This window comes from Paramisgurnus dabryanus, chromosome 16 (assembly GCF_030506205.2).
Source record: "Paramisgurnus dabryanus chromosome 16, PD_genome_1.1, whole genome shotgun sequence".
Lineage (NCBI taxonomy): Eukaryota > Metazoa > Chordata > Actinopteri > Cypriniformes > Cobitidae > Paramisgurnus > Paramisgurnus dabryanus.
The window spans coordinates 21,810,500-21,874,924 of record NC_133352.1 but is presented as its reverse complement, the minus strand read 5'-3'; the positions used below and the strand labels follow the sequence as shown (position 1 = coordinate 21,874,924).

The 64,425-nt window shown below is 36.7% G+C and overlaps 2 protein-coding genes across 8 annotated transcripts in view; both read right to left on the bottom strand.

Moving 5' to 3' along the window:
- gria2b (glutamate receptor, ionotropic, AMPA 2b) overlaps positions 1-25,129 on the bottom strand; it is a 31,320-nt gene extending 6,191 nt beyond the window's left edge. For 6 of the 7 annotated variants that reach the window (XR_010536352.1, XM_065272557.1, XM_065272554.1 and 3 more), the window contains exons 1-12: positions 24,897-25,128; positions 24,541-24,681; positions 12,068-12,307; positions 6,371-6,567; positions 5,831-5,884; positions 4,520-4,678; positions 3,832-3,999; positions 3,634-3,738; positions 3,438-3,545; positions 3,142-3,348; positions 2,553-2,920; positions 243-441 (exon numbers count right to left, since the gene is read on the bottom strand). Coding sequence is in view for 6 of the 7 variants with exons in the window: in XM_065272557.1 (XP_065128629.1) it covers positions 243-441; positions 2,553-2,920; positions 3,142-3,348; positions 3,438-3,545; positions 3,634-3,738; positions 3,832-3,999; positions 4,520-4,678; positions 5,831-5,884; positions 6,371-6,567; positions 12,068-12,307; positions 24,541-24,681; positions 24,897-24,981 (2,031 nt within the window). In the remaining variant the exon portion in view is untranslated. Of the gene's footprint in view, positions 1-242; positions 442-2,552; positions 2,921-3,141; positions 3,349-3,437; positions 3,546-3,633; positions 3,739-3,831; positions 4,000-4,519; positions 4,679-5,830; positions 5,885-6,370; positions 6,568-12,067; positions 12,308-24,540; positions 24,682-24,896 lie in introns of all 7 variants that reach the window. The other variant, XM_065272587.2, reaches the window with a different exon arrangement.
- Positions 25,130-29,906: 4,777 nt separating this feature from the next.
- On the bottom strand, positions 29,907-61,940 carry glrbb (glycine receptor, beta b). The gene is made up of 10 exons (XM_065272532.1): positions 61,633-61,940; positions 51,947-52,089; positions 50,006-50,112; positions 49,336-49,403; positions 46,296-46,522; positions 42,645-42,727; positions 42,290-42,430; positions 41,898-42,050; positions 31,843-32,126; positions 29,907-30,683 (listed from the first exon to the last, which is right to left on the bottom strand). The coding sequence occupies exons 1-10, from the start codon at positions 61,633-61,635 to the stop codon at positions 30,393-30,395; spliced, it is 1,500 nt and encodes a 499-aa protein (XP_065128604.1). The 5' UTR covers positions 61,636-61,940; the 3' UTR covers positions 29,907-30,392.
- Positions 61,941-64,425: the final 2,485 nt, after the last annotated feature.

Genomic DNA, 64,425 nt, shown 5'->3' with positions numbered 1-64,425 from the left:
ATGTCAATGAAAACAAATGTTTCCAATTTACTATTACTGAAGGCAGCAATCGGTGTTGATTTAGCTAGGGGCTATAATATCCATGAGTGTTGCTTTTATTAATGCATTCCATTAGTTCTGTTTAAAGATGTCATTAATAAAATGTGAACAACAGGTCAGGTTAAAGTTCTCTGTTTGGGGGCTTATTTTAATGTAATACAGGCAGATGAACTACATGGCTATAAAGAAAAGTGGTGTCTTACTCTGAAAAACTCCTTTGTTGAGCCAGAATCTAGCGTTCCATAAGCAATCTCTGTTTGCTTTGCTAAATCTTCTGCACTTTCAATAGGAGACACCATCCTCTCTACTGTCAGGAATGCAGCCAAATTAGCCGTGTATGATGAAATTATGATCAGGGTGAAAAACCACCAGACTCCACCAACTATCCGGCCAGAAAGAGACCTGATGAAAAAGTGTCCAGTGGAATGCGTTAGACATGATTGTGCAAATGCAGACAAAGGTTAGGAAATATAAAAGTTAAAGTGTACGAAATAAATGTTTAAGCAGCATGCACTTTTTTAAAGAAATAAACCGTTTTAAATCATTGTGGATCTGTTTGCTTGTTGTACACTTTAAAATGGTTGGGTAAATATTGGACAGAAATGGACTCAATAACCGATGGTTGCAAAACAACTTTTAATCCAGCATGTGTTCTGTCCAGTATCTACTCATAATAACCCAGACATTTTTTAGAGTTTAGTATCTAAAAACAAATGTATTATCTTTAATATGTAATATTATATAATATTCAAATGATGAATAAAGACTGAGGTATTTGTAAGGATTGCTGCTGTGTAGACCTGCAGTTGTATAGCTGACTCTATATATCTCTTAATATGAAGAGTTTGGTTTCAAAACGCAATAAATTCATTTTGACTAATTTCGGTAAAAACGTGTTTTCTATACCAAGAAAGTGACGTGATGAAAACCACTATTTTCTGTTACAACCTTTTCACATAGCATCTTTAGGTTATAAAAACATTGAAATTCAAATCCATAATTTGATTTTCAAAGATTTATTATAAAAACAGATTATTTTTTCACAAAATGCAATAACTGAAATGTTATCTTCATTTAAGGCCACTTCACACTGGTCAGCTGTCTGACCAGTGTGAAACCCCTGTTGGCAGTTATTGGATCAAAGTCAAAGAGACTTGGTTGTCTGTTGGTGTCTGTTGGGATATGTTGGTGTCTGTTGGAGTTGGTAGTTGTCTGACCAGTGTGAACTGGCCTTTAGTTGACTAGTGGTATCCACTGATTCAAAAATAAACATTAATGGCATTAATCAAAACACTTACTTTGTCATATTAAGAACATTGTCAAGGCTTCTGTCATCCTTGGGACGTTGTCGCTTAATTTTTTTGACAGCGATAAGCTGTAAAATGTTTTGGTCCTGCTTGATTTTCATTGATTTCACGTAAAATAATGGGAAGTTGATGCTGTCGTGTGAGAACAAGCAACAGCCGGCATTTTTCCGTTGCCTCAGTGCCTCTCACATAAATTATTCGAATTTGATGATTAACATTTCTTCCCCGCCACAAAAAACCACCACAGGCTTATCAATGCCATCAAAATTACTATTTTGTTTTTGTTTGTTTGTTGATCACGAAGTACAAAGTAGAAGAGGAAAACTTGGATTCCATGTGTATTCAAAGTGCCATTATTGTTTACAATGCATGGTTTGGTGCGCTGTGATTTGTTATGCAGATTTATTGCATTCTGCAGAGAAGGAGGACTGGCGTTTGTCGCGGTTTGAAAAAAGGGCAGAAAAGATGACGGAATAACATGGCGGATATCGGATTTTGCATAAAATGAAGAATGGACTTTTTAATACTGACCTGATACAATACTATTTTTGGTGGTAACATAAAGGCGTTTATTGCGTTTTGGAACCAAACCCTTCATATGTAACTTGTTCTCACTAAAGTATTCAAGTGTTTTACAAGGTGGATAATTTATATGAATTTGGATGATGTAAATCTTACGAAACATATGGTTATTTAGGAAAAGCAATAATAAATCCCCACATCCAAAGCCATCATCACAAGTGCACTGAAAAAAATTATTCATTCAATTTACTCAATGTTTTTAAGGTAAGTGGTTGCAATCAATTTATTTAAGCTACATTTAAACAAAAGTTGTTTATTGTATTTTCATTTACTAATGTTTTTTGTTTAAATGTAGCTTAAATAAATTGATTGCAACCACTTACCTTAAAAAAATTGAGTAAATTGAATGAATAATTTTTTTTCAGTGTGGGAAAAAAGCTAATTGTTCTAAAACATGCAAATGAGATACAAATTCATAAAATAGTTTAAAATTTGTGTGAGATTGTGTTAAAATGTTATTTCTCAAATCACTATACTGTACATTTACTTAAAATGTAATATTTATTCACTTCGGCATACCTAATTATTCATTTAAAAAAATCTTAGTCTAAGTCTTTAACGCTGTAATATTTTCCCTATTTGACCAAATACAAGCCATATTTATAGAAGAAATGAAGTACCAACCTTGGTGAAATATCACAGCCTTGTCTCATAAAAGCTCCAAGAGAGAACCAAAGGCTGTTGAAAATCCCAAACTCATTGGTTGACTCATTGGTCTGAATCTGTCCGTCCTCATATTCCTCTGTGTGCCACTCGTATGGACTGAAACGGCTAACCAGGAAGAGCACCACACTCACGCCAATGTAGGCAAACACAATACACATCCAGATTTCATAGGCCAGAGGGTCCAGAAACGAGAACACACCGGGCTTGGACTTCTGAGGCTTCTTGATCATGATAGAGATGCCCAGGCTCATGAATGGTTTGGAAAAGTCAATGACTTCTTCTCTGACTAACGTGATAGTCAATGGAGCCACTGCTATGTCCGCTTTCTAAAATGAAAGAGAGAATTTAGTGAATCTGAATTTGGATACAGTCCTTAATTGTTTGAACAAAAGATTTTTATTGGTCTTTGTGAAGTATGAATGTTGTTTGTGCTGTGAAAGTTCTTCCCCCATGCTGACAACTAAACAGTCAAACAGCTACGTTTCACACCAGCACCTTATTTATTTACTATATCATTACGACTTTAAATATTATATGTCCCTCTTACCCCATAAACCAGCTCTCCAACCATTCCATTCCAAATCTTTGTTTCTGCATCTCTGGCTCCATATTTGCCATCTCCAACAATTTTCAGCTGATATTTAAACCCGCAATGCTTTGCAATTTCAGCTGCCAAGTCCACACAATAACCCTCATATCTTTCATTATCCACAAAAAGATCGGCATTCTTCTTCAGCATTACATACGGTGCTTCCTGAGAGAGATATTAAACCACTTGTCAATGACCACAGAGCACAACTTTTAACAGAATAGCTGACTGATATTACAGAAAAAGAGACTTACTAGAATGGTAGTGACAATCACGGTCTTGTTTTCAAGCCCCATTGTATCATTTGGGAAGAGATCAGACTTTGTCACAACCATTTTATCAACTTCATTCCAGTAGCCAATCTGACAAAGACAGAGACAGAGTTTGAGTTGAGAATCATGGTGAAATGATAAAGTTTGTGAGATAGGTACCGTCATGTTTTTTTCTTACCTTAACTGGACCATTGCTTTTCAGTTCCATGACATTGACAGTATAATTGACCCTCTTTCCATATTGGTCAAACTGAATGTTACCAGTGAGACCATCAACTCTCACCTGCATGAAAAGGATATAAATCACAATAGGTTTCACTTCTTTTAGGACATAATTGTACGTTTTCGATTCTTACTCATGAAGGGGATTTGGCACCTGTTTAAGGGCTCGTTCTATCTCAACGCCCTGTGCCCATGGAACAGCAGGATTTGCCAAGCAATCTCCATTGTTTGCTCTACGGGAGATGTCGATGCGTTGCTTGTGCAGGTAGCGAAAGGCCTCGGTCATCACTTGAACTGCATCATAGGTCAATGCTGAAGTATACTGGACATAAGGGTAATAGATTGGAATTAGAATGACAGGAAGCACTATACAGTATCAAGTCTACCACATTTAATAAAACCACCATATAAAGTATAAGGTATAAGCATTAGTGCGTCAGAAAAGTTGATATTAATGCTCTCAATTAGGATTTATGTCCACTGTAAGGCAATCACAGGAAAATTTAAATTTAAAAGGCATTCTTAAATAAATAAATACCCAACCTTGTTAGTTATCATTTATATTTGGTGCATTAGGGAATATGATATGCATATTGGTTATTTAGTTGGAATGTATGAACTAAAAAACGTCCAGTCTCTGGGAATTAAGCGTTAGTCTTAGTGAACTGGCAAAAAGACAAATGAGAGCACATTTTAATCTAGAGTTGAAAATGACTAACACACTTTTCCTGCGAATGGTAAAAGGTTTAAATGGGTTTTATGTTCATGTAGTAATTAACTGGACATTTATTTTAATCATATTCAGTAAAGCCGGCTGAAACATTCACACACACTGTTCATACCCTTATCTTGCTGTCTGCTCCAGGATATTCTTTTTCCTCTAAAGCTTCCCAGCGCTGGTCAAATTTGGACACCAGAGGGTCATCAAAATCCACAATTTGAAAGCCAGACACATTTGCTCCACCATATTGGATTTTTGTAAGATCTCCATCTACAAAACCCTTAAAACAGAACATGTTTCTTTTACAGCTTTATTGCATTTTTATCAGGCAAAACATTTATTTCACCAACATTTTTAGCTTAGTTGCACACTTTTCAATTGCACAGGTTTTTTGGAGATCTTTTTTGTGTACAAAAATATGCATTGCTCTGATTGACAAACCCAGTCTCACGGAGTTGCCTATAAATATCATAAAGTGTAAAAATCGTGCAGTACGTACGCCAAATTCCAATTTGGCATGCATATGATACGCCAGTCCTCCCCATTCGCTTAAAGGTGACATAGAATGATTGAACGGGGTATTTATCCTTTTTCTGTGATGTGGCATGTAGACAATTTTTTTTTGTTTGGGTCTGTAATGCCTTAGAAGCTTCCTAAAAACCTCTCTCAGATAGCTCTATTAGGGTGGGGGATTTTAAACAAGTGGTTTTGCACCTATTTGGCTCCCCCTACTGGCTTAACTTGCAATCTCATAACTGATTGGCTGACTTTGCTGCCACTTAAAAAATGTAGCCAATTATTTTAAAGTGGAGGGGCAGGGAGATGCCTGTGATGTCATAAGCATCAGTTTTTCAGATTGGGCCGTTTTCTGGCTGACATTTCTAAAAGAGGAATTTCTATGAGACTGGGATGTTTAGCATGTTTAGCACTTTTTGTATGTTTGTGAAAGCAAGACTACCATTATTCAACAAAGACAAGGTAAAAATAGTTTTTCATTCTCTGTCCCATTTAAACGGCGCATCTTTTTTTGTTACATATAAATTACATTCTAACCTAAACCTCAATTCTAACCCCAACTCCAAGTGACCATGGCTTAAAAATAGACAAAAACATGGAGAAACTTATATTTTAAATAACGTCCTTAAGCAAATCTTAAATCTAACCCTAAACCCAAGCAAAAATGGTTTAAAAAACAGAAAAAAAGTGAGAAACCAATAAATAAAATGACAAAAAAGATGCATAGGGAGTGAATAGGGAGGACTGGCGTATCATATGCACGCCAAATTGGAATTTGGCATATGTATTGCACGATTTTCACACTTTGTGCAAATTATACGCATCTACAGACTGGGTAGCATTTACAGAAAGGAAAGTAGTACACAGTCAGACATTAGGTTACTATTTTGGTGTTATTGAATTTTAGGTAATTTACCAGGTTTGCAATGATGTAGTGATATCCCTTCACATGCCTGCCAATAGTTATGATCTGAAAAGAGAAAATTGATAAAGTGTCAATGATTGGGTGTCATTATATGAAATGAAAGGAAATTTGCATTGACATTCATAGAAAGAAAAAATGTGTGTGTGCGCACACTCGTGCACTTTTAGATAGAGCTATATTATAAAGCCCAGATCAGCTGCATTGATTCTGGTGGTTGGTTAAACACAATTCTGCAGGTCTTAAATAGAAATCAATAGGCCACCCCTGAGGGTACAGAAAGCGTGAATGAAAGACCTATTTGAAGAGGAATTTTCTGCGCACTAATGTCCATCTGCTTGCTTAGCCTTATTAATGATTTATAGTTATAGTGCTTTGGAAATATTTTCAGTTCCTTTATTATAAATTTAATCAGATTCGATTAAAGAAAAATAAATTCCCTTTCTTCCTCTGAATGTACATAAAGTTGTACAAAATAATGTCAAAATATGTTTCAAGGAAAATTGTTTTTGAGCATGCATTTAATATCTGTACCTGTTCCATAATGTCTTTAACCTTGTCCTGTTCGCAGTCAAGAATGACCCTCCGTTCCTTCTTATTCTCTAGGTCTTGAAAGAGGGAGCGATATGCTTCATCCTTTCTCTCATCCTTCATATTTCCCACATTGATGGCAGTCACCTGCCATTTCTTCTCTGCTGCTGTGTCCAGTACAACTTGAAGTGTGGTGAGTCCTGATTAAGAGAAAAAAAAGAAAGGGTAATATCATAAGTACACTGAAAAAAATTATTAATTCAATTTACTACATTTTCTAAGGTAAATGGTTGCAATCGATTTATTTAAGCTACATTTAAACAAAAAAAGATAAGTAAAGTAAAATAAAATAAAAAACTTTTGTTTAAATGTAGCTTAAATAAATTGATTGCAACCACTTACCTTAAAAAAATTAAGTAAATTGAATGGATCATTTTTTCAGTGTGTAGATATATTCGTATATATTTATTATTTCAGTGGGTTATACAATGCACACATCCAGAGCATTTAATGTGCACTGCCTACAATGTCAGAAATTAAACCATTTTGAGGTACCATATGCACCCTTAAAGGTGTACTTTTAGAAAAGGTACCACCCCAGTGACAGCGTTTGTATGCTTTTTTGAGAGTGTAGATGCATAAAACAGACATGCAGACCTTTGTGACTTTGTAACTTAAACTAGTCTCATTTGAATAGGTCAAGCCTTAGAGCTATTCATGAAGAAAAGTGTTTAAACACTCATTAGTAAGGATCATTAGCACTGTGTTATATATAATAACCGTTTTCTTCAAGGCAAATGAGAAAATAGCACTGTAATACCTGATGTGGGTCACTTAGTAAATACTAAAAAGCTTATAAACTCATTTATAATCATTATTGTTCTGGCACACTTCAAAATTACTCCTGAATCCAGAAATGTCTGATGTGTGAAAAAAATAAAAGATGTAACCATGACTATGCTCTAACTCAGTGGTTTTCAAACTTTTTCTGCGTGCGGCCCCCCTTGCATACAGTGCATCCCTACATGCCCCCCAAAGAAAATTTATGACAAGAACATTACAAAACATAATACTGAAAAAAAAAAACATATTAAATTATACAATGTAGTGCTGTTGGTTTAGTAGCCTTATTTTTCTGAGATTTAATGACAGAATTAATCATAAGTAAATTTATTTTATAAAATGTCATAAAACCGGGGGCCCCCAGTTTGAGAACCGCTGCTCCAACTTTAGGGGCATGATAATTTTAGACAGAGATAAACTGTGACAAATTTTTAGTTTTTCTTGTCACGTTACATTTGAACACAATAACAAAAACTTTAATCCACCATATGCATTTAAGTTAGTTATAAAAAATGGTATGTAATTGACATAATTACTGACTCATCCGATCACATATTGTTATGTATCACACCACTCGATTTAACATTCAATTCAGGAAAACTTTGTTAAACCCCAAGGCACCTTTGTAACCCAAAAACAGGGAAGACAATAAATGTGTTTGCATGCAGAATCTTACACTAGTTACCCCAACCACCTATATGATTATGTTAACGCCTTGGGCCCGGTTTTATGACATTTTATAAAATAAATTTACTTATGATAAATTTACTAAACAGGTAAAATAATGTGAAATTGCAATATTTAAAAACGCACAGATGGGAGTGGTAATTTCTGCAGGTGATTTACTGACAAGGCGCACGTTAAAGAACACAGGCACCGCATCTCATTTCCATAATGGCCGACGCAATTTAAGACAGGATTTTTATGCATTAAATAATGCCGCAAATACCAGTAAATTGACAAGCATAAACCTTAGTAAATCACATTGCGTGACTCATTTAAAAAAGGAGAAATGCATATGCAATAAGGTCAGTCGCAAAATCAATCATACATTGTTGTTCAATAGAATAGATATAAGTAATAGATTTTAGAATTGTGAATATAGAACAAGATCTTTATAGTGAATAAGGGTCATGGTTCAGCAGCTATTTTTTTCCTGTGCAGTCATCCCTCTCTGAACTGATGTTGTCTCTGAAATAAACATCAAGCAGCTGAATGTTAGTACAGAGGTGTTGATTTAATTAGCCTTTCCAATTATGTACAGGTTAGGGAGTCTCACAGTGGGCCAGAATTAGTCTGTACCCAGCCAATCCTTTATTGATTATATAAAGAAAAAAAACAGTGTAGAACAATGAGACAAGAAAATAAATATAAGATGATGGGAAATAATAATAAACAGCTTTTAATATAATTTGTGTTTAAAGAAAGAAAATAAAAGCACTATATTTTAATTATCAAAACAGGAGTATTACTTCTAGTGTTTTAAATGTATTGTATCAGCGCTACTATGATTTTGTAAGAGATAAAGTTCACTACTAAAGCATATTCCTATTCTCATACACATTTGTCCCATCATCACACCACCTCTCAGGCAGTATGTGTTGTTTATACAGTAAGTGTATGTCTGTGTCAGTCTGGGTCCCTTGGCTCATGTAATTCAGGACCATGGACAGCGACACTTCAGATCCACATGGGTATGAGGCAGGATGACGAAATGACCCTCAACTGCGGTCACTCATCAGCATCCAGCACAACAGAGATGCTAGCACTAATGAGGAAAGGGTCTATAGAGAATACTCGCTTGCAAAAAAAGCAACTAAACTGGGCCACCAAGCAATCCCTTAGCTGTTTCCTATGCTGAATAAAGACACCAGAGCTGCTTCACATTCACTAAAGAAAAAGCTAAACTGAAATCTCCACTCAAACGTGACTGCTTGATTTTTAATGAGAAACAGGAATATAGATAATATTGCTGTATGTGTCCTGGCATTGGCTGCTGATTTCGAACTGATTTTAAGATGTTGCATGTTAAGGCCTCACATAACACCGCATTACAGTACATTTGATAAAGTCACACAGGTCATGTGATCAACATTTTTTTAACAACCGTTGCGACAAAATATATGAGAACTGGAATGTTTTAAGTGTCAAAATTGTTTCAGAGTGAACTTTTACTTTGCGTTTAAGTTTTGTTTAAGTTCTGCTCAAATGAGTTAGGGGTGATTTTTAGATTCGTGAGGCACTTTGGGTGAAAGATCAATCAATCTTTTATTACAGACTCAAGGTCCAGATAAAAAAATAACTTATATGAGCAACACTGCCACTGGTCTCTTTATGTCCCATTCTCTTTGGTTTAAAAATTAAAGCCTTTCTAAGGTTATACATTTTAATATGTTTCCTGCCATGGTGCTCGGTATTAAATTAAAAACTTCCATTAAACCTCTTTGTTAACATTTAATCCATTATCAACATCTTTATTTAAGTTAATCCATCAACAGCTTCGTCATGAACATTATTCCAACAACAACATCTTGATTTCTGTTAATTTAATGAATGCGTCAGTAAAGTATGTTTATATTAGTAAAAATATCATTGTACATTCTTCTTCTTGTGTCTGACTAATCATATTGGATGTAAATTATCTATAAAAAATATGTTTTATGTACTGTATCCTAAAGATGTTGTGTGCATCTTAACCCATGTTCTGTACCAAGGGGTGAAATCGATCAGGATAAAGTTTGCATTTATGTGTAATATTGCAAATGGTGCGGCTCTCATTGTGTAACATTTGCACATTAATATACAAAGCACAATGGTTGCCATAGAGATCCAGTGTCTATCTGACCTAATTAAAATAACAGATGATGAAAAGTTCACCTTCATTTCTACTTCCACACATACAACACACGATTCTGAAATGAACAATGAATATTCCCAACACTAACCAGACAGTCACAAAAGCTTGGATACATACTGTAGGGGAGAGCGGGGTAATTTGTCACACTTTCACACTGTCTAACCTTTACTGAGCATCATACATCACAATGGTATAAATCTCAAACCAAATGAAAGAAGGAAGTCTTGGGCACATATGTTGTATTCATTACATTTTGTTGTAGACTGTTGAACAGAGAATGTTCACTTGTGACAATTTGCCCCATCGGCAGGTAAGTTGTCACACTAGATTATCTAAATAAAAGAACACTATATTTGTGATTATTGATTTTAGTTTTTAAATTCAAACCAGAACTGGAAATATTTACTCTAGGGCTTTTCACACTGCACCTAACCCTAGGTTATCGCTTAACCGCTGGTTAAGTACGAACAGTGTGAAACATGAAACAGATAACCCAGGATTCCTTTAACCTGGGGTTTAGAATAACCCAGGGTTAACTATTTCCAGTGTGAAAGCATGTGACGACTTGCCCCAAAGTCATTAAGATAACTTGCCCCAAACTGACATGTGTGCTTATGTTGGCTAAATCTCTAAAGTATCAAAAGACACATTATTGTCTTCTCTATATTGTGCAAAATAATAATTTTTAACATTCATACCTAACAAGGTTGTATTGCATAACATGTAAAGTGCAATGTTTTTACTTTTTAACCAAAAAATAAGAAAATTGTGCTAATGTCAGATTAAAGTGATCTTGACAACATTGAACACAAAGTTGACTATAAAAAAAGTCCTCACACAAAGTGGCTATTTGATTTTTGAGATAAAGCCTCTTGTGTTGGAGTTATGAACAGTGAGACAACTTACCACTGTGACAACTTACCCCGCTCTCCCCTATTGTACATACCAGCCTGATCTCACGAGAATTCGTACATTTTAGCTAACTCCTAATTAATTAGTAAGAAAGTTAATCATGCAAAAACATACGATTATCATAAAAAAACAATAACGAAACCCCGCCCCTAACCCTAACATCACAGGAGTGAAGGAAAATCTTTCAAAAATGTACAAATGTGGTCATATAAATTCATACGAATTAGCCACCTCATAAAATATGTACAAATTGGCATGAGATAGCGTTGCATATATAAATGACATACCAATGTTTTTCAAAGGGTAGTAAAATATAGTAACCTCACAGTTAATAGAATGTCCCAATTATTACACACATTCATGTTGACACCAAAGACCTTAGAGAGTCACATCTACCCCTCTCATTTCTGCCTCATAGTACTCAACCCCTATAACCATCAAAGACAGGGGGACAGAAAGGAAATGAGTGAGTGACACAATCAGAGAGAAAGAGAGAGAGAGAGAGAGAAGCTTGAGGGAAATATGGTGCTGGGAGACACATGCAGTGAATCCAACAAGCACACAAAATGAACCTTTAATAACACTGTAGCCTAGAGGACACAAAACAAATCTGATTTACATTGTTATTACATATGACCGTTTCTGCTCTCTTGAAAACATCCTTAAAATATAATTTTCCAAAATCAGCCACACTTTTAGAAAAAAAGGTACATGAAGGAACAAAAGTTGTCACTGGGGATGTACCTTTTTAAAAAGTATACCTTTGTACCTAAAATGTGCATTATGATACCTCAAAGGTACATATTTGTACCGAAATGGTACAGATTAGGACTTTTTAAAAATGTACCTTCTCAGTGACAAAAAGGTACAGGCCCTGTGATGAGGGGGTTTCACTTACATTTGGCCATCTACTCATTGGGTTTGAGGCAACACTTTAAAATTCTAAAAACGCAAAAACACATAAATCAGACAATCTGATCTCATCTGAAAGCCTACTGGTTGGACATAATCAAGTCCTACCAAAAGTAAATCTATCATCTCCCCAAAGTGTATGAACTGTTCTTCAATAATACAGTAAAGTGTCTTACCTCTATCACTGTCATACAGGTAGGCAAACTTGTCCCATTTGTAGTACTCAATGAGACTCAAAAGGGGCCCTTTGATGTCCGGCCGCATCTGAATGATAAACTGCTGATTTCCATCCAGGGGAAAACTGGGTGTGATAAAGGAAACGTGAAGTGTCCCGCAGAACGATGTTATTGTGTTCATCGACTTCTTGTCATAAAATCCAAAAATAGCATACACTCCTCTTGAGAACTGAGAACAGACTGAGAAAAAAAGAATCAGTTAGAATTTGATTAACAAGTAAAACATTATGGGGTGGTTTCCCGGACAGAGATTAGCTTAAACCAGGACCAGGCCTTTGTTTAATTAGGAAATATAACTAGTTTTAACAAACATGCCTTACTAAAAACATTACTTGTGTGCAATTTCAGGCAAAACAAGGGCACTGATGTATTTTGTCAGTGCAGTTTTCAGTTTGGACAGCTTTTACATTTATTTTAGTCTAGGACAAGTCTAATCCCTGTCCGGGAAACCGCCCGTATAAAAATCTTGTGTTATGAGCAATGTTGTTGAATTTGAGAATCACACTGGTAAAAATAAATGTTTTCTACTGTCCTTCAGCCTACAACTGTTTTTAAATTTCATAATGAAGTCAGAAATTCATAATAATTGACTGAATAAAAAGGAACCAATAAGTACTTAATACATGACAATAAAATTATTTTAAGCCAGTGGCGCCTCATGACTGCTCATCCGAGAGGCGCAAATTCAAAATATGTGTTCAGAGTATCATGTGTGTTTCTCTTGTTTTCAAAATATGTGTTTTTTGCTTCATGTGAACCATGTGCAACACATGTTTTGTCAAAATAAGTGCCTGCTGCACACGTGTCAAAACCGTATATGATAGACTCTCACGTTCACAAAATACGGGCTACATGCATGTTGTGACGAACTTTCCATCGTGCGCCCTTGAGAAAAAAGTCACTGCTTTAAGCTGAGTTATATTAAGAAATAAAAATCAATGCAGGTGGTTTACCAGGTCTTTTTTAAGATCTCCTATCAAAAGACTGATACATTGTCCCTATTGACTGGCAACAAATATAGGGGTACAGCATTAATAAGGGTTAACTACTGTAAGTCTTGCTATCTCACACCTTGTTTTCATATAATCTCATTCTGTAGTACACCATCAGTAAAAAAGGTACAAAACTGTTACCTTTTTTCTGTTGCTGGTGTGGTACCCTCAAAGGTACCTTTATGGGTATACAACAGATTGAAATGTTGTACCTTTTGGGGTACAATATTATATCATAAGGATCTATTGTGTACCTTAAGAAAAATGTTGTACCAGTTAAATTTTAGGGGTACAAAAAGTACACAAGTGGTACACAATTGATCCCTAAGATACAGTAATGTGCCCCAAAAGGTACAACATTGTATTATGTTATGTATACCTGTAAAGGTACAAAATTGTAGGGTACCAACCCAGTAACAGAAAAGGTACAGTTTCAAACCTTTTTTCTGACAGTGTATACCAAGACACAGTAGCAATGGTTTACAGCTACAGTGTGTCCTCATCTTCCTGAGATAGTACAACATATCTGGGCCACCTCTAAAATAATGACCATCTGGCTCTGAGCCTCTGGAATTCATTTCTGCATGGTCCCTTCCCCCATCTCCTCCTCCCACAGCTCTATTTTTGTGGCCACCCTCATCCTGGACTCACTGTTTCCCCAGACACTTTTCTGCCTGTCATTCCATGTGTATATTGTACATAATGCCTCTCCATGGCATGTGACAGCCACTGTCGCCATCTTTATACCCTGTCACAAAAATCATAAGCACATGCACAGCTGGTCCTAGATTTGTCCTTAATGAGTATTAGTCCAACAAACTGGGTCATGAGAAATAGTTTTAAACCACTTATGAACATTAAAATGCTATCTCCAACCAGTTTTCACCTTTCTATTGATTAAGTAATAAAAAGTTCAAGAAGGGGTCAGGTCATCTGATGATTCAGCTAAGGTCATCTGGTGAATGCTTGATAAATCGAAAAAGTACCATCTGTCTTTGCTGATGCAACCAAACGTTGCAAGGAACTCTTCTATAAATTCTTTCAATGCAAATTTTGTGGTCAAGACATGCTTTTAAGTTTATGTCTGGTGCATTAACTCTTTGGCAATTGGCATTTTTTTATTGTACTAATAAACAATGTTGGATGGCACCTTTATTGTTGCTACTTTATTTTTTACATTACCGGCTGTTTTAGACAAAAACAGATAAGATAAAGGGTGTAAAGATGCTCCTTGCCACAGGCTATTACTGTATAAAAACTAGAGGACTGTGGCCAATTGCTTGCAGTCAACTTCAGAAAATCAGCAGTCTCCACTTGAGGTCCAAGGCGGTCGCTTATTCTTAAATCTTTTATATGGCTTTCTTCCTGTCTTTTCCTCAAGTAGTGGCAAACCATTACGTTTGATAGTCTCTTTGTCTTAGTACTGTACTGTATGTGCAAAGAGTACATCGTCGCTTTCCTTCCGAAAGCTTGTATGTCCAAAATCACTCTTTTTCAAAAAACAGGATAAACACTGTGGGCCCTATTTCAGCGCATTGTCTAAAGCTCACAGCGCAACATCTAAATGGGCGTGTCCAAATCCACTTTTGCTAGTTTAACGACGGGAAAAATGGTTTGTGCGCCGAGCGCATAGTAGAAAAGGGTTGGTCCTATTTTTTTAATGAGTAATGAGAGTATTTTGGGCGTAACGTGCCATAAACCAATGAGAGTCTCAGCTCTCATCCCCTTTAAAAGCCACTTGTGCTGGCGCTATGTCTAATCCCTATTTAGATGACGGACTTTGTAAACTGAAAAACTAAGCAGAGGAACGAGATCCCCAGTTTAAGATTAATGTTAAATAATTGTGTTGTTTTTAACTTGTATTGAAATTGTTCTTTTTTTATTAAAACCTTTAAAACCCGTTTTCTTTTAGTCATGCAAGTGAAAAAGCAGCCTTTTAACTGCTTTAATGTATGGCTAACCAATATCATCAAAATATAATTTACAAGTATGTAAGAAAAGGTTTGTACTCTAAAAATACTTTATTTGTAACAAACAGGAGATAAAGAATTTACAAACGGCTCTCTGCACGTTTCAGCACTTGGACAGCGTCAGTTTTTTTTGAGCATTACTTAAAAATGTTTCTCATCCCACCATATCCACAGGTACAGAGTCATCATATACAATAAATCCGTGAGGTAGCATTAAAAAAAAAAACATTTAAAAACAGATGCATTTGTTTAAAGCAAAGCATTTATTTACTTACCAGGCTACAGGTGAAGCAGCTCTTTACGCCTTCTAACGTCTCATAATCGGTCCTCATTTATGTCCAAGAGACTCAATAATAATCTTTTACATTCAATTCTTTAATCTTTCATTTTAAAAAGCATTTTTGTGCTGCTGTGCATTCATGTATGTGATAAGCAAACCCGCGTTGTTGTCCCGTTTATAGGCGCATATTACTAACGCGCTCTTTAAATAACAAAAAACATATTGAGCCATTGACTTTAGACTTTAGAGGTTTTTGTTGGTCAATGGCGTAGTCTATTTTAGTTGCCTCAAAATAGCAACGCGCCAACAATGCGCCTGAACACACCTCGTTTTCAGACCAGAACGCCCATGGGCGCAAATGCATTTGCTATTTAAACAACGTGGCGCTAAACGTGAAAATGATAATTGCGCAGGGTGGAAACTAGCAAAAGACACTTGCGGTGCGCATTGTGCTGCATTGCGCCGGGTGTAAGATAGAGCCCAAAGAGTGACCAATAATAATAAGTTATGACAAAAAAATGAAATTCACAAAATATGGAGATACAAGATTTCGGAAGGACAGCAACAGAAGAAGGTAAACTTTTGCAGATGTACATTTAAAATGTTTGCTTGACCCAACCAGACAAGTGCGAAAGAAATGAACGTCATAATAAAGAATTTTAATCAAGAGCCAACACATACAGAGAGACTCGAGAAGCCATTACTGACACTGTCACATATGACTGCTTTCCTCTGGCACAGTCATTAGCATACAGTAACAACTGTAACAAGTGGAGTGTGTGGGTAAATTACTTTATAGCTAATGTAGCTAATGCCTCCAAGCTCTACTTATTATTTTTTATTTAATTTCTTGTCATTATTACTTTCACATTTAATGGAACAAAAAGACTGATCTGTCTTATAGGCAATAAGCTACCATATATTCTTCTGTAGTTCAGCTTGCTTTTAAAATTCATATTATACTAACACAGACAAGTTTAGAGCATTAGTGAAAAATGAGTAATTTATTTTTATTTTGGTTGAATGGATAAAACTGCCTTTATTGTAAATGAAACTTAAATTAAACTTAAATAATTGATTTAGTCATACATATTTAGGTCTTAAAGGCTCAAGCCTTAAATATAGATGTCGGTAGAGATAATGTCCCAAATCCCTACATAGAGTCCTTTATTGGCAAATGCTGGCTCAGTGGACCAGTCTGTAGTGTTGATATTAAATATGTCCTGGTGTAATAAAAGCTAGATAACCTTCAGAGAGAGAGAGAGAGAGAAAGAGAGAGAGAGAGAAACGCCTTTAGTGGTATATTTAGCTGTCCTCATTAACTGTCCTTATTTTCTTGTGTCTGACACATTCTGTACAGCCTGCTTTTATACAGTCGTTGATTTTAAAACCTGTTTCTTGTTGGACATTTAAGCTGGCTATGTGCACATGCAGGGGCCGGTTGCATAAACACAGCCGGTGAGTTAATACTGTGTCTTACCAACTAGCAATTACAGATAACTGGTTATTTTTTGGGATTGCAATGAGGTCTACATTTCCAACTGCTTGAAAGAAATAATGATCTGTTTTAAAAAAAAATGACTAACTTGTAAGACTAGTCTTAACAGTTCATGCAACCAACCACCTGCTCTCTAAAAAAAGAAAATACTCTTGTTTATCATACTCATAAATATTATCATTTCTGTTTGTGCTTGTTTATTTGTTGTCTTATCAATTTGCGTGCACTGTAAGTATAATTAAAAGTAGATTTGTTAGCACGATTGTTTCTGTTGTTGTTCCTTCTCCTCCTTTCTTGTGTTCTCCCAAAGACTACTGATAAAGACGCTGCATCCTCTCCCAGTGAATGGGGGAAAGTGCAAAGCTCAGTACAGCCACTATGGTGAATAAATCTGGAACAACCTATAGAAACAGGTTCTTCACGCAAATGTAGCTACAGTATGGTACAGTTGGTGTCAGGTTTCATTGCCAGTATGACACATTGCTTTATTGTGATCTTAGCAAGCGTTTTTTAAGATATCTGTCTTGCAGCATACAACTAGATAGGACTTGATGTTGTATGAGTAGAACAACTACCCGGAGGCAATAATGTCTGACAAGTATGATTCCTCTAAAAAAAAACTTGAGTTGCACACATTGCAGCTTATAAAACGAGTATCACTTGTTGCAAAACCATTTTAAAGTATTTGTGCGATCTGGCAAACAGTAGTGACTGTGACTGTGGTGTATTGTAATATATTGTGATATATTGAGGTTGTCACTATGCTTTGTCACTCCTCACATTATAGTGGGGTAAATATGTCACTGATTTAATGTTTTTCTCCTTTTGGTTATTTTTAAGAGTGTCGAGTTGTTATAGCATGGTCCTATTTCTGCTTAAGTCTGTATGTGTTTGTGCGTAAAGCAGTTTGATCTGAGCAGAATTGTCTGAACGGACACATTCCTGCCATTTTGTTAAGAGGAGCATTGTGGGATAGATGTGGTTCTCACAGTCTCTTCCTGCAGCTGCTCCAAAGAGACACAGAGAGCCTCAGTCCACTGCAATCCTCTTGTTTACAGAGGACCGGATAGAAGCATGCAAGAAAGATCAACTAGACAAAAACCTTGACTTAAAAAAAAAAATTTGATCAAATGATTAGAATATAATTTCTTTTATTTTAAAACCATCTCTTATCTCAGTAAATATAGCTACCACTAATAATTAATAGGCTGATTCCCCTAAAAAAAAAAAAGGTTGCTCTTTGTCATTTTTTCGGGAGGTGATGCATTTGTTAAACCAGAGAGGATGTTTCAGAAAGCCAGATTATGTATATATATATATATATATATATATATATATATATATATATATATATATATATATATATTGCAGTTATGTAACGTAATGCTAGTATCACAGAAATTAGGAAGTCACTAAAATGTACTGTATGTAAAATGGCATCATTGGCTGAAAAGAAAATATAAATGTTCACTGGAAATTGTAACTTTTTCAAAATGTTTTTTTTTTCATTACATCAACTAAACTGTCTTAATTCCAGGGTTTTGGCATTTTACAGATCCATTTGTGTATTCAGAAACAAACAAATGATTAAATAAAGAGCAGGTGCGTATAACAAGCAACAAGCGTATAGCAGGCAATAGGAAAATTCTGTAAATGTTTGGATGAAAAAAGTGCAGTGCACTCATGCGTCATAGCATATAATAAGGTTTTGTAAGTAGCTCAGATTTGGAGTTCAATATAATAAACACATGAGACTTGATGTTTGCTCATTATTGACGTGCTGTTGCCATAGCAACAGCCAGACACTCAATGGTGTGTGAGGGAACACTGAGTGTTATAGAGACTGTGAACAAACATAAAATATTATCTTCATTTACTTAATCTCAAAAGTGTTTTTAAACCTTTATGACTTTTTATTCTCATTGGATATCAAAGGAATTTTTTTTTGCTTTTTTTAGTACAATAAAAGTGAATAAAAAAACATTCTGCTTAACATCTCTTTATGTCTTCCACAGAATAAAAATTATACAGAATGTATGTTCCTGTAGTTTAATTGAGAGAGCATTGCATTAACAGCGTAAAATGTGGGTTTAATTTACAGTGAAAACATACTGATAAAAGGCATAGCTTAAATTCACCAATAATCATTTTGAATTAAAGCATATCAGCAGATCTGCCTTATGCATATGTAAATATAGACATAACTACACAAAGGAGTGATGACAGTAATTTTCATTTGGGTAAACTATCCCTTTATAAAACAATTAAAGAAATACATTTACAATATGTTTGACTATATCATATTTTTTTCCCCGACTACTATAGAAGCAGAGTTATTTGTTAAATGTTTTACTGTTTATTTATTTATTAAATGCCTCATAAAGTTGAGTTTCTGTTGGTCGTTTTGTCATCCAGCTTTAGTGTGAAGTTTCTGTCCCTTCTTAGTGTTTGTGTAGCCTGACGATGTGAAAGCATTCTGGAAATGGGTTTATTATAATGCAATGTGCCAGATTACCAGCACAGCTGGCAGACGTTTAGACACTTTCATACCCTGTTCTGAATTCACATCTGAGAAGTCCTTTTCAAGAATGCACATTGCAACCACAATCTGTGGGGAACCACTAGGATTCGCCATGCTTAATTTCGGTAATGAACACGTTATATGGATTACAGCAGGACGGCAACGATAGATGCAATTTCCATTATGTAAATGCAACCCTCTAAAGGAACCCATCATCTCCATGGTGACCGTCGAATGGAGTATGCATCTTTCATGTGTGTGTGTGTGTTGAGGCTGATTTCACACTCAGACAGGACAAATCATATTCCACCCACACAAGCGCGCGCACACACACACACACACACACACACACACACACATGTGTCCATTCAGAGGAAGATCTCAGTGCAGAGTGTGCAAGCTTAGGAATAGATAGATTAACCACAGGGTGTTACAAAAGTCTCGCTTGCCATAATGGGAGAACTCATCACTATGGAAACTATACAGCTGTCTGGAGCACAGGCAGTACAAGATGCAAATGCAAGACTAGTTGGAAATCCCTCAGTTTTCTGTGAGATTCAATGTTCATAAACCATACAGTTCTTTCTTTTGAAAGCAGAGGATTGAATATTCATTTGAGTTTTGAGTTGAAATTATGACCAAGCCCCAATTGGACAATTAGTGACTGTAGCTACTGTTGCATGCTTAGTAACACTTCATACACTTATTATTTAAAACGCGCAGATGAAATGAGTCTATTAAACAAAATGGGAGAATTGTACAGTAGGTGTGAAACGCAAAAAAAAAACTGCGTTCATAACTGAACTGAGTGGGAAAGGAGGCCATGTTGAGATGTTAACCAGTGCTGACTCGCACCCATTTGTCATGATGAGCTGATGTACTGGACTTACGAGGATATATGACAAAGCTGCGCTGTCTAACCCAGCTCAGAAAATGGTCAGCCCTTAAAGCTCTTATTGGATGGCACACAATTACTGCTTCTCTCTCTATGAGAAGACTCAGGAAAGTGAAAATCGAACTGTCAGATAATTTATTCAGGCCATTTCTGCTATGTCGCTGCGGCCAGGGAAAAATGGGCTTTTAATAGATAGGGGTCATCCCTGTTCGGGTTGGGGGGATGAAAGCGTGCACTGTTGTACTGCACTACAGTACTCTGTGGGAGATAGTAAAGACACCTTCATCATCTCAGCCTTTTTATTGCCATAGGGTGTTTTTATCTGATCGTTATTCCTTTGAAATTTTACATATTTTAAAATGTGTGTTTATTGTTATCTGCTTTTTAATCCTACATGTAGATAATCGTTTTAGCTTCTTTTCATAGTCTCTGTAGCTCTTTTATCTTCTCTGTGCTCTTTCTCAGCAGTATGGCTCTAAAGCCTTTTCCAGTCTGCTGTATGACAGCTGGATCAGAGCTGGAGCCCTGAGAACCCCTGCTGTGTCAGGTAGGAAAAACAGCAGGCTGTTTTTAATTGAAAAGGCACGAACAGTCGAACAGCTATGTAAGAGACAAGGATGAAAGCATGCATATCGATCATGATAATATCATTTACTTTTGATTGTAAATGACATTCACTTACATGAGGAAGTGTAGACGGCCTCTGAGCTGTTTGTGTGTTTACTGATATATAAAGGTTTATGTTTTATTTGTTAAATTATTGTATATTTTATACATTTAATAAATATTAATTAAACATTTTGTACAGATACATTTTATTGGAGTGAGATCCAACAACACAAACTGTAGGCTATATTAAAGGTCCCGTTTTTCCTGTGTTTTTAAAGCTATGGTTGTGTTGTGTTAAGTCAGAAACTCTTATTTTGCCATCATTCAACCGGGAAGTAAAGGGCTGTAGTCGAAACCGGCCGTTCGCTGTAGGCTCTGAAAGGGGAATTTTGTTAAAATATATAGCCTGGCATTGAACTTTGAGCTTTATCATTTTGCAGGTATTATTTATGCTATTACAGCAACATTACACACTAACTAAATTTTGAAAAATGGGATCAGGAAAAGCAGGACCTTTAAAAAAAGTTGGTGCCAAATAGCACTAAAAGCTCGTAATCATACCTCATATCAGCACTTATGAAGAACCATCCGGGGGTGATATAGCACCACTTTAGCACCAGATATGGTTCTATATAGCACAATATGGTTCTACCCAGGTGCTATACAGGTACTACATGGGTAGTACCTGAAATGGTTCCTCTACGAGCCAGTGAATCACTTTTTTGGTGCTATTTAGCATCGTTTGTTTTTAGAGTGAATGATCCAGGCTTATTTTCTTTTTACATTGACGTTTATATTTTATCAAAGATTGTAATTATATAACACAAATATGATTTTGTCATATTGGTGTATCCAACTCAGTCAAATAAAAGATTTACGACACACACACACACACACACACACGTTTAATTTAAATAAATATTTACAAATCCAAGATGCTCAATCCCCAATCCCTAAACTGTTTATCTGAATTAATGTGTTAATGCAAAGTAGCCTATATGTGTCTATGTCACTTTTTAACACACATTTATTAATGTGTATGAGGCTGAGAGTTGCATATAAAAGCTTTTATCTATTCAGCCCATTAATACCTGATGATTTATATAAATTTAAACAACAAAGACCCCTAACGTATACTGTTCTGTATGTCAATAACATGTTATATTTTTTGTAATAGGTCAGCAGAAGTGTGCTCCAGATATGTCTTCTAGATAGATGGAAGACCTTGGAGAAGTGGATGAGCACGTTTTTTTTTTTTTTTTTTTTTTTGCATTCAGCATAAACCTGATACAGGTATCAGCTAGAATACATTGTTAAGCTTTATACGCAAATATAAAGCTTTTATCTTTAATTTTGTGCTGTCTTTCAGTGAAACCAATTTGTTGTTTCATTTTAGTTTGTTGAGGGAGGAGTGCAAAAGCAAATATTGGCTATGTAGACTCTTTCATGTGTAACATACTGCACAGTATTTTGCTTTAACCAACCTTTCTTAAATATTAAATTTGTTTAATTTGCAACATCATATCTTCACTATATAGCATGTTTCGCATTGTGAAAAAAACATAAAGGGGCGGTTTCCCAAAAAGGGATTAGACTAGTCCTAGACTAAAATAAATGTAAGAGCTGTCCAAACTGAAAACAACTTGACCTGGCATATCTTAAAATACATCAGTGCCCTTTGTTTTGCTTCAAAATGCACACAAGTAATGTTTTTAGTAAGGCATGTTTGTTAAAACTTGTTATATTAGCCTACCTAATTAAACTAAGGTCTAGTCCTGGCTTAAGCTAATCCCTGTCTGGGAAACCACCCCAAAGTCTCTATAGATAAAATGTGATGATAAATGATAGAAACCATGGGGATGAATGTATATAGTTGATATGAGATTAATTAAATCATATTTACTTAAAAATTAAGGTTGCATATAAGACATACAACCCTGGAAACATTTCTCACATTACACCTGCTTTATTTTATGTAATAGTATGACTACCATATAACACATAAGAATAAGTGTTGGTCTCTTACCAATACTGGTCCTAGTCAAAGCACAATCTATAGCTTTTATGTTTCATTATCAACATCTTCAACATTCTCATAACAAGGTGACATATTATGTGTCTCATTATAAAACCCATTTAACACTGAGCCAATGCTACAATGTCCTGTTCTGTTTTCACCTCAGTAATAACATCAGACTGATTAATGTTTAATCTTAACACAAACAACTTGTAGAAAAGGTCAAGTTCAAGGCCAGGGATTGTTTTTCATACAATTAAGATCCACAAAGTGCTCCATATTTAACCAAAACTCTTATTCCAACCTAATCTTGCATTGTTGAACGTAAAGCCTTCTGTTTTTTAAATGATCAATGTTGCAATGGAGTGTTAAACACATCATGAATTATCTACAAAATCCACATTGAAAGTGTGTCCAAAAAGCACACTGTGATCCGATTTAATATTACTAATGGCCGCATTCTCCCCGGCTGTTTTTAAACGGACACACTAAACTGAATAGCAAAGATGGAAATGATAAAGTACCGCCTGTAAATGCATAGTGCCATCTACTGTATGGTTTTATCTTTGAGAAATACAAGAAACGATGCCTGAAAGATCTATTGTTAATGCACAACACTTATCCTAGGAAATAAAATGAGAGCTTAATTATTTTTTTGGATGAAAACCTATCTAGACTTATACATCATAAGTATTAGATTACAAGACAAAGTCTAACCTAATTATAAAACACAATACTTCATACATATTCAGAGAGGGAGAGCACACGGGGTGCTTAACCCTCAAAATGATGAGGCTGTCTAGTCTAAACTAACAAGAAAACATTTTCTAGGTTTTTTTTAAATATATCCAACACATCACATTGCAATTAAAGTTATACATTATAAGCATAAAATACATCTACAATAGAAAACTAACAAAAATTGTGTCTGCATTTGAATAAAAAATAATTTAGCATTTTGAGAAAAGTAAAAATGTTCACCGACCAAAATGAGTTGTTTGAATGTAGTTTTTTTTTTTTACCAAAAATCCTTTTCAAAATATTGCTTAGCAACAGCTCACTGAACACTTTATGAAATCTTTGAGTATAAGTGATCCACTTAACAACAGTTTCATTTGTTCAGTCATGATATCTTAAAGTGTGAAAATTAGATCTGATACCTTGATGGGCAAGAAAAGAGAGGATTTCATGCATTTTCTTACTGCTTTAACAGGCTATCCACAATAAAACAGTAAATGTATTTAGACATACAAACCATATGAATATACTGCTAGACTTTTTTCCACACAAGGCGTTTCAAATGCTGGAAAATTGACGTGTCTACATTTTGAACTACTTAAAGCCTTGTGAATGTGTTTTAAAGGGTCGTTAATTCAGACGAATGGATTGTATAACCTGTGTGCTGTGTATAATCAGTGTTTTCTGTGGCAATAAGCAGCTTCTGAAGATCACAGCTCTTTCTCAACTGTTACTGTGGAAACCAACTTCATATCTTAAAAAATCCACCAATATCCAAACTGAAACTTTAGCTGATAAACTATTCATTCAAAATGCCAAATCTACTTATTATTTTGAAAATAGAGTAAGGAAAAGAAAGCCCAAATTACATAATCACATCAAGAGTGACTTACAGCAGTTGGTCACCGCGAAACTGTTGGCTACTTCCAGATTGTCGATGTGAGGCGTCAGTCTAAATTCAGCCGTTCCGAACTGAACCATCCCTATCCGAAATGCACTGTACTCCTGATCGGCTCCCCTCGGAAACAGCCCCCCTGCGCGACACACAACAACAGGATACATTATTATCGGTACATTTTTGTAAACTGAATTAATTTTATGAATCGACCACAAGTATCGACTCATTATTTTTCACAAATTGCCTGAATCGTTCAAAGCTCGAAAAACGATTCTTGTATTCGCAAATGTAAACATAAAGACTTAAAACAACATTTATTTAGATATATCACTACAAAATATTCAAACGTACCAATTTGAACACTGGGAGACGCTCCGATTGTTAACCCACATAAAAGGGAAATGAGACAAATCGATAAAATCTTAAACTGTTGCATCTCCACGACAATGTATCTTCATCCACCGTGTAAAGGAAAATGCTTTCAAATCCGTAACATATTGAAGGCGTTTTTAGGAAAAGAGTGCGGCTGCTTTCTGCAGGTGCTTCTCTATCGCCTCAGTCCCAGTTCTGGAGGAATGAAATAATGCAGATTTATCGTCTCTCTCTCTCTCTCTCTCTCTCTCTCTCTCTCTCTCTCTCTCTCTCTCTCTCTCTCTCTCTCTCTCTCTCTCTCTCTCTCTCTCTCTCTCTCTCTCTCTCTCTCTCTCTCTAGGTTGATACCTTCACTAACGAACAGCTGGGTTGTGCACACACATCGTAGGTATGAAAACACGAATACAAGACAAAAACACAATGTCACACTTCTTAAAAATTGCATTGAAAACTTTAATGTCTCTGGGTGAAGTAGATTTATAATTATTGTGGTCCAATGCCCCTTTTAAAGTGTCTTTACTCGATCAATTAGAACAGATGTTCGCGAATGAACTTTTTTTATTATTACCATTCAAACGTTTTACCACTCATAGCATATATCTAATATCTGACTGACATGACAGTGATATGGTGAATAACGAAGTTGCAAACACTAAATAAAAGACTTGCGATGCTTTCAGGACCATGGACAGGTCTATTTTACACCCGCAAAAAAAGTGACGTGGAGATACCTGATTTGATAATCCTGAAAATACTGGTAAGCTCTTTAAAACTCTTTATTTTACTTTTTTCTCAAGTCTATACAACTCAAAGCAGTGACAAGTTCTTGAAAAATCTAAGCATTGTGCCACCACAGTTATAGGTTCACAAAAAAGCAATTATCAAGTACAAAGTATATTACAGTAATTACGTAAACACAGTACAGTAATTTAATGCATTAACTCAAATACTTTACACCACTGGCACAGACCACGTGACACATTAATCTTTTAAATGCTCTCTTACCTCTATGTCCCAGTTTTATTTCCTGCATCATATGCTTCATACTGCGTGAGCTGCTATAACAAGATCTTGGGCTAAAAGGCCTTTCTGGGTTAAATTGCAAATATAACAAATTGAGCTTACTGAAGTGATAAATGGAAAATTAAATATTTCATGATGAAAAGATGACTGTGTTTATCCAGTGAAAGTTGAGGATAACTAGAAATGAGGAGGGGGGACGATTTTATCCACTTCAATTCATTCAGGCAGCTATTTTTTCCTATCCTATCTTTAAACAGAAAGACAAATAGTGATAGAAAACAACAACAACAACATATATATATATATATATATATATATATATATATATATATATATATATATATATATATATATATATATATATATATATATATATATATATAGTTGCAACATTTTTTCACACCACTGTTACCAAATAACCCCATGGGTTGGTTCAACCCATAGGGTTAATTTTACCTGTTGGGTTTGTCCAAATTTGATCCAACTGTGGGTCGATACAACCAAGCGGGTTAAGTCAATTAGCTGTCCACTTTACTCTAAAAATGTCTAGGTTATTTTTGACCCAAAACGGGTAAATATTAGACAGAACACACTGCTGGTTAAAATTGACCCAGTTCTGGGTTGTTTAACCCAAATGCTGGGTCATTATACCCCATGGTTGCATAAAAACAATCCAACATTGGGTCATTTTCAAATAATTGTGTCATAGGAGTAGGCTTCACTCAATATCTTATATATATTATAAGAGTGCTTGACCAGACGTATAAGTAATTTCAAAGGAAAAGAAAAGGGATTCATTTTAACCCAGCATGGGTTAATTTTTAACCCAGCATGTGTCCTGTCCAATATTTACCCATTATGGGTCAAAAATAACCCAGACATTTTTAAAGTATACTTATCAGCTGTCAGTCCAAGATGATTTTATTTATTTGACTATAATTTGGATAGTTTTTATAATGATGGCTGCTTTTGCCAGCAGATCTGGCAACCCTGCATTTTCAAGTACTGCATGCAGGCCAAGCAACAATGGAAGACAAATAGTAACTACCTTAAATGTATGTTCCCTCTGAACCAGAAAAATAAAGCCAACAAAGACAGTCTTTAAACGCCTATGAAGGAAAACGTCTCCAGAAATATAGCTAAAAGCAAAGTTCATGTGTTTTGGAGGAGGCATGGCTTTAGAAACCTTATGCTTTTAAGGCTTGCTATGACTAGACTCTCAGAAATTGCCTATACCTTTAAAGAACATACACATACTTTTTCTCACTCTCTAACGCATTTTCATTTCTGTTTTATTCTTTATTACTTATTTATTATTACTTACTTATTATTTTAAGCAGTTTATCAAGTAGATCGTCATCCCCATATTTTCTCCAAAAAAACACTACAGGAGTGGAAAGGTCATTTAGTGGGTAATACGATTGGCTTCAGGTGTAATGGCTGTTTTCTACAGCATGTGACATGCAGAGAGACGGTCACACGGTGTAGCATGAGATAGCCATTAGGTGGTTCACATTTTAGTGTGTTTGTCTTTCCAGCGTTTCATTAGAGTATTAAAGGAAGAGTGAGAAACAAGTATGAGAAAAATGACAACTTAAAAAGCATATCATCTTTTTTCTACACACATCATTTCATCCAATTCCTGTCTAAACAGTTCTGTCACACCTCCATTTGAAAGATAACAACCCTTTAAAACACCAAAACAATGAGTTTACACACACACTGTATCACACAGACACACGCACACACTTTATCAAAATGGTAGGCCTGTGTGACAATCTGTGTTTGTAAGTAACCCTATCACCACTACCAGCTTATGAAAAATTACCCCTTCAAGTTCTTACTTCACTCAAGCGTGGATAAAAGGAAATGACACTGGAAAATTCTGGATTTACTGTATCCAACTTTTCATCCCACATCTTACAGTATGTGCGTGTGTGTTTTCACGAGTGAGGAGATCACCACCCCCCCATCTCACCACAGTGTGTGTTCAGGTTGCATTAGGCAGAGGTCTATGTGATATAGGTTACAGAATGAAGTGATCGGTGGGGGAGGACAGTATACCAGCAGGGTTGAAACTAGTGACTTAAAACGGTGTGTGTGATACAGCAATCATGGGAAAAATATAGAGGCAAGCGCATATAGGTGGGCAAGGAAACATGCAGAGTAATGTCACACTTAAGAAGATTTCAGACTTTTCGGAGATTCTGTAATCTGCTCAACTTAAGTTCAAGACACTGTCGTTGAAATTAAACACAAACTATTTTATATTAAAATGCTGTCGTGGATTTATATAAAAAAAATGTCATTCTTAACAGGAAAAGAATCAGGAAATTAGGGCCGGAGATATGAATTGGCCCTTCCTCTTTTAATATAGCCAATAGTGTTAAGCTCAGTCAGCAGTGCATTCAAATCGGGAAAAATCCACCTCTTAAGGGCACTTTGTTATAAAAACAGTCATGGCTGCCATATTAAGTGTCGCTCCAAACCAAAAACCTCAAAACTGGCCACTTTAGGGTACTTCCACAATTCTTTGCACAGATTTTTAAATTCTGTAATTGGCTCGGCAAGATGAAGTGCACTCCAAGGAACAGTTGTTTGGTCTCTTTCAACCCTTTCAAAGTTCTCACTCTGGAGGGAGGGTAAACCCTTTAAAGGCATTAGTGATGAACACTTCAGAATGGAACGCAGGGCTGAAATCTGCTGAGAAGTTGAAGTAGAGTTTTGGCAGAAGACTGATGTGAAATTGTGAATGCTTGTATCTTTTATTAAAAGTACATTTTGTGAGCACACTAGTTCAGTATTCAACAGGCACATTTAAATTTTAATGGAGATTCTAAGAATTAAAATGTATAATTAGATATACATGTAAGCAGTTTTTTTTTTTTAAGACACCTACATGTACCTGCTGGCCTGTTCAGAGACACTTCCAAATGCACATAAAGTAATTGGTCCATAACTTAGTGTGACCTAGAAACAGCAGTGTAGTTATTTGGCAGACATCCAGTTATTCAATCTTTTATACTGTATCTTAATCCAATCATTTTGCTCTAAGTAATATGCCTATGCAGTTGTATTGTGACAAGCTATACTTCTGGGTTCTTCATCTTATTTATTTATTTTTTTAAAGTTCATACATGAGACCCCTAGAGGGCTCTAACGTGCATCTTAACACTTTTTAATGCATAACTTTTCTGAAGTATTACACAACTTTAGGAAGTCAAACTAAAGTAGGCTACTTAAAATACACTAATAGCCATTTGAAGGTATCAATAACCTTTTTGATTTTAATAATGATGTATCTTAAAAAAATTATTTCCTAAAGTGACTGCTTTAAAGTTTTTAAAACCAGATCTAACTCCAGACACAGTCAACCCTATGACACTGAAAAAAAATATATCAGGAAAATCACCCAGTAGCTGTCTCTGTGTCTGTTGCCATAGCAACTAACTAACCATACCACACATGCTCTGCAATACTGTGTACAACACAAAGATAATATGAAAGAAAAAATTGGTCAGCCTCAAGATATTTCCAACTGCTCCTCCATTTTAATAAACTGCCCACGGTTTCCTTTAGATTTATGGACACGGCCGATTTGTTGTGTGAATGGGGTGGAGCATTCTTCATGTTGCACGCTTCATTACATTCCAGATAATTTCATATGCCGACTAAACACCCGTAGGTCAATCTGCCCGCATATTATACAGTATAATAAATTCTGAATTTGGGATGGGCACAAGAACAAGTCAAAACCCTTACCAGCAAACAAGCCGTGCTGTGTGACTTACACGCATCTACCAATGACCTAACAATTTATGATGGGCGATGTCCTAATGTCTTTCAGCTTCTAGGCAAGGTCTTAAAAGTCAAAACAGTATTTGAGAAAGCAATCTGTTGTTGAGGAAATAATGAGTTTGGGGGACCTGATGGATGAAAAAGGAAAGCAATCAAAAACACAGGCCGTGAGGTCAGCTGAGCCATTAGGCTATTTATTGACAGTCGTTTTCACAAGCACACAAAATGTTTGGGTTTTCTTTGTTTTTTACACTTGTTTGTTATTGGAATGCTTGTATTAGGAACATCATCATAGTTCCTATGGCAGTGGATATCAGTACAAATCATGTTACAACCATCATGTTACCAGCTGATATATAAAGTATACAATTTATATATTATATATTTTAGATACTATATATAATTTCATATATTCCACATGCAAGATAATTTTGCTCTGTTTTGTGCATTAGTTAAATATAGCAAAACAATTACATTTCAAATTTAAGCAATGGTTCAAGCAAACGGCTTTGTTCCATCAAAAATGTTTTCATGTAATAAAACTTCCCATAGACTATCTCTGTATACGGCTGTGGAATAGCTCTGCCTGAGGTACAAATTGTACGAGGAGAAAGGTAATGCTGGTTGAATGGAAGCAGGATAAATTCAACACAATCACAAATACACGGACCAGTAAATGACATTAAAGAACAGGAAGGTAAATGGAAAGAGTGCACGAGCATAAAGATCAACGCGTTTGGCTGCCGAGGGTATGACAGGTTTAGGGGGTGGCGGCTTCTTGTTGTTCTTGGCTTGCGCTTTTGCACCGCCAGACTCGATGGGCTTGCCGTAGCAGTCGAAGTTTGATAGCTCAAAGTCTCGTGGCAGCGAGCCCACGATGCTGAAGTCATTGGAGCGCAAATCTGACTTGGAGGTGCATACCTTTTTACACCTTGTTTCTGTCACCTGAGAGAAATAAAGAGACAGAGAATTATTATACAGGAAAAACATGTCATATCTCAAAGATATGGGAGTGATTTTTTATTTAATAACTTCACTCCTATGTGTTATCATTTGTAAAATAAGCAAATGAACAAAGATACAACTGATGTGACATCATACTGTATGTTTTTCTTTTTTATTCTGAGTAATAGAGCAAAGTGATGTCTGGATAAGTGATGTCTAATGGTGTAATGCCAATCTGTCTGTTGCATTTGTTCTGAATGTGTGGAAATGGTCAGAAGCCACGCAGCGCTGGACCGCACTACATCCCTCTGGGCTCACAATACTTAAATCATCCAACAGCTTGATATCTTTGTTGTGTGCGATGGTAAAACGAAGCTGTCATATTTTCTTCTGGTGAATTGTGTCTGCTTTATTTATGCCATTTTAAGCATGTCCTGCAGAACCACTGGGTTCAAAAAGCTTTGGGACATTTCCAAATGGCTCCCATTCTGAGGTTTCTTGACAAAGGCCAGCTTGTGGGTTAATTTGGGTTCAGATGTTGTTCTGAAAGCTGTATGAGGTGCAGTCTGAAAGTAACTGTGACAGTGCTTGAGGACACACAGCATCCTTACACCGAGTCCAGTTTAAAGTTTATGATCAGCAGACCATATTATCCAGCCTATTACTCCTGCTTGTCAGGCTATCTGTTGTGCCAAACACCTCTCATAACTGTTGCTATAAAGCTGTCTGTCCTCTAAAGAAATGAAGTGCCATGATTATTTCCCACCTACACTCTTGCACTCGAAAGCGGACTTGACATTAGCAATGCATAATTTTAGATTATATAACTACCGGAATGACAATATAGTTGAATACAATAAAACTGCAAATAATTATCTATTCTTAAACTGACTAGTGAAACATAGTTGTCTATCATCTGCTACATAATCTAGTTATTTAATATTGTGCTTAGCTAGAGAATGAAATTATAGTACATAATTATAACACTGATAAAATTAATAATGATATAATGTACAAAATTACCATAGTACTCTAATAATAATACCATAGTACTAATTTATTTGCACGAAAAATATAAACAGTACCATGATACACCTAAAAAATATCGTACTAATATCGTACTCTTAATCTATTTAGAGATTAGGTCGCTGGTTCTGACCTGAAGCGTACTGACGTGTATCGGGGTCCCCATGCCATTGATGGTGTTTTTGGCAGGGGTCTTTCCCTCCGCCTTCTCCTTGCAGGCAATCTTTGCTCTTTCTGCCTCCAAGCGTTTAGGGCTGTTAAGCATCACCTGTACTACAGCGTATTCTACCAGAGAGGCGAAGCCAAAAAGCAAACAGGCAATCAGCCAGATGTCAATAGCTTTTACATAGGAGACCTTGGGCAGTTCAGAGGCCAGAGAGGTGCACTCAGAGGAGAGAGAAAGCACTGACAGGATCCCTGCAGACAGAGATTAGTCATTAGATCAAATGAGGTGAGAAAAACCGAGTTTAAACATTGATCTAAAGCATGAATGACTGGAGTTGACTGTTACAACACAAATAGCCCTAGGCTACATCTGTGACAAACATAAAAATCACCTATATTTTTGGATAGTTTTGTTTAAATTTATTATTAAATGTATAAATATATATATATATATATATATATATATATATATATATATATATATATATATATATATATATATATATATATATATATATATATATATATATAAAATAAATGCAAAGTAGGAGTATCAAAATAAGAAGCATACAGATACAAACATCTCTTGATGTACTATTTGGCACATGATTTCAAGTGACATCATACAAACCAATTTTGTTGTTTTTGTCCACATTTAAGGGGAAAATTTTCATTACCGCAACATGTCCATGACTAAATTTGGTTTCTTTGACGTGGAAATATTTATAATTTAAAAAATCTAAAAAATAAAAAGCTTCAGTGCATGTTATACTATAAACATTTACAGTAAAGAAACATGTGGTATTTGGTGATCATTGGTAAATGTAGAGACAATAAGGAATATAAATGTTTTATACAATTTTCGTTCATTGTTTAAGCCCTCAAGGAACTAACATTTTCAACAAAAAATTGTTGTAAGGGACATAATTGACTGTGAACACTCAAGATGGCTACCAGATAAGCAGTTCTCATTTTTCTTTTTCCAGATAAAAGTTGAAATTTTGTTTGTCATAGTACCTAACTTTGTAGTTCTCATTACCAAAACATGAGTTTGTAAATGCATATATTTAATGTAATATCATGTTGCGGTAATGATAATTTTTGATAATGATAATCTAAAAAATGTAAATAATTCTATAAGAAATATTTTTAAATCCTCGAAAAATAATGGTTATAGTAAGTTCAGACCTTAATCTTATATATGCAAAAAAAAAAAAAAAAATCTGATGCTGGACACCTTCTAAGTCTGGATTTCGTGAGAATCACCCAAATTAGCATTTTTTGTCTCTTATTTTTAGGTTCAGTAATTTTACTTTCACTTTTTGGCAATGAAAAGGTTATTAGGTTATAAAGGTTATTATTTTCAACATGTCACTTCATAATCGTAATTCCTAATCATGATATTGGTATTTAACAAATTTGACTGTATTTCGCGGGAAACCCCTCTAAGTGTATGCAATCTTTTTTGGCAAAACCTTTAATTTGCCACTCCAAAAATCACTTATTTGGACAAAACATAATAAACAGTTGCAAAATTACTAAAGATGGAACTAGAAACATTGCAAATGATGAAAGTCAGAATTTTAAAAGTGAAAATGAAGAATATGAACCACACATTAGGGGGCGCTGTCATGCACGTGGCTGCCACATTCGGGTTGTTTTCAGGTCCAAGCAGGGGTTAAATTGGGATTTGTTATGTGGGGGGGCTCTGCGGGGAGGGGTACTTCAAGGGGTAACAAGTTAAATACTGATGACAGCAAAGCCACTGGTGTGTTTCAATGACATTCTGGACCTCTGATAGGATTTGATAAGTTTCAGCTTTAAAGCTGTGCCAGAGGTTGACCCAAAATATTTTAAAAAGAGCATCTGAATTTTAAATGATGCAAATCTATGAGTTTGACACCCTATATCCATTTGTTGCTCATGTCATTATGCACAACTGATCAAACTTTAAAGGAAGTTAAAAGAATCAACCTCCTTGAATAATTCTAGGCATAAGATAGGCTACCCCAAAAGACTAAATTAACAATAAAAGGTACAACACACAGTACTGTATCATCAACATGTCTTAGAAATTAGCCATATGATTCCCTAGGTCAGCAGCTAAAACAATCATATAGTTAGGTTTGATTTGTGTAATCAAAATACATTATTTTATTAAACTATACAATAGTTATATCCAGTGTTATCCTTAACATAATGTAATTAGATGAGTGACATACATACTTCAATCCTTTACACGTTTCTAGTCTTCTGTGAAGTTTTCTCGACGTGGGCACCATTCTTACCTCTCTCTCTCTCTCTCTCTCTCTGTCTCTCTCTTTGTCTCTCTCTCTGTCTCTCGTCAAATGATCCTGCGTAAGAGCGCGTTCTTGAAGTTCTGAGTTTTTTCGCTTGAGTTGCATAACTTGCGCGAAGACGCATTTAAAGGGAAAAGCGCGTGTTTTCGCGGCAATTGCGGCGCCCAATTCGCGTCATTTTCATCGCCCCGTACGAGTATCGAACGCCAAGAGGGCCAAATACACGCGTATTTTAACACGTACTTTACGTGTACTTCACGTGTACTTTACGTGTACTTCACGTGTACTTTACGTGTACTTTACGTGTACTTTACGTGTACTTTACGCGTGAAAAATTAACGCGTACTTTACGTGTAAACAACACGTTAAGTACACGTAAAATACACGTTAAATACACGTTAAATACGTGTAAAATACGCGTGATTCAGACACCAGTTTCCTGTTTAAACGGGTCAATATGATTGGTTGCCTAAAAGTTGGATCAAACCATTTCTCTAAACCTGGGGGATGTCTGACACTCATATAGGCTACATGCTACCACCATTACAGATTTTAGTGTTGTTGTCCTTTTCTTGTGTAGCCCATACAAATAAATAGGCAGATTGCAGTTTTAAAAAGGTATAGTAGTTATTTATAATTGAAAGTTATTGAATAAAAGGCTCATTTTGCACATAAGTAAGCATTCTGATTGTAACACAATTTAACACACCTCAGTTTTCTAACATTTGTTAATGAAAAAGGTTACAGGTATGATTCTTTAAATTGAAGATATAGAACATAGTAATGAATTTTCGTTTTTGATAAACAATATAAACTTAAAATTATAAAAAATTAAAGATTTAATTTACAGCTTTGGCCAGTAGGGTGCAACCAAGATGCCCCACAAGGGCAATATTACAGAAATGCCACATCTAAAGATAAGATCTATCAAGCTCAGCATTCTAAATGGCTTCAAAACACAGTGGTTTCTAAAGAGATAAGATACTCACCCTTAATGTTTTAAATGAGTAGTCTTGGCCATGTGTACTTACGTCAGACCTGTCAGCAGCAGACCTGTGACTGTTAAGGTGTCTAGCCAGGTTACATTACTTTGGCTAGATAAGATTAATTTGAAACAACCCTGGGTTTTAGGTGCCATGAAAGTTACTCAACTCAATTATTTAACCACTGTAATTCTGTGAAATCTTAGCACACACTTAGGGGTAGTTTCCCGGGTTTAGTGTAAGCCAGGAGTCCCAGGACTAGGCCTTAGTTATTTTAGGACATTTAAGTTGTTTTTACAATCATCCCTTACAAAAAAGCATTACTGTTGTGCATCTTGAGAGAAAACAAGGCAATGATGTATCTTAAGTGATGTCAGTGCAAGCTGTTTTAAGTTAAGACAACTCAAATATGTGTTTTAGTCTGGGACTAGACTTAAACCTTTTCCAGGAAATTGCCCCCTTAGTGTCTATAATTTTACTACAAAGTGTTTAATACTACAATGAACAAAGTACTTGTACGCAGTCCTTGTCTTGCATAGAGCCATATATCAACGTGTTCCTTGTACTGCAAGGCTACATTAAGTTTAATTGTGTTACCTGGACATTATTCTATTTTCTCCATCAAAGGTTTCAATAAAATAAGAAAGATACATTGACAGTGACATTACATTGACTCCCCTTTTACACTGCTACTTTACCCCTTTATATTAATTTTGTTCAAAAAGCAGGTTTTACTTAAAGAAAAGCAGGCTTTAGTAAATAATGTATAATAGAATACAGTACATATTAAAATGATCAAAAATAAGCTTTTAAGCTGTTATCCTTTGACAGCACTCCCTAGAGCAGGGGTGCCTTAACTCATCATGTTGTAACTCAGTGCTGGTGTCTTGCAGACAGTCCTCCAGGGTCGAGTTTGGGAACCCCTGCCCTACAATGATAAAGCACTACAACTTGGAAAAATAAAATGTCTTGAAAGTAAATACAAACTTTTTGTAAACTTCCGTCATTGTTATTTGCACTTAGTTTTGTACAGGTTGTTTGATACTACCAACCTGTCTACTACCTAACTAGAGATGTTCCAATACATTTTCTCTCTTCCCAATACCTGGCCTTAGGGTATTGGCTTTTGCAATTACTGATCCGATACCTGGCGGTGTTTCTGTACATACATACTTCTAGCCCTGCATGAATTTATATAATTATTTTATTGTGTGCTTCAATTATTCCTTAATAAAACATAAACAAATACATACAGTGAACGAGATAATTTTATTATCTGAAGTACATTTGACAGTACTATTATTTATTACTTAAGAGGAAAAAAAACTTCACATGCATCCAAAAATCTAAAGGGGGTTGCACACCAGACAAGAAGTGCCACGTTGCGTTGTGTCTAGGACAACTTGGAGGTATCGTACATCAGACATGCACCAAAATGACAATCGTTTCACTAGATAAGACCCTTATGCCTCTTTTGGGATCGTTTACAGTCCTTTGAAAATTCGTTGAAAAAAACTGTTAAGTGTTGAATTAAGTATTAAGTGTTGGGCTCTATTAAAGTCCATTAAAATTAGAAAAATCCTGCAATGTTTTCCTCAAAAAACATAATTTCTTCTCGACTGAACAAAGAAAGACAACATTTTGGATGATGTGGTGGTGAGTAAATTATCTGGATATTTTTTAAGAAAATGGACTAATCCTTTAAGACGTGTTTTTTTTTGTGTGGATCGGATCATAAGTGGATGAGAAGGACACATTCTGTTTACACCTGGTATTTAAATCTGTCAGTTTTGTCCACTTTCAACCTCTTCTGTTCTGAATACTTTTAGGGGATGGTCTGTGGAGACTGTGGGCGATTCCTTCTGCTGTCATTTAAACATGAGCAGGAGTAATGACGGGTTTAAATGGACACAACTAATATTATGCCAGAGTCCGCTGCTTGTAAGTAAACATGCTGCACAGTGTTTTGTACATTTATATGTAAAAGCTTTCTTTGATATTTCTTTGATATTCTCTTGTGGCTGTTGGAACACATTCTACCACATGCGCGCTTACACTACAAAAGCAATCCGATCAAAAGTGTTTTCAACTACCTCTGAATGTGGTCAAAGGTGGACGAGCTCAAGATGTTTTGAACATCATTTACACCTGTCTTTAGCATCGTCCACTTGTGATCCGATCGACAACAGCACATCTTAATACCAAGTGTAAATAGCCCCTTTTTTACTTGCGCTTCCAAGCTTTATAATGGTAGAAAACATCAATTAGGGAACCACTTCTGACTTTAAACCTCAATAAAGTGCATTCATCCTTCACAGAGGTAATCCATACTCAAATATTGCCACTCATTGCGCATTGAGTCCAAGACATCATTACCGGAAACTAGTTATCATAGTTTATAAAGTTTAAAACATTATCTTTTCTTACTATATAGCATTGATTACCCACAGAAGACCTTTATTAACCCCTTGGAGCGGTGTGGATTACTTCTTTAAAGGCTGCACTTCTTTGGGAAGTCAGAAAATGTACCCTGATCCATGTTTTTCCCATATTAAGCTCGGAAAAGCAAGGACATTTACTAAAACAACTCCAAATGTGTTCGTCTGAACATGTGTATCTCGAGTTACTGTGTGGGAGTACATCATGGGGTCATTTTAAAATCTGTCTGAAATATCGCTTTAAGTATTTAAATGGAGTATAGCAATACATAATTGGGACTAAATAACAAAGGTAAAATAAAATATAAATTCCTTTTAATATTAGTGTACCTAATTGGATTGATCATGCTTTACTTTTTGTTAAGACAACCCCTGTTTTAAATGTTAACATTTATTTTTTTATGTTCTCACATTTCGCTGTAACCATAAAGCAACCAGGACAACACACCTGAGTGACTGAGAGCAGGATGAAGAAAGAATCGGACAAGAAAATATCAGCTGGTGCCCATGAGGAGACATATTGTTCTTGGACCTGCTTTTTCTGTTTAGTAATAAGTGGTTTTATGTAGTTAAATAAAAGTAATTTAATATTCAATCCACAAGCTAAATTTCCTACATTTTCTTAAAGGGGTAGTTTACCCAAAAAGGAACATTTTGTCATTTACACAAACAGTTTGGTTACAAACATTTCTCACAATATCTTCCTTCGTGTTTATCAGAACAAATAAATGTATGCGGGTTTGTAACAACATGAGAGTGTGTAAATGATGACAGAATTTTCATTTTTAGGTGAACTACCCCTTTAACATTATACCCAGGGGTAAAAGAAATGTATGTTTAACATTTTTAGTTTGTCTTTTTTTGTTACTGCTACTTTCAACAAGACTAATTATTTAGCCAAGCTTATTTTGTACTTTAAGAAATTAACAGCTTCTATGGGTTTTAAGACCCAGATATGTGCTCACAGTTTGCCCATAGAATGCCCAGTGGTCCCACAATTTTCCCGCAGTATGCCCACACTTTGTCCATTGTGCCCACATTTTTCCCATGTATTTGTATTTAAATAAATTTTTCCACACAGTATTTTGTATTTGTGATATCTGTGAATTTGTGATAGTATTTTGTATTTGAATTTTAAAACAATTCCATGTATGTATGCCTATCTCAGATCATATCATATGCATGTGAAAGGCAGTTTCTGGTATACATAGCAGAACACAAAAGGTTTTCTGTGTCATTAGAAATGCAGTCAAAAAGTGGGACAACAAGGATAACAGATCATGAAGGTAAGAACCTTAACCATGCCAGGTGAGGGATATATTATGGCTGAAAAACAATAAACCAATTAATGAAATATTCATGTCATATGTGTATTTGACATATAAATTCGTATTACCTTTTTGTTAGCTGTCCTATTTTGAGATAATTATTAGCCTAATAATAATAGTATAATTAACATTATATAATACATTCTTAAAATGAGGATAAACCCTTGGAAAGACATAGGAAATAATATAGAAATTTAGCCCTTTTATAGACTTCTTTTCACCTTTCACTTTTCGACCAAATTTAGCCTTTTTCTAGATGTCAATTTATAGACGTCTTTTCAACGACATGATAAACACGTCTTTTCACCTTTCACTTTTCAACCAGAATTTCACGTCATTAAGACGTCTGGAGAAGTTGTCGTTTTGACGTCTTTTCAACCAGATTTTGCTGGGTGGGAAGTGTGTGCTAAGATTTCACAGAATTACTATAGTTAAATAATTGAGTTGAGTAACTTTCATGGCACCTAAAACCCAGGGTTGGTTCAAATTATCTTTTCTAGTCAAAGTAATGTAACCTGGCTAGACACCTTAACAGTCACAGGTCTGCTGCTGACAGGTCTGACGTAGGTACACATGGCCAAGACTACTCATTTAAAACATTAAGGGTGAGTATCTTATCTCTGTAGAAACCACTGTGTTTTGAAACCATTTAGAACGCTGAGATAGATCTTATCTTTAGATGTAACATTTCTGTAATATTGCCCTTGTGGGGCATCTTGGTTGCACCCTACTGGCCAAAGCTGTAAATTAAATCTTTAATTTTTTATAATTTTAAGTTTATATTGTTTATCAAAAACGAAAATTCATTACTATGTTGTATATCTTCAATTTAAAGAATCATACCTGTAACTTTTTTCATTAACAAATGTTAGAAAACTGAGGTGTGTTAAATTGTGTTACAATCAGAATGCTTACTTATGTGCAAAATGAGCCTTTTATTCAATAACTTTCAATTATAAATAACTACTATACCTTTTTAAAACTGCAATCTGCCTATTTATTTGTATGGGCTACACAAGAAAAGGACAACAACACTAAAATCTGTAATGGTGGTAGCATGTAGCCTATATGAGTGTCAGACATCCCCCAGGTTTAGAGAAATGGTTTGATCCAACTTTTAGGCAACCAATCATATTGACCCGTTTAAACAGGAAACTGGTGTCTGAATCACGCGTATTTTACACGTATTTAACGTGTATTTAACGTGTATTTTACGTGTACTTAACGTGTTGTTTACACGTAAAGTACGCGTTAATTTTTCACGCGTAAAGTACACGTAAAGTACACGTAAAGTACACGTAAAGTACACGTGAAGTACACGTAAAGTACACGTGAAGTACACGTAAAGTACGTGTTAAAATACGCGTGTATTTGGCCCTCTTGGCGTTCGATACGAGGACGCGCCTGGTTGCATCTTTGCATTGACTTTGTATGTAATCTGCTCGCGCAAATCGTTGAACTTGCATTGATAAGTATGCCCCATAATGAATGAAAACACATTATTAAACTATACAATAGTTATATCCAGTGTTATCCTTAACATAATGTAATTAGATGGGTGACATACATACTTTAATCCTCATCCTTTACACGTTTCTAGTCTTCTATGAAGTTTTCTCGACGTGGGCACCATTATTACCTCTCTCTCTCTCTCTCTCTCTCTGTCTCTCTCTCTGTCTCTCTCTCTCTCTGTCTCTCTCGTCAAATGATCCTGCGTGAGAGCGCGTTCTTGAAGTTCGGAGTTTTTTCGCTTGAGTTGCATATCTCGCGCGAAGACGCATTTAAAGGGAAAAGCGCGTGTTTTCGCGGCAATTGCGGCGCACAATTCGCGTCATTTTCATCGCCCCGTGCGAGGACGCGCCTGGTTGCGTCTTTGCATTGACTTTGTATGTAATCTGCTCGCGCAAATCGTTGAACTTGCGTTGGTAAGTATGCCCCATAATGAATGAAAGCACATTATTCCCTTCGCGTCAGTGCACACGCACCAGCGCAGCGAGTACACTGGCAAGAGCAGAGCGCGACCTTCAGCCTATGTGCCGGGGCTTAGCCCCGGCCCAATTTAAACCCTGGGTCCAAGTACTCACAAGGAAGTTTGATTGTGATCCACGGTCGTATTACATTTGTCTTTCATGCACTTTTTAGGGCTTTTAACAGATTAAACGCCAAGAATAAGTTGATTTGAAGCAACTCATTTGATGAAAGTATAATATGTATAATATGCATTATGTTAATATCTTTATCTCATTTTTTGAGGGACGTGGCATGTAGTGGCTTTTGCATCTAAGCTTTTCACATATTCCCATGCATTTATCACATTTTTTTGTTTTTAACACATTTACCATATTTAAAATTTTGCAAAATTGTGCTGCAAAATTCAGCAAACTATTGATTTGTGTGGATGAATGATCAAATCAAGGCAAACATGCAAAAATGACTGACCTGAAATGGTAAACTGTGACAGTGACAAGAGTGCAGACAGAATATTAGTGGTTTTGGAGTCACCAACAGGATCACAAAAAACTCCAGACAATTTGTAATGTAATGTCCGACCCATTAGACGTCACCAGGAATAAGTATGGTCCATAAAAATGATGCATACAGAGTATAATTTTGAAGCAACATTTCGCTGTATCTCACATAATCTTCATCTTCTCAAATTCACCTGTGCAGTTCCCATAGCAAGAGCATGCCCGTGGCCACAGATGAGGCTGATGGATATTCATAATTGAAATATCCTGCATATGCATTACGTTTCCTTGGTGATGCCTTTGGGCAACCAATTGATGAAAATAAGCCCTTTATGTGCTTTAAGGATAAAAATGATCAGTCTCCTATGATGGATAGAGACCAGAGGGTGTTACATGGGAATGAAAAATGTGAAGGATGGGTCGTTATGGGGGTTCTGGATTCCAGGACCGGAAACAGGAGATGAGATGTTGATGCTTATGGCAGGATTGGTGATTGAAAAAAGTACCCAGAGGCACTCGAGCGGCGCTGGCATCAGGGTTGATCCAAAAGGAGAGCCAGGAGAGCACGACAATGAGCAGGGTGGGAGCGTACACACCCATCATGTAGAAGCCCACCTGCCTTCTCAGAGTAAAGATCACCTCCACGCACGTGTAGTATCCTGATATACAACAGTTTAATTAACAACAGCTTGTTGAAACTGAAATACTGTATAGCGGGGTCTGAGACCGCTATAAAATGTTTCTATTTTGCATTTTACAATGTAATTCATTTTGAATCTCATTACACATTAAATTGTCAGTGTTATAATTTAAGTGGAAAGTTATAATTAAAAGATATAAAATATAGAGAGCATATGTGCACATATAGTGCTATAAATGGAAAATGAACAGCTTTTACCTGTCCCTGAGTAAAACTTAGTGCAGTTGCCATATTCAATGTCCTCTTGTTTAATATCAAACTGAGGTAAAGCAATTTCTTCCATCTGCACAGGGTCTCCAGACTGCCACATGAACTGCAGGTCATCTGTGGTGTAGCCAACTACAGATTTGCACACACACATATACACTCTTATTTATTACATTTACACAAAATAAAAAAATGAATAAATCTTATGTACTGTATCAAAACAAAGCATAATTACAAAATGTAGTTACTATTGAAATCCTTTCCCATCCTTTAAACTTTTTCTTATTTTATAGTTTATTATCTTTTTATATAGCCTATCATTGTGGTTGTATTTATATTCACATACAGCTCTCAAGCTGCATTTTGCATCGTTGAGTATCCATAGGGAAGAGGGTCAAGTCAAGTGGACAAGAGAGGGTAACTGACAACCTGTGAAGAGAAATAAGAAACATTCAGTACCATACAATGAGTCATGTAGCACCGCACTCAGTTGACATTAGGTCAATAATTTTCTACAAGTGGTTATTACTGCATGTCCTTTAAATATGTTTGAAGAGACCAGGATATGTGTACATTTTATGGTACATTGATAAGACATGAATGACTAAATGATGGTTTAAGAAAATAATAGCAGTCCATTAGCCCCTTTAAAAGCTGCGAGGGAAGGTGGGCCATTTACATTTCATGAATATTAATAAAAAATCTGAATATACATTTTTGATGTTTTCTTCACTTTGGATAAAAGCATCGGCTAAATAGCCAAAATGTAAATGTATGACTCTATATGCATCCTTACAGGTTGCAAACCCAACTGAACTGATTTCACAGATTCCACAGGCACAAAGCAGCCCAACAGTGAGATAAATTCTTTATACAGTTCCTTTTTGCGCACAACAAGACATATTTATTTAAAATCCCATTAGCACATAAAAGCTTTTTGGTTTTCTACACTAATCTGACAAGCAGTCAGATGCCGGAAAGAGCAACTTTTTACACTTGAGTGTTTGAAGCCAGACCAGCAGTTGAAGCACAGTGCCAAGAAATTTGTGTAAAGGTCCAAGAAAACTATTTGCCTCTTATATCAGTTTTTGTTTAAAATATCTTTGTGGTGTATCATACAAATTATTAGAGAGCACAAGCGGAGTTGGAGGGTTAAAGCTTTTCTATAATTTTCGGGAGGAAAGAGGCAAATAAGACAGAAAACAATTTCCCTGCACAACTGAGTTATGCTGCGTTTACGCCAGCTGTGGTAGAGGCGTCAAGCGTGAGTGATTTCAATGTTAAGTCAATGTGAAGACGCGTTGATGCGCGTCTGGAGGTCTCGCGGCGAAAATGAGGCGTTTAGCGCGATGCGGTACACGCGATTCCACCTCATTCGCGCGTCTAGAATGGTGCTTTTTGTGCAATTTGCATTTGACGCAAATTTGCGGCTGACGCCCGAGTGAAAACTCCACATTAACCAATCAGAAGCCTGCTAGCTGCTGTGGCGGCACCCCCGCCCGGAGTCACTTATTCAACAAAAAAGGAACGCTTGATGTTGTCAGTGAGCAGTCACCCGGAGCTACATGACACAAGTTATTTCTGTAGAGACAGGAATAAAAAGGACCTCGCTTGGAAGAGTGTTAGTGAGGACATTGGGCAACCTGGTAAGTTGTAAATACACATTTCATTTTTGGGTCACGTGACGTTTATCAACCCACAGCATATAGTTTTTTAAACTATTATCCCCCTATAGTAAGGTGACCAAATACAAACCGGTAACTTAATACTTAATGCACAATCAACATTAGCCATCTTGCAAACAGACAACCTCATAGCACTTGCCCCTCCCACAAGAAGCGAATTTTGCCTCTGACACGCGTCAAATGCTTGCTTTTTCCGCACGTCTACTTCACTCTAGATGCGCGAATGCATTCATCCGGTTTAGTCGTAAACTAGGTGCGGTAGATGCGATTTTGATGCCTCAAACGCGGTTGGTGTAAACGCAGCATAATGCTACGTACACACCAAATGCGGGGCATCGTGTTACTCGCTCTAGATTACTCGCGGGATTTAACTTCGTGTCATGTGAATTTTCTGCTCGAGTTGAATATTTTCAACTTGGGCGAAGATGCGTTTGACGCCTATTTCGCGTCATTCGCATCAACCCACGCGAGGACGCATCTGATCGTGTCTTTGCATTTACTTTGTATGTAATCTACTCGCGCAAAACATTGAACTCGTGTCTGGTGTAAACCCACAGTAAGAATAAAGACAGGATTTGTTCAAGCAATTTGTTGGCCATCTGCTGATATAAATGCTGGTATAGTGATGACTTCTTTATTTAATTGACCAGCAAGATTTCTTATATAAACCAGCTTCACTAGAAAAGCCATGGTTTACTGTACTAGCCTGGCTCCGCCCTCCTACGTGCTTCCGCTTAATTTTCATTTCGCTTCAGTAGTACGTCTGGGACTGCTCTGTAGAGTTTCGTTTTCTCCTGCAAAAATCTGCAGGACCAATCACCGAACAGATGGGGGTGGCTAAGAACGATGACGTTGAGGTCGTGCGTCAGTTTGAGTTGTAGTTCAGTAATGGCAGCGGAGAAAGACATGAGAAAAGCTATTCGGTCCGTTGTTGCAAAACTGCCGAATATACAGAAGTTAAAGCCGGAGCAAGAACCAGGTTTTGTTTGTCTGATTATTCTGACTTGTTGTTTTCGGACGGTTTTGGTGCATGATATACGTCACGACCACACGTTAGCGATTGGCTTTGGCAGATCCTGAGTGACTCTGGGCAGATCCAGTAGTTTTAAACTTCAACAGAGGACCCTCCTTAACGGAAGTAACGCTTTGCAATGGAGTGTGGCCAGACTCTCTGTACTAATGAAATGAATGTACAAGAGTCTGGTTGGACCAGGCTAATGGTTTACAGAGGCTTCAAGCATTGATAGTCTACCTGCTTGGCCTGCACCAAACCAGCACTAACTAACATAAACCAGCTTGAAGTTAATGGTCTTTTCAAAAGGGTAATATGAAACAAACACTTATTTTTGTTTTTGAGAGAAATCAGTCCCTTGGCACACACACATGAATATAAAGAAATGCATTCTGGGACTAAGCCAAAATTAAGAAGTGTCTTTCTTGAAGACCACCCGGCTCATGCTGTGATCCGGCTGGCAAGAAAAACACCATTTGCCCCAGACATAACATAATATGTGATGCTCTTAAACATTCGATCTAAACTGAAATAGCTCCATGCCAGTGTTTAGATTTTATCTTAATCTGGACTTTTTCCAATGCACGACTGGCACAGAGACAACAGCAACAATTCACATTTGTATGAAGCGCACAGGCCAATAAAATTGTTTGGCTTCATAAATAACTGTTTAAATCTATCCGTAGCACATAGATCCAGGTAACATTTCTACAGTACCATTTCTACATGCTCCATAGCACCACAGACAGATCTATATCAGGTGTGGTCATTGACTACTTGAAGACCCCAGAGAGCCACATTAACTCAGCAAGGTTTGAAGATTAAAGACAATGAAAGAGGTGTCCAATGCCAAAAGGGGACTGAACGTTCACATGATGTGATCAAATGGCAGTAGCTGTAATTTAGGTGTCAGTGGTAAGGTGAAATCTTTTGGTCAACAGACATATCGAATGTCCAATTCTCAGAAGTCTCCTAAGGTTTATTAAACGCACTAGGAATCGCTCTGAGGAGGGATCGCAGATGTGGTTGTGAAATTACTAAGGTTTTATTTATAAGACAAGTAGGTATCACACGGGTCTCATCTGTGATTTTTCTTTCCTACAGTATACACACCTCTAGATTAAACAAATGTGTCTGAATTTATTCCACTCTTTAAAAACACAGGCACAAGGACTTGACACCTGGTAGACTACTTTGTTTACTTTGCTGTGATCACTGCAGTATGAATGAGACCTAATTTGTCGCAATCCACAAAGAAAAAGTTTTGATGGTTTGTAGGAAGACAAAATTCAAAGTTCACCTCATGCTGATGAGGACATCTCCGTTTCTGAAGATAAACAGCAGGATGTTCTCCTGAGTAACGTCATGAAAGTTGGCACTCTTTTCATTGGCAAAGAAAAGATCAGGCTTCCATAGACACTTGAACATCTTGGGGTCGACAGTGAGCGAATCGGACTTGAAGTCCTGAGGAAGCCTGAGTCTGGGGTCGTTCCAGCGCTGTCTCAAAAAGATATTCACACGATAGTCCTGCATGATAAAATAAAACAGGCCAAAATATCTGTTATGTTGAATATGACTCAAAAAACTAAGACTGCGCTAAAGACAACCTGTGTGTTAACAGGTTGTCTTGCGCAATCAAAATTTTATTCGAAAAATTGCTGTAAGCTTGCTGTGGGTGGGTGGGTGGTGTGTGGTAGAGTTGACATCAGTCTTTGTGTTAGGTGACAGGGAACTGTGCAAAGCCCTGACTTGGATACAAAAACAGCATACAGACCTCAGGGTAACGCAGGAGACCAGGTGTCTCAGGCATCGCCATGGCAACGTGCATTTCTCACGACCCCTGAGTGATGTTTTAAAAACGCTCGTCTCTGAAGTATCGAGTCTCCAATAATGGTTGGTATTGAAGTAGCGCAGCTGCGGAGCTCAGAGCCGCTCCTATTTACATTTTCAAATATCGCAAACATCAGAGACGTGTGACGGGTGCTGGTGAGGGGCTGAAATGAGGGCTCATGGCGTATCCGAGGACTTGCGACGGGGAAAACACGGGGTTCGTTAAGTCAAATTGGCCCCAGCGCTGGCTTGCGTGAGCAAAAAGCTTTGAAGTGGCAATTTCTAACTAAGCTTGTTTTGCTAGCACTGATATTGTGAAGACAGATGACATGCAAAACATAATGCCCACACTCCAGCTGTGCTGTTTTTGGGCGGCCAGTCCGAGTGTGTGATTCACATAACGGTATGTCCTGTTTTTCATTTAAGCCTCGGAGCAGGAAAATTAAGGATGCATTACACACTGTTTAATATCATGTGTGGTATTTAGTGATTTTTACGGACTTTCCATCCCGAATGTTAATACAGTGCAGATTGGTGAAAATAAGCTATATGCGACTATTTGATGAGCATGTGCTTTAGTTTTTAGTCAGGTCTCTGGTGACCCTATATTTCTATGTTTTGCCACCTGTGCATAAACAGTAAGTCCATATTTTGGTTAACCGCTGCAGGAACGATGTGATGGCTCTTTAGGTAATGCAACTGAAAAAAATGAAACCTCTTTTCCAAACGTATAAAAGCTTGGTGTCACGCAATGCTTCCGCAGAGCTGCCCACAAGCTGTATTCAGCCCAACGTTATGCTTCGTGGAAAACACGACTTTCTGATCTGCTTCCAGGGGAAATATTTTCAGTAGAGGTGATCTGAGACACTTTGGCATGATGGGTTGTTTATGGGTGTCACTGCTCGTAAAGAGTCAGACGTAAGACTGCGGGTTCTGGACTTAATTCTTTTCCTTAGTGGAGCGTTAAGTAAACACGTTAAGCCCAAAATAAAGCACACAATCATGAATCCAATCATGCACCCACTGTAAGCTATCAGACAATCTGACATTTTAAAAACTAACATTTTTCTGTGAAATGGGTCCCCATTAAAGTTCATTACTCATGCTACCCAGTGTTTGAGACTTAATGTTCCTTTGATTCAATCAATTATGGAGCTAATCATTTACATTTTATACTTCAAAATGTTACAGAATATTATATGACTCAATGTGGCTTAAAGGTCTGTTCAAAAACAGTAAACATTAAATAATTTAAAAGGCAAATGTCACTTTTTAGTAGTTTACGCACTTGTAAACGTCCTAATGAACATTTTAATATTCTGAAAGTGGGCACATTTTTGTTGCACAATGACATTAAAAAAGTATTGATTGACTGAAAAGGACTTGCTCTGGCATTGAGCTGGATTTAATGATGGACATTTACAGTGTTGTAACAACTGCAGTTATAAAAACAAGCAAACATAAAAAATGTCATGAAGTACTACCTACACAGTAAAAAAAATCCTTATTAAACTTACATTTTTAAGTTTAAACAACTTAACTGTTAAATTAAGTCATAAAAATTTTTTTGACTAGTGAGGAGTTGGTAAAAATGTAAAAACATTTGTGCTGGGCAAAGATTAATCACGATTAATCGCATTCAAAATAAAAGTTTTTTTTGCATAATATATGTGTGTGTGTACTGAGTGTACACTGCAGAAATGACTTTCTTACTTAGTATTTTTGTATTGTTTTCAATAGAAATATCTTAAAATTCTTAAATTAAGATGCCTCTTCTTGATGAGCAAAATGACCTAAGAAAATAAGTCTAGTTTGTAGACAAAAAATATAAAATTTAAGTAAATTTAAACTTAAAACAAGCAAAAATATCTGAGAGAAAAAAACTAAAAATAACTTTTCTTTTTTCTTAAACACTAATTTAAGCAAAATTTTCTTGCCCCATTGGCAGATAATTTTGCTTGTTTTAAGCAAAAATTCACTTAAATTTTATATTTTTGGTCTAAAAACTAGACTTATTTTCTTAGGTCATTTTGCTCATTAAGAAAATACATCTTGATTTAGGAATTTTTAGATCTTTCTACTGAAAACAAGACAAAAAAACTTAGTAAGAAAGTCATTTTTTTGCAGTGTAATTATTATAATTATGTATATTTAACCACACACACATACATATAGTAATTTCAGATTTTTAATTTATATTTTTTTATTTATATATAATATAGAATATATAAAAATATAAATAAATATATATACACATGTAAATGTTTCTTAAATACATACATGAATATGTGTGTATTATATATACATAATAATTACACACAGCACACACTCATATATTATGCAAAAAAATCACTTTTATTTTGTATGCAATTAATCTCAAATAATCTTTGCTCAGCATAAATTTGAATGGGCTTAAGATCTTACTACCTTAAGTTAAGTGCAGCAATCTTCTACTTTCTTGACCAACGAACTTAAGGACAAGTAGGAAATGATAAAATGTAGAGGAATACCATGGTTGTCTCCTGGATGGACCCAAAGCTGTTTATAAAAATGTTCACGCGGTCCTCTACAGGAATACCTAAAAAAAAAAAAATGAAAATAAGCATCCAGCCAATCACATCTATCAAACAAGACACATTTTTTGTGCACTTTCTCACAGACTATTATGGGTCATGTTAACTATTTGGTATATAGGCTACCATAAACATATGTTTTATTGTATGTACAATATCTGGGAAGCATGGCATTACAGGAAGAATGCTCCAGCTACTATACCGCTATTCCTATTCCCAAGATTATAATGTTGACTTTACGATTGCCAGAAGCTTTCATCTTGCCCAGATATGAAGAGCAGCTGGCTGACCATAAGACATAATAACATTGAATCATACAGTGAACTCTTAACACTCATACAGCAAAGACCACATCAAGGTCCCACCAAGCCACATCTAAATTGACTGCCAGCGAGCAAAGAGGCAACAGAGTTTCTCACATTTTACAACCTGTTTCATTACATCTGGAAATGTTGCCAACAGTAGCAGTAACTAAAACTACTTATCCACCACAATGTATATACATGCGTTGCTTTCCTTAATAATTGTGTAAAATGATCACACAAGAATGGATGTGACAGATGCAACAATAACATGGCAGATAACAGTACAGTAAATAAGTACTGACCTTTGAAGTTTGGACGGATTCTTGGATCATAAGTGACCAAAAGTCTGTTAAGGATGTTACTAGTAGTGTTTGCAGGAACCCGTGCCAGATCCTCTGATGACAGCTGCCTAAAGAGACCAAAAAGGAGGGTGTAACAATTAACAACAGCAACATTAAACCACAAAGATCATAAATTTCAGTCATCTATACATGAAAAATCTTCTTTGTACTATAATGAAGTAAATATTTTCGTGAGAAATCAAAACCAACATGCTTAGTAACATAAAAACATGATCTTGATTTAAGTGTGCAGTACACACACACGCACACACACATACATTCTGGTTTCCATGTTTTGTGGGGACATTCCATAGACGTAATGCTTTTTGAACTGTACAAACTGTATATTCTATTCCCTTCCCCTAACCCAAACCCCAACCATTACAGAAAACTTACAGCTACTTTACATTTTCAAGAAACATCATTCTGTTTGATTTATAAGCTTTTTTCTTCATGGGGACCTCAAAATGTCCCAACAAGGTCACAAATTTACTGGTATTCCTATCTTTTTGGGGACAATTGGTGTTCGAGGTCAGGTTTTTACCCTGAGGACAATGCTAATATTGACAGAATGAGAAAGTATGAAGAGCAAAATATGAAAGTATATATTTACATAATGGGCTCTATTTTAACGATCTGAAACGCAAGTGCAAAGCGCAACGCGCAAGTGAGTTTGTGGGCGGATGTTGGGCGCTGTTGCTATTTTCCCGGCGTGAGAAATAACTCTTGCGCCGGGCGCAAATCAATAAGGGGTTGGTCTGAAGTAGGTTCATTATTCATAGGTGTGGTTTGGGCGTAACGTCAAATAAACCAATCAGAACGCTAGCCAACATTCCCTTTAAACGCAAGGGCGCAAGTTCCATGGCGGGTTGCTATTATTATGACGGATTTACCAGGCGCACGCCAGGAGCGGTTCACAGCCGAGGAGACCGACGTCCTTGTACGGGGGAATCCCACGCTTGCCAGCATAAATCGGGCACGCCGTGTAACGGGAGGTGGATCTGCCTCAGGACTTGACCCAGCAGAGGACATCGCTGCGTCCACCCTCACCGCTGAAAGGGTTTGGGGGCTTTGAAATCGGACCCAAGAAACGCAAGCAAGGTCCAACCCCAAAGTACTCTTACAAATCAAGTTCATATACATTAAGGTTTCTTATGAAAACATTTTAATTATTATTTACATAAAATAAACGTAATACAGCCACACAACAAACTTATGAAAATATTTTAATCGTTATTTGCATGAGAATTTTTTAACGCAGCCACACAATAAATAAAAACTATCACCACAATGCTCACCACTATGATTCCCCTTATCTCGTGTATTAATATTTTTAAGTGTAACAATTTATGATTTGCAAAAATAACCGTTGCATCTGTGTAGATTAGATAAGCAAAGTGTATGCGCGTTGTGCACGCTATACATTATGGTCAAGCATGCGCCCTTAAAATAGCATAATGAACCACGCGCAACGCGCCACTGACTTTAGACTAGTTTTTTTTGGTTAGTAGCGCAATTGTTTTTTGAAACTGCAAAATAGCATAAGAGATGGTTTGCGCCGCAACACGCCTCCTTTTTGCGCTGAACCGCCCAGGGAGCGCAAGTTCATTCCCTAGTTTGCTGACGTGCATCTGTGGAGGGAAAAACCCCGCTGTGCGCCGGCGCAAAATACGAATGATACATGCGTCACTGACAAAGTCAATTGCGCTTGGTGCAAGATAGGGCCCAATATCTCTTTACATTAAACTATGGGTAATATAGCTTAAACTGCATTGTGAATTGTAAAACATGTACACTTTCTATAGTCATACTTTTAATATGAGACCAAGCCATCCCCACTCAAGTAATTTGCACAAATAAACATCAGGAGATGGCCTAGTTGAATAATAAAAATGCACTTACGAAGGACAGTAAACCTGTTTTCCTTTCTTCTTTCCCTTCTTTGTTGATTTTTCTTTGGTGAACCCTCCTTCCATCCACAGACAGATGATAAGCAATAAGAAGATCACCTTTTGCACCTTTATATTACAACAACTCAGCAAAGCCTGCAGGGGAGAGAATAAACAGACTCTCTTAATAAGTTAACAGCAAAAACCTAAAAACCAAAGCATAGGTAGGGAAGTCATAGGTTTGTTAATATGGAGAACAGACTGCTAGAGATCTTCTGTGGCAGTCGGTGATTGTACTTTGTGGGCTTTTCATACTGTATCATGCATTACTCAGAATAATGCACTGTCCTAATGCTTTTCTTTTGCTACTACTGTATTTTGTTATCAAATATATTTGCTCTGACCTGTAAAATTAAAATAATACTTATCTTTAAGCATTTGGCACACCCTTTTATCAAAAGCGACTTATAGTGCTCAATTATGATTTTTATCAGTATGTGTATCTTTCACACCATGGTCTACCAACTGAGCTACAGGCACACTTGATATTTGATATCAATTATTAAAGTAGGGATGTGGTTATTCTAATAGTTTAATTAAAGGCACAATATGTAAGATTTTTTGCATTAAAATAATGCAAGGTATAATTGATGACAGGCCATTGAATTTTTGAAAATTATGCACACCCAAGGTGGTAATGCGGCACGACACGAAGCAAACCCACTAAACAAAAACACGTCCAGAAGACGTCATTATAACGTCTTTGTCTACCGTTAAAAAGACGTCCACTGAGTAGCCAGAATGAAAGTTTTTGCAACGTCTTTTTTACACGTCTTTTGTGTGTTGAAATTAGACGTCTAACTGACATGCCTGTTGAACGTTCAAACGACGTCCACTGAGTAGCCAGAATGAAAGTTTTTGCAACGTCTTTTTTAGACGTCTTTTTTTGTGTTGAAATTAGACGTCCTACTGACATGCTTGTTGAATGTTTAAAAGACGTCCAGTGGGGAGCCAGAGACAACGTTCATTCAACGTCTTTTTTAGACGTCTTTTATGTGTTGAAATTAGACGTCCTACTGACATGCTTGTTGAATGTTTAAAAGACGTCCAGTGGGGAACCAGAGACAACGTTCATTTAATGTCTTTTTTAGACTTCTTTTTTGTGTTGAAATTAGACGTCCTACTGACATGTTTGTTGAACGTTCAAAAGAAGTCCATGGAGTATCCAGAAAGAAAGTTTTTGCAACGTCTTTTCTAGACCTCTTTTTTTGTGTTGAAATTAGACGTCCTACTGACATGCTTGCTAAACGTTTAAAAGACATCGTTTAAAGGATGTTTTTTAAATGTTCATTATTGAAATCCAAGTGACATCCTTACAGGGTTTTTCAATGTCTTTGCAGACCTCTAAAAGACATTCATACAATTTTTAATTATGTTTAATTTCAGACATCCCTGTTGACCTCCATTTAAACCAGGTGTACAATTTTACTTCTTAAGGCAACCGTTCAAAATGGTCTTATCACCAAATATGCTACAAAGGGTTTGGACATCAACACTTTTTCAGGTACTGGATGTTGACCGTGTGCACACCTACTGCTTTAAAATATTAAATACCCATCCAAGAACTTTAGGTGGGCAGAGACATTTTGTAATATGGGTCACAGTATGTAAGAAGGATAAGGACGATGACAGGTAACACTAAACAGAACTTTATTTGACAGACTATGGGTAAATACCCATAACATAGACAAGAACCGACAAGGAATAAAGACAATGGTAAGCATGTGTGTATAAAACAATTAAAGATGGTGGTTGAGGGGGTGCAAATGATTATGGGTAATGTAGTCCAGTGAGCGAGAGCAGACGATCCCTGCAAACTTGCGCCGTGGAGAGCAATGAAGAGTAGGAGGAGGTTCTGGAGGCAGATGGATTGCCAGGAAAGGGAAGAAAGATGCAGTCCAGGATGGGGCCTTGAGCAAGGCGACACATGAGCATGAGAAGCCATGGAGGAGTGGAAGGAGCCATCATGGAGGAGACCAGGGTGCCGACTGATGGACACAGAGCTGCAGACCAGTGATGGGTCGTTCGCGAACGAGCCGCTCAGAGCTGATTCTTTGTAGCGAACGAGCAGAGCCGAATCTTCAGACGCGGGCAGGGGTGGCACCGTAAGAGCCGGCTCTTCTAAGGGAGCCGAGCCAGCTGAACCGAATCTATGAAAAGAGTCGGATTGCCATCACTAAAATGTAGAGCCGGAGCTTGAGCCGAAAGAGCCGAATCTATGGAAAGAGCCGGACTGCCCATCACTACTGCAGACGGTGGCGGAAGAGCCTGAGATGTAACCAGACAGACACAGAGCCCGGCTGGAAACAAGGTGCTGGAGAGCCAAGGCTTTTATTGTGGCCAGCTTAAGTCACACCTGTGCAATAATCATGCTGTCTAATCAGCATGTTGATGTGCCACACCTGTGAGTTGGATTATCTTGTCAAAGGAGAAGTGCTCACTTACACAGATTTACACAGATTTCTGAACAATATTTATGAGAAATAGGCCTTTTGTGTACATAGAAAAAGTGTATGTTTTTCTATACATGTCTTTGCAGAAAACAGAAACGAAAAAAGAAGGCAAAATACTTTGTTTCCCTTTAGCTTCCAGACAGACTGTAGCAGTCAGAAATGTCATCTGCATTTGTCCAGAGAACCCACTGAGCAAAAACACATCTAAAAGAAGTAATCATAATGTCTTTGTCTAACGTTTAAAAGATGTTCCGTGATGTTCCAAGGGGAGCTGGGAGGCAATATTTGGACTTGAGTGTAATAAGAGCCACACCTACAACAACAGGTAGTGGGAAGTACAACTGGTTCCAAAATCAGTTTTACAAGTAACTCTTTTTAAGGGAAAGGATATGAATCTAAAGATAGGCTCTATGCTAAAGCAGGCAGAAAAAATACAGTGGATGAGCAAAAAAAACCCTTGGTGTTTGGTGTCATATGCATTTATAAACAACATAATGTTTTTACATGTATTTTAGGAACAATTGTACTTGATGGAATAACCTTATTTTTATCACGTTTCATGTGTCATGCTCTCATACTTTCATTGCTGTTAGTTTATGTCAGTCCTGAGGTTTGCTTGCCAACAGACAATGGACTAATATGGACACAAATGTAGAAATGATGAATAAATGCAAAAAATGCACAAAAAAAAAAAAATATATATATATATATATATATATATATATATATATATATATATATAAACATGTGCCAATTTCATGTGATTTCTTGTTTTTAAATAGCAGGTAGTTCTCCAGACTATCTGACAATAAATTCTTGATTTACAAAAAAAATTCCATATGAGTTCATATCGGTCTCTGGTCAGATGTTCAGATATTTAATATTTTTGGCACAGCCATAGACATCTACTATCTTCATACAAGAAAGAATTGGCCTTGTAAATGTTTCAGGAAAACGTGTAGACATCATAGCTTAAATTCCATAACATGCCAATTATGTGATACCAATTTCACGTGTTTGCTCATACATAAGTTCTTTCTTACATAAAATGTTTTTGGTTAGTTCCTCGTTATTGCCTTGATAATAGAAAATATGAACTAGGCATCATGTATGACAGATGCCAATGGGAGGTATTAGCTACAAAATGAACAGATCCTGCCATGAGCAATATAGGAGACATATCTTGTATGTATAGGGCTTATATGTGGATATTTATAAGCAATACATGAGACCAATATGGCCCGTATATGCACCTCAATTTTGCCTACATGTATATGCAGCATATACTGTATGTGCATATAAGCTGCAGGTTTCATATATGTGCATATATCCTCATATAGGTTCTTTCCATGTGGGTTTGCACGTCCACAGACATCCATAAAGAGTCATAGTCTGACGTTCATACACTGAACCTTTTTGGTATGTTCACAGACATCCAAAAGGGGTGCAAGAGTGACGTCCAGACACTGACCCTGTTTTGCACGTCCACAGACATCCATAAGGGGTCATAGTCTGACATTCATACACTGAACCTTTTTGGTACGTTCACAGACATCCAAAAGGGGTGCAAGAGTGACGTCCAGACACTGACCCTGTTTTGCATGTCCACAGACATCCATAAGGGGTCATAGTCTGACGTTCATACACTGAACCTTTTTGGCACGTCCACAGACATCCAAGAAGGGTGCAAGAGTGACGTCCAGAAAATGACCCTGTTTTGTACGTCCACAGACATCCATAAGTGGTGGTAGTCTGACGTTCATACACTGAACCTTTTTGGCACGTCCACAGACATCCATAAGTGGTGGTAGTCTGATGTTCATACACTGAACCTTTTTGGTACGTTCACAGATATCCAAAAGGGGAGCAAGAGTGACGTCCAGATACTGACCCTGTTTTGCACGTCCACAGACATCCATAAGGGGTCATAGTCTGACGTTTATACCCTGAACCTTTTTGGCACTTCCACAGACATCCAAAAGTGGTGCAAGAGTGACGTTCAGACACTGACCCTGTTTTGCACGTCCACAGACATCCATAAGGGGTCATAGTCTGACGTTCATACACTGAACCTTTTTGGTACGTTCACAGACATCCAAAAGGGGTGCAAGAGTGACGTCCAGACACTGACCCTGTTTTGCACGTCCACAGACATCCATAAGGGGTCGTAGTCTGACGTTCATACACTGAACCTTTTTGGCACGTCCACAGACATTCAAGAGGGGTGCAAGAGTGACATCCAGACACTGACCCTGTTTGCACGTCCACAGACATCCATAAGGAGTCATAGTCTGACGTTCATACACTGAACCTTTTTGGTACGTTCACAGACATCCAAAAGGGGTGCAAGAGTGACGTCCAGACACTGACCCTCTATTGCACGTCCAGCAGACGTTTAAAAGTGGGTCTGAACTAACGGACGTTATACAGACATGATCTGAATGTCTCCCAGACGTTCCATGTTTGGTGGGAAGTGTCATTACACTGTATTTTTAAGAGATTTGAAAGGCTAGTGGTGATTGAAATATAACGTCTTTTGCACGCTCAAGTTCGTTATTTCAAATGTAGGCGCGCTGTACAATCATAATGGAAGCACTCGTTTTTTCCAGGTGCGTCTGGACCGCATCGAGTTAAAAACATTTCAACTCTTTAGAATGCTGCAAGCGCACCGCACGTCATGTGACAAGAACCTGCCTGCCTAAAATTTTACACCTGTTTTTAGGGGCGTGAATAGAGTGGCCATTCGTGCCAGTTCTGCCGGACACATCCCAAACATGTTTTCGGGTTTGTTCTCTGGAAGTCGCGTTGGTCGACCGCATACGTCATCAAGGTTTAATATTTCGGGTTTAATTTCAGAAAAGCATCCGTTACATTTCAATGTAAGAATGAAACTACAATGATTGTATGTCTTAAAAGAAATAAATCTTAATTTTCTAATGTATTTTAACTGAAATGTGAGAACCACGATGACGTATGCGGTCGAGCAACGCGACTTCCGGAGAACGAACCCGAAAACATGTTCGGGGGTGTCTGGCGGAACTGGCACGAATGGCCACCCTACTTGTGAACGGCCCCTTAGGTGTGCATTTTACCGAAAAATAATCAAACCAATCAAAATAAAGCATTCAACAGTGCTGTGGTATAACCAAAAATAACTAGCACAGTGTTATATGTTTTGTATATCCCATTGTTCCATGCTCTCATACAGGTATAGTCATCATGCTGTTTTTTGCATAGCAACCTTTAGTGGTGAAAATTACATACTGTGCCTTTAATCAAACAGCAGAAAGTGAACTGTTCAGAACGCCGTCTCTGTATGTTATTAAGTCAACGTTTTAGCTTCTGAATACAGTATGTGACCTATATTCTGGTTCTTTGTAGAAACAGATCAGTGACATGCAGAGTCTCAGTGGACATACAGTTAGACAGGACTGAGCTGAGCTGTCTTGGAGACTGATGACCTGTTGACTCAGGAAATCTGGCTCTGTTGTATCCGTGACCGTTTTAAATATCGCTTGGGGTGTTTGTCACTGTGGGTGGTCTAAAAATGTGTTACTTATAAAACAGTACCATATTGTTTCCTTTTTATAGTTTCTCTAGAATTATCATGAAATCTGTTTTATAGACATGACATTTTAATTATCAACTAATCACTATTCACAATTTTTACGTTTCCATCCAAAGTTGCGAATTTAACGATCACACTGAATAGCGCATAAAACGTTTGCAAATAAAGCACTGTTGTTTCATGCAGTGAGTCAAAAAGAAAAAAGTAACTTCCTGCCAATGTGAGAAGCCACTGTAGGTCTTTTTCATATATAATAAATTATTTACGCCTCAGAGCTTGCAGATGAAATGCAGTAAACACGGTCATGTCATCTTGCTTTAAGAGGTGGATGACTGCTCTTTAGGAACGCAATTGTGTAAGACAGTTCAGGGATGTCATTATACTGTACTACCTTGATGTCAGACTTTTGCTCATTTGCTCAAGTCATTTCAGACTGACCAAAACAACTTATGCCATCCCATCATGCTTCATTTTTGCCAGGAAAACGCATACATTGAGGCAAAGTCAAATGACCTTTTCATGCTCATTGAGGATTTGTTGGCTAAATGTGTTTTTTCATAGTTTATGTGCATATCTTCTTATAGGATAAAGATCAGACTCAATAGGTCACATAAGTTTTTATGTGCATTTTTAGAATTGATGTGTATCTTGATGTTTCTATACAGCGCTTTTAGACGATATCCCAAAATGCACATTAAAAATGGTAGATGGAAACATAATTTTTTGCACAAGAAATATGAACTAGTACCACATTACCAGGAAAATAATCATCATCATCATCATATTTTGAAGAGAATGTTTCAGGTTCAATACAATACGGAAAAATTGAGTGCGTTTACGCGTCTTAAACCGATTATGCTTAAAGGAATATTCCATTTTCTTAAAAGAAAAATCCAGATAATTTACTCACCACCATGTCATCCAAAATGTTGATGTCTTTCTTTGTTCAGTCGAGAAGAAATTATGTTTTTTGAGGAAAACATTGCAGGATTTTTCTCATTTTAATGGACTTTAATAGACACCAACAATTAACACTTAACAGTTTTTTTCAACGGAGTTTCAAAAGACTAAACGATCCCAAAGGAGGCATAAGGGTCTTATCTAGCAAAACAATTGTCATTTTTGACAATAAAAATAACAAATATACACTTTTAAGGCACAACTTCTCGTCTAAATCCGGTCCAGTGCGACCTAACGTAAATGCGTAGTGACGTAGGGAGGTCACGTGTTACAAATATAAAACGCACATTTGCGGACCATTGTAAACAATAAACTGACACAAAAACATTAATTAGTATCAGTTGACATACAACAACGTAAGAACGGTCCTCGTTCTCAACACTTGTAAACACTGGGGCGGAGTTTCGCGTTCGTCCTCTGTGACCTCTTGACGTCATGACGTATTACGTGGGGTCACGTTGGCGCATCACGACCGGATTTAAACGACAAGTTGTGCTTTAAAAGTGTATATTTGTTATTTTTATTGTCAAAAATGACAATAGTTTTGCTAGATAAGACCCTTATGCCTATTTGGGATCATTTAGAGTCCTTTGAAACTCTGTTGAAAAAAACTGTTAAATGTTGAGTTAAGTATTAAATGTTGGGCTCTATTAAAGTCCATTAAAATGAGAAAAATCCTGCAATGTTTTCCTCAAAAAACATAAATTCTTCTCGACTGAACAAAGAAAGACATCAACATTTTGGATGACATGGTGGTGAGTAAATTTTCTGGATTTTTCTTTTAAGAAAATTGAATATTCCTTTAATAAACTGATAATGTGTAGGGTCTTGTAAATGCGTAAAAAGGTTTTCTTAAAGCCCATAAACGGCATACAGGTAGTTTTTTTTTTCATGGCATATAAACATCTTAACCTGCTTTCTTGCAGTTCTGTTAATTTGTGCATGTCTCCGCGTGTGACGTTTACCGTAATAGTAAGTAAGCGCAAAGTAATGCATAAAAGCTTGACTCATGCAGTAGGCAGAGAAACTGTGAAAATAAAAGCTCATCTTACATTTACATTCTGCAGACATGAGAAAAGAAACAACAGTATAGCTTAAGACAGATTTTCCGCCGGCTTTCTGAGCGACTGCATGCACTATAGGCGGTGACATCACTGTCTGCGAAAAACATGACACATCTCCAAACGCACGATTTTTGATAGTTATCCACTTATTCTGTGCATGTAAATGCACTCATTGATGACAGGCCATTTAATTATTTAAAATAATGCACACCCAAGGTGGTAATGCAGCACGATGCAAAGCGGGGTAAAAGAGAGAACTTGTTTGGAAAAATCTTTTTTGCAATCTGGTGCCACTGCACATAAATTACACGGTTCTGGTTAAATAATTGTTAGGTGCCATGTAGTTCTTCAAACATGTTACTAACAACAGGGCAGCCATATGTTTTTTAAATTAAAGCGGAAAATACACACAGTTTGAAAAATGCCAAATATTGACATAGTGCACATGTTTAGTCCTGCTGTACAACACAGCCAGCGATGAGTGTCCAAGCTAGGGAGGAAGAAACTGTAAAGATCACTATGAGGAATTCCCCCCTGAGGAAGACTGCCAGAAACTCCCCTGTCTAGACTCTTTCACCCTCCGCCTCTGGAGGCTTGATTCTCAGCCAATGCATTGATCATCAACTTAAACGAATCAGGCCAGCATTCAAGCACACTCCTCCAATATCTCACTCATTCCATCACTGTTATTATCACCAGATGCTAGTGTTTCTTACAAAACATCTCTTCAAATCTTCCAATCTTTTAGTCTTTCTCTTCTCATTTTCTCTCTGATTCAGTGGTCATGGCAATTTGAGTTTAATGCCCCTCGTTTGAAATGCACACAAACGATGACTGCAGGTCTAAATATAAAGCAGAGAAATGCAAGTAATGGATTATAATGTCTTAGTAGACATGATGTAAGATAAAAAACGGCTTTATTTTCAGAATAGACTGAATCTAGGTTAACTTGACCCTTATTTAATTGAAACACTTTTTTTGGCTGCATACCATGAGTCTGACTGCTTTATTCAGAAGACAAATGCTTTCTGTTCAACTTGAGTACACAAACAAAGATTTTATATCTAACCCTAACCTCAGTGTTTGTCACGAAAGGGCACATTATATAAATGTGTCATGCAAGAGTTTATACTCACATATGTATAATATTTTTGACAGGAAAAGGAAAAACAGGTAAGTTAATAATAACATTTTATATAGTAACAATAATTAATTTTATATTGCATAACTTTAGCATGACAGCCATATTAGCTTACCCCTTAAACTCGCTTTCAAAACCATATGTTAATTTTTTACGTTTTAATGTAAACATAGCACAAGGCGATAACAACGACCTGTGGATGCTTTGAGCATCAAGTTGAAAAAGTTACAGATAGGCGGCATGGTAGAAAATAAACCTGAAAAGGATGGGGAGATGGGTAAGAGGGCAAACATACAGCACCAACAGCATCCACCATGACGACAAGGGGGGTTGGGATGCTGATGTGGGGATTACTACACAGAATGACAACATATCGCGCCTCCCACATTTATTACACACGTACAACCACAAAATCGCATTTCCTTTCAAAATATTGCGCGTTGTATCACTTACCATTTTAATAAGGTAGCGCTTTTTCCACAGTTTTCCCACAGATTAGATTGAATAGCGCTGACAGTGCGATCGGTCGTTAAAGCGTCGTCATGACCTGCCGCCGTCTGTATCGCATTCTGCTCGTCGTTTGCTTACTGAGCCCGGTTCGCGCCTGTTGGATTAGTTTTCATTACAATACCCTGGTATTATCTATGTTATGAAAAATTATCTGAACGGAATTTCTGTTGCTCTGCTCTATTGCACTGGTGAAGGGATGCCAAGATGGAGCCTCGCGTGTACCTGTCATGCAACATACATGCGCAGTAGCAGCAGCAGGCTGCATAGCATTACTCATACAGCATCACTGGACTGGAGTATAATGCAAGGCCATCAGATGAGCTCTGCCATTTCAGGACAAACAATTCATCCTTGAAAAAAGATGAAAACACGCATAATTCAGTAGGCCTATTACAGAAAGAAAAAAAGAAAAAAAATGTTTTTTTTTATATGAAATGTCAATAATATGCAAACGCTAAACTACAAAACATTTCTAAACATATTTATATGTTGTACATTTGAAGCTATTAACCATGGTTTATTAGGACTAAATGAATGGTTTTATTAAGCTAACCCAAAGAACAGAATGAAAGTGACAGTAAAACAGAAGTGTGGCAGCCAAAAGCACAAAAGGTGTGGATGACTGCCAATGCTTTATAGTAAATTACTATGTATACAGCTTGTGTGAGTGTGGTGTGTGCATGTTTTTAGGACCATCATGACATAGAAAGAAAAGAAACTGACTGCTCTTATTGGAATGTAGTGGTGAGTTAGGCACAACAAATACACTTTCCTCTGAGAGAAGTCAAACACTATATCAATTCCTTAAAGTACAACACCAACATTAAGATTTGAACAAAAAGCAAACCTCAGACACATTTTTCTCTCATGCAGATACTCTCTAAGGGTTCTTGCTGAATGGTATTTGGATTAAGTAAGCATGAAAACAGACATTCACAAATTTCCATAGGGCGCTCTGATATTTAGTAGAGGTCTAAAGACCTCAGGCATTGTTCATATGAATTATACGCAATTGTATACCTTCTTCATCAACTTTGTCAGGACAATAGCTGCCTTTCTGCTTTTCGTTGAAGTGGAACATAACGTACTAATAATGCGTGCACATATACTACATAACTGATTTGTACAGGTTGATTTTAAACCTGGACAATAAATGACTGAGAACAAAGGGAGTCTTGTTTTCAGAGCATGTACAGTGTTTGGCCAAGAGCCACATACCTGATGGACAACACAGAACTGGTCCAACAATATGTCAGTAAGCTCTAGCAAATCGAATCTGATATTATATCTGGCATGCAGACTTCACTTTGCTATCGATCTACACTCACCCCTGCTGACACATTTCTTGTGTTGAACATAACTTTGCTTTTATAAAGATGCTTATATGGTCTAAAGGTAATTGATGAGCATTTAATATTTCATTGTGCATTATCAGAAAGACCAACCCAGAGGTATTTTCAAGAGTAAATAAGTTCCATAGTGAATCATTGTCTAAATCCACTAAAATAGTAACAGCAATTTTCCATAGAGAAGCAAAGGAAATGGTTGGTTATTAATAAACGTGTGTATCACAGATAAGGCTGCAGTAAACTTGTCTCACTTGTCTTTAGATCTAACTGTGTGTTTACTGACCAGACACACAGTGAATGGTGACCTCTCTTCCTTCAATCCTCAGATATCTGCCTTGTTTGTATTTTTACTGTTTCTACAGATTCAACTTCAAAGTGATCTCCAGGACCACCATGGAAGCATAAAACACTGTAGCATCTTGAACAAGACAAAATATTGCTCTGCTCAAACCCCTCCCCCATATACCCAAAGAGAGAGAAAAAGAAAGAGAGATTCTTTCTGGCAGAGGTGCTGACATCTGCTGTAGGTTTTGGGGTGGAATATGATACTCTCCCATAGTCTGCACATGACCTCCAGTCTGGCAGCACTACATACTACACCTTTTCACTCTGCATTACTGAATCCATTAGCAATATTTCCTACACTAAATGTTTGCCAAAGGTACTTGTACTATGCAAAACAATGTATCAAATATTTTCTGCAGTATGAGGTTTGCCTCAAAACCTCTTCCTTTTGCAATTCTGACTCCGTCAAAACAAAGTTTCAAGTGTATCAGGGCTATAATTATACTTTCCAGATCCATCAAACTGGACTTTTCTTAAAATATATGAACAATGGTTTAAATGTCATCTATGTCGTTGATCTACTTACTGTAAGTACCACACAAAATTTGTGAATATTTTATTTGGGCAAGAATCTCTTGTTTGTGAAAAATTTAAATTAAAATATTCTACGTATTTAATAAAAATATTAAATTTTTACTGTTTACTGGCACTGTCCCATGAGCAGGACATCTGAGTTTACGTCAATATTTTGCATGTAAATGTTAATCTATCACGACAAACTATATATTGTTGGAAATGTCTAAGAATGTAGTTTTCATATTTTAAAACCTTTTAGTAGTAATAATAAATGTAGTGACCGTAATTTATTAATTTGTGACAAGAGTATGCAGCAAACCAACACAAACTTCATTTTTTTTATAATTTTATGTATAAAATAATACTATATTGCATTATTTTTATTTATTACAATAAATTTAAACTGCTATAATAATTTTATATATTTAATATTTTCACCTCCAGACACTTCCGTAAAAAACTTAAAGTGTCTTCTTTAAAACAAGACCAAAATGTGGCTTCTAGACCAAAAACATGTCAGAGTTAT

Coding starts and splice junctions, on each gene's coding strand:
- glrbb (XM_065272532.1), bottom strand. Junction 42,051..42,289: donor TAAGTTTTACTCAGGGACAG/GTAAAAGCTGTT, acceptor GTTGTATATCAG/GATACTACACGTGCGTGGAG. Junction 32,127..41,897: donor CGCCGCTCGAGTGCCTCTGG/GTACTTTTTTCA, acceptor CTCTGTCTGCAG/GGATCCTGTCAGTGCTTTCT.